The 53440-nt window shown below is 38.8% G+C and overlaps 1 protein-coding gene across 3 annotated transcripts; it reads right to left on the bottom strand.

Moving 5' to 3' along the window:
* Positions 1-7678: 7678 nt before the first annotated feature.
* gcgr (glucagon receptor) lies at positions 7679-50196 on the bottom strand. 3 transcript variants are annotated; one of them, XM_004916369.4, is made up of 14 exons: positions 50126-50196; positions 22553-22694; positions 21759-21855; positions 20414-20521; positions 20224-20318; positions 18777-18883; positions 18486-18639; positions 16258-16417; positions 15984-16044; positions 11619-11688; positions 11047-11135; positions 10808-10946; positions 10456-10497; positions 7679-10080 (listed from the first exon to the last, which is right to left on the bottom strand). In XM_004916369.4, exons 2-14 carry the CDS (start codon positions 22604-22606, stop codon positions 9805-9807), a joined length of 1452 nt encoding a protein of 483 aa, XP_004916426.1. In that variant the 5' UTR covers positions 22607-22694; positions 50126-50196; the 3' UTR covers positions 7679-9804. The 3 variants fall into 3 exon arrangements, with proteins under 3 accessions (XP_004916426.1, XP_004916427.1, XP_017953300.1); XM_004916370.4 differs by having other exon boundaries at positions 11047-11102; XM_018097811.2 differs by lacking the exons at positions 21759-21855; positions 22553-22694; positions 50126-50196 and having other exon boundaries at positions 20224-20313.
* Positions 50197-53440: the final 3244 nt, after the last annotated feature.

The raw sequence follows: 53440 nt of genomic DNA, 5'->3' as shown, positions 1-53440 counted from the left end.
ATTATATGATCCCCTTAGGTAAGGTATTACTCCTTAATTGTAAATATTGTTTTATTTCAATCACTTAATTGTAACAATTTGCTTAATTTATTATTCAATATATTAACTTTAATAAACACTTATTGATGTAGATTATTTGTCTGCTTCTCAGAAGATCTGTGACCCTACTAAGAGGGCTGAATAATATTATATCAAATCTTACAGCTATTGTCTGTTCTTGTGTAACTAATGAGCCCCACCCAGCTGAAAATTAGTTAATTCTACATGTGGCTATAGTGGAGCTTCTGGAAAACTTGCTGTAACCCACCCTGTCAGTAAGTGATATATCTACCACAGCATCATCTGTGGTTCAAGCAGGACTTTTGTAAAAGTTCAGTATGGTAACAACTGAAATGTTTTCCTTTAAGGCCTGACCTAATTTCAGATTAAATGACTTTTGTTCTATTTCTCAAGCTGCAAGTGTCTGACTGAGGTTAAGCACTAGCTACAGCTTTCTTGTTTATGTTGCAGTATTAACATGGGTTTAGTATGTAAAAGTTTCCATTCCTGGTTGAATGTAAGACAGAACGCTTTCCTGTCTTTGCCAGTAGGTGCGGACATTGCATTTCTCACAGAATAAACCATTGTATAAACGTCACCCTATCTTTTTGAACCGTAAGCAAAACAGATCGATGTATCAGCAAATTTGCTAACTGCAACCAAGGTATTACAGGAAGGCTGGGCCTCCAAGGAGAAAAAAAAGATCAAACATTTTCAATTTCTGTTTGCGAGCACACAGACTCCCACCAACCTCCATGTGTCAGAGAGCTCTTCAGTTCAGGTTTGTTTTTTAGCTCATAATCTTACACTTAACAATGAATCTCATCTGCCACTTAGCCAACCACATTACCAGTTTGTCCAAATAGCCCTGCAAAGATCACACATGCTGCATTCAATTGGCCTGCGCTGATTTGTGTCATCAGCAAACACCTATATATTGCTTACAATACCCATAGTCATTGATAAACAAATGAAACAAAAGAGGGCCCAATACTGAACACTGCAGCGCCCTACTAAGAATATGGCTTATACACAATCCTTTAACCAGTTTTCTTTCCATGTAACAGATTTACCAAGCCCAACAGATCTTTGTTTAGAAAGCAATTGTGGCACTGCAGCTTTGGCAAAATCTAAGTAAACCAAACTGTAAATTATATCCTTATAAATGGCACATTACTATGTCAGAACACGCCATTTATAACTTAGAGACATGCAACTTATCTGGTATGTCACTCCTAGCACCCACTTACACTGCTCTGGTGTAACCTGCCTGCAGCTTGTCTCTGTCTCCCATACTCTCCCTGCCCTTTTCTCCCCACTCACCACTGCTCTGGTATCCTCATGCCTTATCATATCATCCCTTTCCTGGACTCTACTCAAACCTGCAACTTTCTAACAGACCATCTCTCTCCTGGTGTCAACCACCATTTTCTTTTTTACTGCTTAACGCCACAACCCCTCTCATCCATCTGCATACACAGTCTAGCCCTGATCAAACATTGCCTGTGTACCCCCCTCCCCCCCACCCACTGAGGAGGATACCGAAGGTATAGAGCAGTGATCCCCAACCAGTGGCTCAGGGACAACATGTTGCTCACCAACCCCTTGGATGTTGCTCTCAGTGCCCCCAAACCAGGTAGTTATTTTTGAATTCCTGACTTGGGGGCAAGTTTTGGTTGAATAAAAACAAGATTTCCTACCAAATAAAGCCCCCTGTAAGCTGATAGTGTGCATAGAGGCCCCTAATAGCCCTTATTTGGCTCCTCCATGAAGTTTTATGGTGCTTGAGTTGCTCTCCAAGTCTTTTTACATTTGACTGTGGCTCCCGAGTAAGAAAGGTTGGGGACCCCTGGTATAGAGAAAGGGTGAAGCAGACAGTAGCTAATGTGCTATACAAGTCAGGATAAAATTGCATCCTCTGTCTCACATAATCTGTTCCTCTGTCAGCCCTGTTCTATTTTATGCTCTCTTTTTTGTAAGTGCGGTCTATTTCTGTCCACTTGTGGGGTGGGTGGGGGGGGGGGGGGGGTGAGCTTTTCAAAATGACTTGCCCTGAAACTATCTCTGGATAATTTTATAAGTTCTGGAAATGGAGGGAAAAGGGGAATGGAGAACCTAACGTGAAGGAAGACAGCCTAAACATAAAATAGTAGATTATAGTGAATATTATTCCCACTACTAAAGTGTATATAGATATTAGAAGTGATCTGTGATACAAGGCCTGTATAAAAGCACTCAGTCTGCAGCCCCATGCTTTTATATGGCCATGTAACTCTTTTATGACTTTTAATATCTTTATAAATTACAGTAGAGGGTACATTATCCGCTATGTAAACAACGCCTGACAGGCATATAAAGCCAATGGAATCCTTCAATTATCATGTCAGAGTTGTCACTACCTATATGATATCTAAAGTCCATAAAAACAAGGACAAACCCCCAGATATCCCATTATTTTTTCCAATTGTAACTCCTGTGAAACAGCTAGTCAGTACCTGGATTTCAGGTTAAGAGAGTTTGTATTTTACCATCTTTTGTCAGGGATACTGGATAAACCCTAAGATTAACGACCTTATACTTATATTAAATACTAGTATGAGATTTTAGCTCTTAGGTCCTTATTGGACATTGAGAGCACATTCAGGGATAAACAATTCTTGGGCAAGCTTTTAAGGTTCTGTTTGACACGACTATTTTGTCTTTAACAACAAATTTTAATTGGAAACCCAGGGTACCCATAAGAAGTAATGGTTTAGGGCCTGATAATTTAGTATTCACCTGAGTCAAGACAATTTAGCATTCACAAAATTGATGCAGCACATCACAGGGAATTATCATTCAACACAAGAACAAACACTGACTGCCTTCACAGCCATAAGCCTCAAGACATTAGCTTTATTAGCACATTCTGGCAAGACCCACATGTCACAAACAAACAAAGACACACTCCTTTTAGCAAACATTTCCTGTTGAAAAATAATTGCTGTCCTTTGGGCTTCAAGATAAGTGTTGCAACATATAACCTAAAGCAGAACGGGGGAGGGGGGTAGATATTAATTATTTGCCATTGAGATAAGTTACCATGGACATTTATTCTTGAGAAAATGCTTTCACATCGTCAATAATGTAAAATGGTTTAAACACATATGTGTTTCTTTTTTTTTTTCTCAAGTTTCCTTGTGAGGCTTCACACCTTTCTCATGTAAAATACACAACAGGGATAAATATGTAAATATTTTATGTATACCTTTTTGATTTGCGTGTGTTGGGATAACATCCAATAAGTTCATTTAAATAACTGATCCCAAAACCATATCCAAGGAAGAAAAGGATATTGATTTACCTTTACATTAAAATCAGAATTTACCATGCGTTCCAAACAACACCTAGTGGCTGTATTTGTGCCAAAAGTTGTTCCTATAATTATGAAAGGTTTTGGTGTGTGTCATTTTGTATTGAAACTTAGCACAGGTTGATAAAATGTGTTTTTTCATGAGGGGGATCCCTCTGGCTGTGCATGCCCAGGTTCTTTGGATAATGACGTGTATTGTGATTGATATATACAGGGATTGGGAATGCTGCAGGATAAGCACTGGAGTGTGCTTACCAGTAAAATTATATAAAATGTAGCACGTGCTGCAAAGTACACTCTTTGGATGCACATTTCCATGTTTCCCCCCACAAAGTGGCATTTCCCCCCAATATTACCCCCTCGTTGTGGTGTTGTTTCAGTGAATGGGGTGCAAGTTGCGGATAACATTTTCAGAGTGGGGATGCAGTCATGCCAATGCACACAGGGTTAATTATGGCATTAGGTGCAATTCACTTGACTTTTGTCGGTAGCACCTATTGTCTGCAAATGGAACCCTGGAAATGCCACTGCCCCCAGGCTGCTGGTAATTACAAGGTGCCCTTGGAAGGAGCAGGCAGCAAAAACCTTTTATGAAAGGCATTAATGAGCGCTCATTTTTTGCAGCCATTTTAGCATGCTGCAGGCATATGAACTTTAGACAAAAATGTAACATTTACTGACCACAGGTAACCAATTGAAAACAAATCAATAACTGCATTCCAGAGAATACTGTACTTTTAACTCAAAGTGATCTCATAACGGCAAGTTAAAAAAACTATTCAACTCTTGAAGATCATATAATAAAAATGATCCTTTTAACAAATGTGTTTATTTTGGATTTGCTTCACTATTTTACTTCACTTTATCAGTGGCTGTATCCTCCCTGTGTTTTTCTTTGTGACTATGGCTCATCCCAGTCAGATGCAGAAGACTGCAGAGTTGCACACAAGATTAACTGCATCAAGGGGATGATAAAGAAGCTGTAAGGTGGAAGGTTTTAAGGTGGCATGATATTTACCCCCAAATTGTGCTAGTAATTTCATTTACTTTTTATGTTTCATGGGGATGAAAGCACCACAGGTACACACAGTGCCGAGCTAAACCTTAGGTGACCCAGAAGCCACCTGGTTTCCCTCCCCACGAGACTATACAAGCAAGCGAGTGTGGACAACAAATGGGAGGTAAACAACATGTGGTTTTTAGGGGAGTAAATGCCTCCCACCATTGTGTGCTAGGCACGTGCCTCTTCCCTTTAGGTGTGGCCCTGGGTACACATTTGTTTGTGTAGTATTTTAATTTTGGTCATGAATGTATGTGCCCTGCACACTTTAACTCCCAAGAACATATGCTGTACATGCTGTCAGAAAAAGGCTCTATCTGCCAAGCACGTACCTTGTACGTTCTTGGGCAGGTAGAGGATTCTATCTGCAGAGGCAGCATGTGAGCGTACTTTTTTGTAGTTTTACCCCACATAAAATCAGTTGTATTTTTGTGCATAAAATAATTTATATTTCTGGTATATGCTGGTATTATGGAAAATATATTGTTTTCATATTTACAGAAGTGGAATTACACAAAAAATGTTTTTTTAAGGCTTTCTACTATTCATCTACCATGTTGACTTCCTAGTTTAAAGGAGTATTATAAAGGGTATCTAGTTCCTGGTAGAGCTGGCCATTTTGAGGCACACACACGTGCATAATGAGTAAGTGCCTCAGCCAATAAAGGTAAGATTTGGGGCTTAACTTCATGGGATAGTTTGTTGGATGCCTTTCCATCAACAGATCTAATTCTTCGAGTTGGATGGCATTGGTTTAGCACTGGCTAAGGCTGCAGACTTTTTAGGGCAAAGTTGCTCAGCCTTATTGTGTAATACTTTGTTGTTATGGAATGAGGCTTCAGTGGCTGGGAAAATATCTATTACCGGATAAATATTACCTATTTGGGAGCAATTGCAAAGTATAAACCCTTGGCTAGGACTTCCATCTCTGGCTGGGTAAGAGCCCAGTCAGACAGAATCTTTACTGACTTTTCTTTGTTTTCCTGTGTTCTAGGTTCTTGCTTTCTTCGCCAGGTTAATTTCTACTCTTTTTGGCTGTTCCCAGTATAGGTAAACAAGATGGAGAACTTGTTCTGTTGCCTCTCCTTGCCCTTATCTTTTGCTGTGACAGTTGTGCTTGTTTCTTGTATAAGTTTCCTTGTATAAGTCATTCTGAATTGAGAAAGCCAGTCGGATGACTGGTCTTCAAGAAAAAATTCAGCATGTCTAGTTGATTAGTTGATTAGACTTATTACTACAGATATACTATGACCTGGATGAATGAGAACCTTCACAGACACACAATTCAACATGATTGTTGTAAATGCTGCATTCTCTGTTTTCAAAGAAATTGATGTTTGTTTCTCATGGAAATACATTCACTGTTGGATGTAGATGCATGAAACATGCTCAATATTTTACACACAGTTCCACACAGTTTTATGACAAGATTCTGTGGGGCATATATACATCAAACCAAGTCATTCGTATTGTATTTTGTATTGCCTATATATAGCAGCAGGGGCGGGCCAAGCCGACCGGCGCCCTAGGCAACCCGGTCGGCCAACTCCTCCCACCTCCTCACCAGATCGGTCATTGCCTCCGCCGCTAATGACAAGCGGCGGAGGCAGTGACAAAGTAGCACTAGGGGTGGGCAGGAGAGGCTCCTGCCTGGCGCCCCTCAATCGTTGCGCCCTAGGCAGCCGCCTCTTCTGCCTACCCCTAGTTCCGGCCCTGTATAGCAGTGTTTTCATATGTGATTTTCAGCTAAAATTAACAGGAATACTTGTTTAAGGTTCTGTTGAGAACCTTCTGGTTACTGGCTGCTCTCTTTTAACACTGGGCTAGGAGACAGGCTGACATGCTCTCTCTCTTCCACTATCATTCTCATTTTTACCTTGTTTTTCAATTCTATCCTAGCAGTTTTATGGGTAAGATCAGGTCAGCCAAACAGGGCTGACTCTTCCCTATATAACCCCAGCTCTCTTTAATTCCTTTACCTGAGCACTTGCAACTGCTACCTGAAAACTGTGGCATGACCCTGGCTTCCATTTCCTTGCTCTGGCTCTGGTCCGCTCCTAGTTTTGTTCCAGTCCTGTTCCTATTCCTGTTCCATGCTCTAGTCCTGTTCTTTTCCTGTTCTTGTTCTGTCCCTGTTTGGATTCTGTTCCAGACTCTCTGCCTACTCCATCTTACTCCTCCCTGTCTCTAGTTCTACACCTGCTCCTTCCCTTTCCTGACTGTCCCAGACCTTTTGCTCTCTCCGTCCAGTCCCAGACTCTTTCCCCCACTACTCCCTGTTCCTGCTTGTCCAACTTGCTCCCGACCTTTGGCCTCTCCTCGAGAGGCAACTTCGGGAAAACGAAGCACCACATATGCCATCCCACCGGCGATTTACATTCTTGACGGTGGGATGGCATTGCGGGGAGATTAGTCGCTTGCGGGGTGACTAATCTTCCTGTGTGTCACTACCCTTAGCCTGATGTCCCAGGGGGAGATTAGTTGCCCCTAGTTTAATCTTGGCTACCACAGGCAACCAATCTCCCCAAAATGCCTTTTCACGGGCAATAAAGTGATTTGCCAGTGGAAAAGCATACGTGTTGCTTTGGTTTTCTGAAGTTTTCTAGTGAGGCAAATTTGGGTAGCGAAGATTTATTGTGGGCGACTAATCTACCTGTAACATGATGCTCCCCAACCCCTTGGATGTTGCTCCCAGAGGCCTAAAAGCAGGTGCTTATTTTTGAATTCCTGGCTTGGAGGCAAGTTTTGGTTGAATACAAAAACAGGTGTACTGCCAAACAGAGCCTCCTGTATGCTGCCAGTCCACACAGGAGCTACCAAATAGCCAATCACAGCCCTTATTTGGCACCATCATGAACATTTTTCATGCTTGCGTTACTCCCCAAATCTTTTTACATTTGAATGTGGCTCACGGGTAAAAAAGTTTGGGGATCCCTGCCTTAGAGTGATGATACATAGGGAGATTGATGATACTAGATTAGTCTTCTGCAGTAGAGCAGATTTACTCCAGGTGACTAATCTCCTGGAAATGCTTTCCCACTGGCAGATATGTAAAAACATACACTTGCCTTGGTCTTCTGAAGTAGCCCGAAGTTTTCTCTTGAGACAACTTTGGGCTACTTTGGAAAACCAGAGCAATGGATATGATTTCCCACTGGCAACATCCATTATTATTCCTCCCTGAAGGAGGAAACTTTGCATGACTTCGAAAAACAAAGCAACACATATTGATATTGATTTACTTTATTGCTGGTGGAAAGGCATTTCGTGGAGATTAGTTGCCCGTGGTAGCCCGTGGGCGCTTAATATCCCTGCGGGGCATTCATTCAGATAAGTAGAAAGGAGGTTCCATCTTAATACATACAAATATTTGTTACAGGCAGAGCCGTGTTGTGGAATTCTCTCCCTGAAGTGGTACTGGCAGATACATTAGACAGCTTTAAGAAGGGGTTGGATGGCTTTTTAGCAAGCTCGACTAGTCTGATCTGACATCTTGAAGTCAGGAAGGATTTTTTCCCTCTGAAGCTGAGGCTTAAGATGGGTTTTTGCCTTCTTTTGTATCAACTAGCAGTTCGATTGGGTTTATTTAGACAAAAATGTTTAACTCTATGGAAGTGATGCCTTTTTTCAACTTAAATTACTATGTATCTAGTCAATTAGAATACATTTCTTGGCTGTTAGTTTAAGCTATTAATACATATTTAGTGGTAATAATATATAACATTAGAAAATGTAGAAAATGTTAAAGTTTCCCATATTCTTTGTTTATTGCTGCTAGTGCTGTTTTTCTTTATCATTCGTGCTTAAAATGGAATGGAAACCACATTTCATGGAGGAAATGAGGTACAAACACTGGTGTTAAAACAAGCACAACTGCTATTTTGTGTTTATTGCAATTGTCGCAATCAGTTTATTATCTTACAAAATCTACTTTCATACAGGAACAGGGTAGGCTCGCAGGCATCTGTAGCAGTGGTACACATTGCCATGTAATTGCCATTAGAGGGGTCATTTATGTTTCCCCAGGGCAGAGTTGCAAGAGCGCACCCCTTAGTGCTTAGTTGGACAGCACTTCTGCCCAGGTGAATGCTGTTCTGTGCTATACATGCCTGATTATTTACCCAGCACAAGGAACACAGCTCAGTGTTAGGGGCAACAGGCCAGTTCTATCCTTAAGAACAGGGCCCTGTTGCTGCCTGTGTCCTCCACCAATTTTTTGCACTTTGCACACTGTCTTTAAAGTCATACATAAACCCTTTAGCGTGTTATAGAATGTCTTATTCTTAAAGCAGAAGGAAAGTCATTTTGGCATTTTGGTGCCAATAGATTTGCCACATTAGTGCCACCTAGAACACTATATTTATTCTGCAGAAACCATTAACATACCTGAGTAAACCGCTTTAGAAGCTTTCTCTGTTTGCTTAAGATTGCAGCTGCCATTTGAAGTAGCTTCCTTCCTGCAGTCTCTAGCCGTTATAGCTCCTAAGGGAGGGATTTCTTAGCATTCTAGTAGGAGGGGGAGCAGGAGAGGGGAGAGAACTGAGCCGACTCTGGCCCAGGAAATTAAGGAGTTTTCTGAGAGAGGAAGTCGTACACTGGAACATCATGTTCACAAAAAAGAAAAAAAAAATTCTGTGTTTCTTTTGATAGAAGACTCAGTGCAGCATTACTTTAAGTGCTTATGGCTGTATTTACGTAGACCTTTACGATAAAGCTTACTTAGTTTTTACCTTTCCTTCTCCTTTAAGAACTTTTTAGGTCTCTTTGGTCTCCATATTTTATTCCTTACACATTTTACAGCCTTTTCCATCCTGCAATTTAAAATGCGATCAGGTGGTTTGGGGGGGTCACTGACCCCGGGAGCCACTGTTAGGCTAAAATTCTATTTATCTTCCTTTGCTCAATTCTATTCATCTTCCACTCCGTGATTCAAACCACTCCACATCATTCAAAAATGTTATCCTGGATTAATATGCTACATTGAGTTTGTATTTCAGTATGTACTTTCTGTTCTAAGATCTACGAGGTCACATTTTCCTTTGTATAAATATGACTTCTGTACATTATTATTGGTTTTACATGTTATTTACAGTAAAGGAATAATACGTACAGCCATAATAACATTCAGATATACACAACCTGTTGAAAGCATGTCCTTTCAGAAAGCTAGGTTCTGTCATAGCGATGGTCACCTGTTTATCAGTGAGTTAATCAATTCTTTCATCTTTATGCATGGACAATGTCGTTGGATTTTGGTACTGGCTCTTCACCTTGTCCTTCTGAGTGCAAACAATTTTGTTCATTTACAGTTCACCAGTCACCTTTCATAATAATCTGTGTGTTTTGGAAAAGTTTAGAAAGTGTTTTCTCCACTGTCAGGATAGTTGAAGCTGAGTTGCCTCTCACTTAATGTAATGTTTTCTGTTGTACTGTTTTTGTCATCATAGTACATGCTGCCATTATGCCGGGGTTTGCCTGTGCCTTTGTGCCAGCAGCCAACTAGTTTATGGTTTTCATAGACAGTACTAGCTCCAACACGCGGTGTCTGGGTATATGTGTGTTTATATTCACCCTTGATGTCCTTCCCAAGTTTCCAACGTTTCCATTTCTTTAACAGCTCAGACTGGACCTGTGGTCACAAAGAAGGAATATATCTAAGTTCTTGAAAGCCAGACCACAAAAGGTCAGGATGGTCCTTCTGCTCATTCACAGTCCACCACACACGCTTGCTTCATATTCAGTTCAAATCACAAATATCCTAATTTTTCACTATGCTCATACATTCACTGTCTTTACTACTCAAAATATTTATTACAATCTGGCTAAAATTCTTGTTTACAGATGAAAAATATATACAATATTTGTATTAGACTGTATTATTACTGTAATAGTATTGCACATGTGCAGAGAGGAAGCCAGATTTGATGGAGGAAACCACATTTTGCGTGACAAAAGGTACTGATCCTGTGACACACAGCAACAGACTCCAGGAACAAGGACCTACCTCTTTGTTCACAAAACAGTACAGTACAGCAACAAGCATGCCCTGCAGAGGAAATATAAAAATCAACTTATTTTCTAAAACAAAGGAGTATGAAAAGTACCAAATCCAGCAAAAAGAGGAATTAACTAATACTAAACCAAATACAAATCCTAATTTGCACAATTAAAATTGATCAAATTCTTAAATACTTAAGCAATAGCCATCTGAATACAACAATTATTTAAGTCATAGGTTGGGCTAAACCCCAAAATCTGTACATCCTTACATAGCATAACGAAGGAATTTGAAGCTAGAATTATATCATAGGAAATAATTTTCCCAGGACAAGGTTCTATCTTATTGGTTTGCATACCTGAAAAGAACTAATGAAGAGGTCAAAGAAAAGCTTGACCAAGCGTAGGGTTCCATGGACAGTCTCTTCTGGGAGGAAAGCAAACGCCACCTCATGTATTCCCAACAGTGGAATAAGAGTCAGTGTGGATTTAGCCAACCTAAATAACAAAATATATATTCTTTGTTTAACCAGCACATCTATTACTCTTTAACAGGTATAGCAGACTTGTCTTTGACCTAATCTCTCAAGGCACTTACCTGAATTTATAATCTGTGTACCTCATCTGATGGGCCCGCATTTTGGACACCAGAATCTGGATAATCCGTACAAAGATTACAAAGTTGATCTAAATGTAAAAAAATATATGTATTCTGCAAAAGTTTACACCTAAACCTTTCCAGTATGGACAAGGTTAGCAATGTCCAACAGTTTCTGAAGCTATTAGTATTTCTGTGGAGAGGTATTTTAGGAGTGGTAGGTCAAAACAACTGGGGACAAAGGTTGGGCATGCCAGAACTGAAATAACATACATACACACACCTATCCAAAGCTGCAGGTTTCTAAGAACAATCAAAATAAATAACCCTGATAAATCTCCTCTGCTGCAGATGACTTTATCTCCTTTAAATGCTTTCCCACCAGCAAGAGGAATAGCAAACCTGTGAGCTACATGGGAGTGCTGGTACCTCAATTTTTTCTACATTAACAGTAATGCAAATAGCAGGTGGGAAAATATATGTGTCACTTTAGCGTCACAAAGCTAAAACAACCTCACACACAACATTGTGCATAAGAGGTGTCCTCTTTCCATAAAGGGTCAATTACTTACCACTATAGCAAGGAGTACAGAAGACCTAATGATCCACCAGAAGCCCATGTTGTTGTTTGTGGACCAGCACCTAAAGGCAGACAAATCCCCACAACATTAGTTGCCCAATCATTGTGCATACGGAATTCTGTCACTAGTGATTATAAATCTATGTGGAAATACAGAATAAACTTCTACAAAAAGCAACATCCCTTATATAAAACAATAAATCATAATAACTTTCAAAGTAAGTCAACTGGGGCAATGAAGTGAGAAATAATATCATTATTAGAGATGCACATGTGGAAAGAGATTGTTTGTTGATATCTGGCTTACCTTTACAGCTCCAGGAAATTGAATGATTTCAGTGACAGTAGGTAATGAGAATTATTATCTTAAACAGCTCCTATATACACAAAAGTCTTTCATGGAAGAGTATCACTTGACTTCATTTTAGTGCCTTTCTTAGCTAATGTTACTTAACTTTGCAACTAAATGTTCCCTCATATCTCCCAGTTAAGAGAACAGAAGCATAGCAACAAAATAGATAAGGCTGAAATATGACACACTTCCATCAAGTTGCCTAAGTGAAACCTGCCTAACTGCTAGTTGATCCCCAACTTTGTAGACAATAATTTGCCAACAAAAAAATGCTGCAGGGAGCAAAAATAACCTTAGATTTACAGTTAGGCTGGTGGGAAGCAGGCAATAGTAGGCAAGGCTTATGGAGAATGCCTCTGACTAAGTGACCAATACAACAGCTCCCACTTTTATGTTTGAATGCATATACACGAAGAAGGAAGGTTCTGTGCACCCACAATTTCCTGCTTAATCTAACATGTGCTCAAGAAATTAGTGCAACTGCTATCTGTGGAACTCGTGCCTTACGAAAAGCCTGGAGATTTGAGACTTCTGGAGAACACCCACATTTATATCCAATCCAATTCAAAGAATGAAAAACACTTAGCAGTGATTTATCAACACTTTTTTTCAGGAATTGAGTTTTTTGTGCTAAAAAACCTCAAATTCGAATTATGGTTCAAACACTTGAATGTCTGGTATGTATTAAGTGCAAAACCATCTAAAAGCTTGTGAGTTTCTATAGAAGTCAATTGGAGTCAAGTCAAAGTCAAACCATATTTTCAGTTTCAGGTATCGGAGTTTGTAAACTCTAAAATTCAAGCTATTCGAGTTTTTTTATTCAAACGAGTTTACCAAATTAATAAAAAAATCAAGCATTCGATATACAAGTTTATTCGATTTAGAAAAACAAACTGGAATTCACAAACTCGAAAACTGATAAATAAGCCCACAAATGTAAACAGGAGATAGTAAGACAAAGTTAGAGAGATGCTAGCCCTATGTGCTTGGAGATAGAACCGAGATTTAATGGGGTAAGCTGTTAAGAAGGGAAAAGTTTGCTCAAAAGAGAAAGGTGGGAATATAAGAGCAGTATGGAAAAAGCGGTTCAAACAATGAAATGGGGAAGTGAAGCAAAGGTTTTTAAAGGGAAGATTAAGTGAGTAGAAGGTAAAAAGAAAATGATGAAAGCATAAAAGGAAGGTGGTAGTTGTGGGTGAGTGGAGGAAATTTAAAGGGATAGAAGTAAAAGAACATGAAGTTTTAGTAAAGCACACCATTTAGTAGCCTGCTTACTGTTGTCTCCTTGAATGCTGATAATTAATGCAAAGATTGAATGGCATATTTCTTAACTGTCCTTTCTGATTTCATAATATGCACTTGACTTTCTGCCTGATTCTGTTGGACAAAGGGAATGAACTGCTTGATGTGGAAAGCAGAGACTACTTTTAGTAAGAAGCTTCTTAAAAGACAATTTTCTCTGGATAACTACCCATGTCTCTTATGTAGGGAGCAAAGGTAAAGGCAACTTTATTTGTATTTATACTTCAAGTCATATGTTCTTTATTTTTATTCAACACTTTATTCAAGTCTTAAAAGAACAGGGTTGAAAGCTGAGTTGTAGTACATTTGTAGAGGCTAATATGTGGTAAGTACAGGTATCGGACCCCTTATCCGGAAACCCATTATCCAGAGTTACGGAAAGGCCATCTCCCATAGACTCCATTTTAATTAAATAATTCACATTTTTAAAAATGATATCCTTTTTCTCTGTAATAATACCACTGTACCTTGTACTTGATCCCAACTAAGAAATAATTCATCCTTATTGGAGACAAAACAATCCTTTGAGTTTAATTACTGTTTAAATAATTTTTTTAGTAGACTTAAGGTAGGAGATCTGAATTACGGAATGACCCCTTATCTGGAATACCCAGGTCCCAAGCATTCTGGATAACAGATCCCATACCTGTATAGGTACAGTTGTACAATGGTTTCAAATTATTTCAAGTTTAGCAAGACATACATATAGATATTAATGTATAGTTTTTACTATATTTTTTCATATGGGATGGGATTTCAGTATTCAGTTGTCAGTAAAATACCCTGTTGTATTTGTATGGGTATCCCCTGTTTTTATAAGTAATTTCGCTATAGGGGAGTGCCAGCCATTTAGTGTTGGGGATTGTGTAGATAATGATTTGCTTGTTATATGTTTAAGGGCCAGGTAGCGTAATTCAGCTACTGCCGTTCTCATGTATGCTTTAGGGTAAAGGTCTTCGCTAATAGCCAGCAGGCACTCTTTAGGATCCAGTGGGACTGGCGATCCCATCACATCATGTATAAACTGGGTTACCTGCTTCCAGTAATCAATGAGTGGGGGCTGTTTTGAATGACATCTAGGGCAAATAGTATCTGTGTTTTGAGAGAAGTGTCGGAGAATCAGGAGGGTTAAATTGGCTCTATGAAGAATGTAAGTTTGGATTGTACATTTCCTTGCATGGGAAGCATATTTGGGACTCAAGGGCTTCTTCCCACTCTTCTTGGTCAATCTGCCAAATATTTTCTTGCAAGGGTACTTTACAGAAATCAGTGTGTGTTTGGTCTTCCACTTGGTCTTCTCTGTTACCATGTTCCACCATAAGTAATCTACCTTCAGTTTCCTATGCAAAGTATGTAAATTGCAGGAACTGCTAGCATGTTCTGTCCGCCTGTGTGCCAGATTCTGGCTATCTCCTCCATTGCTGTTTAGCAACAGGTGCCTTCCTATTGACTATGGTGGCATTGTCTAAGTACAATTGGTGGATCTAAGAAAGGGGGCAAGATAAGGGAGAGGACTGAGTAATGCCCTCCATTCACACATACTGATTTGAAGCTTCTTTTTAAATTTCCCCGTCAATAGATGGCCTGATAAAATGGCATCCATGCTAATGATTTGCCAAAGGGACAAGGCCCAGGAGCACCCATGCCCACCACTGTAACGATTCAGCCATCAAGCTAGTTGATTTCCTGCTTATTGTTATTGTGTGAGAGAGATCCTGGTGGTCATTATATTATTTGTTTACTGGAGGAAGTATGTTATGGCCTCCAATGCAGACATCAGCTGGACCCTTGTTGATCACTTTAAGATTTGTCCACTAGGCTAGTTGATCCTTGATTTCCTGCTTACCGGGATGCTCTGAGAGAGATCCTGGTGGTCCTTGTCCCTGTCCCAGGCTGTTATTAATGTTATCTGATGACAGTATGGTATCCAGTGTACACATCATGAGTCCCCAGAGGTTTCAGCAAGGATTCTGCTGTTAATTTGGCAGAACATGATTTGTCAGCAACTGTAGGCTGATGACTACCCCCCTCCCCTTCTTTCTCAGCACAGCTATGACTGGGGCTAAATGGCAAATGAGATACGCAATTAAAAATTAGAGATTAGATAAAGTGAACTAAAGAGAGATGTGTGGGTGAGAAAGGGAGAGCAATAAAGAAAAGAGAAAGTAAGGTTAAGATAATATAAGGGGACCATACAATACACTCCATAATGTCTTATACACAATAGGTCCTTCCAGCAGACACAAGAACATCCATTTAAATAGGAAGAAAGGAGGGCTCATCTTTAGGTATGAAACTGATTTTTACAGTTAAAGCTTTGAAGTTGAGGAATTCTCTCCTTAAAGGCGAAGACACATGGGGTGGTAAGTTGCCACAACTTATAAGTCTTTTAAAAAGTCGCAGTGACTAATTGGCGTGCCCCATGTGTCTTCGCCCTAAAGCTGATTTACTGGTATAGTTACTAAAATAAATTTAGTACAAGCACTGGTCTATTTTTTCACTTCCTCCAGATCAATTACTAGTTAGGCAGGCTTCGCTTAGACAAAAAGGATTTACTTGATGCATTTCTAACCTAAATTACTGTTACTTTTAATTTTAACCTAAATTACTGTAGATTACTTTCAAAAAGTAAAATTGGGGACATACATGGGGTAAGGGAAAGTAAAGGGGGGCATAAAAGAAGAAAACTGTGAATGCACTTACAGTGTGTTTTCATACGTATATCTCACAGCCACCCAAGGAATGATGAACAGAGCCGGGGCTCCTGAGAAGGAAAGCACAGTAATACATACCGCCCATTGTGCCTGTATAACCCATAACATTATTATATATATATATATATATATATATATATATGCACACACACATTTGACATCTGTATCTGCTCTGCTAGGAACCAGTGTATGTTTTCCCTCCCCCTCCCAACACAGACAGGAATATGTTTGTTTATTTTTGAGTAACAAAATGTTTAACTCACCCCATCCAATACACAGATAGAGTGCAAAATAACTTCGCTCTGAGAAGACAGCTAGAACCAGCAAGTTGTACAGATAAATCCCTTCCACCATCAGCCAGTAGTAATTAGCAATGATCCCATACTGCATGAGGACTGCGGCAACACGACACCCAACTAAAGCCTGGGGAAAGGGAGAAGAAAAATTATTAGGCAAAGAAAAAATAGGAATAAAGATATTGTTACTTGGGTATTTTTTAGAAGCAAGGAGCAAGGAAAAGAAAAAATCTGGGACAGACCACAAGGGGAGGCAGAGGAGAGGCAGCAGAGCCCTTTTAAAAAGAAATGGGATAAATAGAACTGGGCAGATAAGGAACTGGGTGGGTATTCGGCACAGCATAATGGTTCAGAAGGCCATACAGCAACAACAACATATGAACAGATATATTATTTTATTTGTACAACTTCCAAAACCGAAATGTATCCAATTCATTTGACACTACTGTGTGTTTTACAACTCCTATTATTAGTGGTGTAACCAGAAGTTAGTAGCCTACACACATCCCAGCTTCTAGTATTAAAGGAAAAGTAACACTAAAATGTTTTAAGTAAAAAAGCTATTCTACCCTGCACCAATAACTGCCCTATCCTGCAAACCACTTAGTATTTTGAATACTTTAATAGAAAATACCTGCTAAAACTTGGCTTCCTGTCAATTGAAATACGGCGATACAGCGAAGGAAGGAGCAGGCATCAACTATGCAATGATCGACTGATCAAGCCTAGCCTTCACATAGTGGATGCTGCTGTATTTTCTATTAAAGTATTCTAAATACTAAGTGGTTTGCAGGATAGGGCAGTTATTGGTGCAGGGTAGAATAGCTTTTTTATTGTTACTTTTCCTTTAATAACATTTCACAACGTACTGTAAAACTTACTTTGGCTGCCTTACTAAATTTTACAGATACATGACCCACAAAGTGACCGTGGTTCTCTGATTTTATCCTTAAAATCAAAATAAAATCTGATTATGCAAGCACAAGTAATATGATCACTGTGGCCTATAACAACCAAAAAAGCAACTGTTATGTAAGATAAAGACTATAAGACAAGACGATAATGCTTTCGTTATGGGCCACAATACTGACATCCCTGGCCTTGTTCCTAGTGATGTTGTGTTGGAATTGGCCTTGGCAGCTGGTCTATAAACTGACAGTTGATGACTTACTGTAACTATGTAAAATGTGCTAGGCATAAAAAATGCCAGCAAAACACTATAAGGCTGATTTACATATGTATTGCAGCGTGTAAAGTATAATTTTTGGATGCAAATTGTTATGGTTTTTTTCCCCACGAGAATTCCAAAGTTATTGCAGCCAAACACTAACTTGTGTGTAGGTACAACATACAAAAGGGACGCTGAAACCAATACCTTCTTAAGGCAAGTTAAAATTCCATGGTTCCCTTGCACCTGTGTACCATGTACTTTGCACCTTATTCAGCAAACTGTAATAATCCAGTGTTCTCATGCAATTCGCAAGTATAGAGTTTATGCATGCATAGAATAACACAGAATTTTTGGCTTTGCACATGTGTTCGTAATGAGCCCTCTAATATATATACTAATAGTGATTATTACTGTATATTTACAGTGTATATAGCGTATATAACATAAATTGTCAGATTTTAAAACCAGAAATTGCAGTTATGAAACCACAGATGCTTTATTAATATATTAACTTTTGACAGTGAAGTTTTGCTATGATTTAAAATTTTCTATTGATTGCATGGGGGGTTTACTTGAAAGCTCCTAAATCAGCCCCTAGTATCAGATAATATCTAAGGGTAATGTCCCACAGAGAGGTAAGTCATCCGTGATAGATCTCTGCTATCGCAGGTAACAGATCTCTCCGAAATACCTGTCCACTGGCAACAAAGGGAATCACTAGAAGAAAGCCCTATGCATTGCTTGGGTGATTCCAGCAGTGCCAGATACAGCTGTAATATTGCTGAAAGAAAGCCTAAGAAGTATACACAAATTTGATAAAAGTCATTCAGTATTTCACTATGGTCAAAAACAGAAATATGTAAGTGTGCTTAAATTATGAACCATATTGTATACAAGTTCCTTTTGTGTCTATTCCAAATGTCAACCCAGTACTCCCAGTACTCAATACTTTACCATAAAATATATCTTCCTTTCACTAACCCTCTTTATGGTCTAACATTTCATAATTCCAGTATTTTCTCACCTCACTGCTAAGCCACAGATGCGTGTCTTCAAATTTTTCATTTTCATTGTAACGAGTCTTGAGCATCGTGTCAAGCACCAGTACTGACACTGCTCTTAGTATGAAAGAGGCAAATAGGTTGATGTGAATGTAATTCCTCATGCAGTGCAGTTTACTGGGAAGAGAATACAGGATTATGGTAAAGCGGGGGCATAAAGCAGTATAAAAGACAATAGAACTTCCAGGCTGAAGAAGATATCAGGCTCTGAATAATAGAAGGCATGATACAGGGGTATCACTGCAATCACTCACCTAAACCCCACAAGAATAGCAAAAGCCAGAATAAGGGTCCCCAGAGACACAGAGTATCCCACTGTGTACATGATTTTAAAGTTGTCATATATCTTGAAATATTTATCCTGCACAAAATAGATACAAAATGTGACATGTGTATTCCAACAGAAAAATCATAATGCTCCATCTTTCTTTGTTATATTGAGATTAAAATCACAGAACATTTATTTTCTCTTCTTTACCCGCTTTTTTATTTATGATAAATGTCACAATTGTATATTGTAGTTGGAATGTGTTTTTTTGCCAAAGCTTGGAATTTGGTGCCTGGAAAACTGGACCCAGATTCTGTTTTTCAAAGTTGTTAAGGATTTTGCAAGTTATAATGATAGTTCAATAGCTGCAGTAATATTGGGTGGTGTACCTTCAAGGATGGGGAGGGGGTATGGGAAGTATAATAAGAATTAGACCAAAGTATGTTCCAAATTCTGGTTTTACTCTCCGAAATGCCTTAAAGGAGAAGGAAAGCCAATTTGGCATTTTACATCTAATAGATTTGCCACATTAGTGCCACCTAGAATGCTATATTTATTCTGCAGAAAGCTTTATGATACCTGAGTAAAGAGCTCTAGAAGCTCTCTGTTTGTTTAGGCTGGTAGCTCAGATTACACATTCCTAAGGGTGGGGGAAGTGAGTTCTTATGCATTCTTATGGGAGGGGGAGCAGGAGAAAGGAGGGAGAGAGGGACAGAACTGAGCAGACTCAAGCCCCAAACCTGAAGGAGCCCTAAAAGAGAGAGAATCTGATACCAAAGAACATGTTCCCCAAAAAAGAAGACAAGAAATCCTGTGTTTCTTTTGATAGAGGACTCCTATGAGTGCTTCTTGTCTTCTTTTTTGTATCATACTTCCTCTCTAAGAAAAATCATTCATGGGGCCAGAGTTTGCACAGCTCTCTCTCTTTTCCCCTCCTCCTCCTCCCTCCCATAAGAATTCATAAAACTCACTCCCCCCTCCCTTAGGAATATGTGATCTGAGTTACCAGCAGCTAAAGCTGTAGCAGGAAGCTACAAAGACCAAGCTAAACTGGCAGCTGCAATCTTAAACAAACTAAGGGAACTTCTAGGGCTCCTTACTCAGATATGGTAAAACTTTCTGCAGAATAAATATAGTGTTCTAGGTGGCACTAATGTGGTGAATCTATTGGCAGTAAAATGCCACAATTACTTTCCTTCTCCTTTAATACTTATCATCTCTACACCGAAGCACGCAAAAACCATTAAAGAAAGGTAGAGCAGTAGCAATACCATTAAGCTTCTCTGTATGCATTTTTGAATTGGGTGCCACTGTAAAAAACAAAACTAGTGCCTAACAGGTATTGATGTCACCTTTCCTACTGTAACAAATTATAAATATAACCTACAACTTTACAGTTGTCTTTTAAATCATAGCATACAAACAAATCCTACCTCAATCTGTTTATCGTCGTTTTCACATTCCTGAGCATCACGCTCTGCCCACTGACCATCTGGCTCACAGTGCTTGTAAACAAGGCCATGCTGCACTGAAAAGGGTTGGGATATTCATTATCTCTCTGGTTTCTCTTTATTACAGGAATACAATGCACAACCATTTTCAAATTCTTAATGATTTCCTTACCTTTGAGGTGCCATGGGAGGAACCATGGACATGGTACACTGACAGTTGTGTTTGGCAATGCATCTGGCCAGCAGCAGTACCGATCGAATGTACGGTTACACACAAGTCCTATGGGAAAATGTTATTCTGAAAATATTTGACTGGTAAGCGCTATATTGTTTTTTTTATATCTCAAGAAGTCCATGAGCTGGTTTGGGGAAGGTGTATGCACAGCACAGTAAGACTAGTTAGAACTGCTATACTGAAGTATTCTGGGCAATATTCCAATTGTCATTTGGACATTTTTCCCATTGTCATTCTATATTCCCAATGCTCTAAAATACCAGATACAGGTATAGTATATTTTCCTGAATTCAAACACCTTTAAAAGGGATCATGGAAGTTTAAAATAACATTATGGCGTTATGTGATAAAAGGCACAAAGTTTGCCCAGGAGCAGTATCCCATAGCAACCAATCAGCAGGTAGATTTTACTGGTCACCTGTTTAAAAGCAAACATCTTATTGGTTGATATGGGTTACTGCTACCAGGCAAACCTTTTTTGTTTTTTTTTGAGTTTTAACTTTTTTATTGAGAATGACATGTTACATAACAGTGTTATTAACGGTACATACAGTTGAATATAATTACATCAATAAACTGTATTAAGTGTAATTCTTGTATATCATTCTTTGAGGGGGGGGGGAAGATGGGGGAGGGAGGGGGGGTGCAAATCAGGGTGTTGCTTTCTCCGAGTCCCGACTTGCTGGGAAGTAGGAAATAAAAAGTCAAGAAATAGAAACAAAAATGGAGAAATTGTATTGTAACTAATCAAACCAAAACCAAACAAAACTGGTTGGGATGCCTCTGTTAACTTCTCTCCAGGATCTGGGTTCTACCTGAAAGGTTTCTTTTTTGTTTCAGTTCTGCCTTGGGACTTTCGGTAAAATTTTCCCATCAATTTCCCTCTCACCTTTCAGGCAAACCTTTTTAATTGGTCTTCACTTTTTTAATTGTAGAATTATGTGCTGTCCAATTCTGCCACGTTTTGCTTTCAAATGAGGGTCATTGACCCCAGCAACCAAAACAGTATTGGTAAGGATACAGTTTTGGTTATTTGTATTAAAAGTATTGTTTTAGTACTATTTTTTGTATTACTTATTTAAATCATTGCCTGAATTTCAAAACTAGAGAGCTTCTGAATAAAAGGGTTTAAAACCAACAAAAATTAGGCAAGCAGACCAACTGCAAATTGTTGCAAATTTTATGTACTGTATTCATATTCATTTTTACAGAGTATGTGCTGTTAGTGAAAGCAGATACTCATAGCTCGCTGCTGCATGCAAAGTGCAAAGGGAGTTATCACCTGCTGCGGGTGGCTCTTGGGACATGTTGTGGCGGCACTCTGTCTCATACTTCCTCCAGTTTTCATATGCTTCGTCCATAATTTGTGCCGAGGGAGCCTGGAAGAACACATATAGTACACAATCCTTACTTAAACAGCACAGTTTTGCTTGTAGTAGTCTGCAGTTTACGCTGTGACTTTGTACTATAGTTCATATGTTTTACAACTTCCCCAACCTTCAGGGGTTAGTAAATGTGTAAGAGTACAGCGCTGCAGAATATGCATCTGGCCAGCAGCAGTACCGATCGAATGTACGGTTACACACAAGTCCTATGGGAAAATGTTATTCTGAAAATATTTGACTGGTAAGCGCTATATTGTTTTTTTATATCTCAAGAAGTCCATGAGCTGGTTTGGGGAAGGTGTATGCACAGCACAGTAGGGCTAGTTAGAACTACTATACTGAGAAGTATTCTGGGCAATATTCCAATTGTCATTTGGACATTTTTCCCATTGTCATTCTATATTCCCAATGCTCTAAAATACCAGATACAGGTATAGTATATTTTCCTGAATTCAAACACCTTTAAAAGGGATCATGGAAGTTTAAAATAACATTATGGCGTTATGTTTAGCTTGTAGTAGTCTGCAGTTTACGCTGTGACTTTGTACTATAGTTCATATGTTTTACAACTTCCCCAACCTTCAGGGGTTAGTAAATGTGTAAGAGTACAGCGCTGCAGAATATGTTGGCGATTTATAAATAAATGTTAATAATAATGTGAGAGCGAGAGTTATATTGTTCTTATCAATACCTGACAGAGCATTAGCAGCACCAGAAGGGCACTTAGAATAAGCTTCCAGGTCATCCCGATGCACTTTAATCCTCATCTGGAGTTAAAAGTAGCTCCCACAATATGGAGCTCACAGGACAAGCATATGTATTTCAAGGTGATACTATAAAAAAAATATACTCATGAGTTAAGGGGACAGACAACAACATTCTAAGTAACTCAAATACTAAGACAATAACAGACAACCTTTCCCAGGTATTAAAGCCAGGGTTTAAAGCATATTTTGTATCTTTGCCATGCCAAGGATTCTAGGCTGCAATAAACCTTTAGAGTTCTGTGACACCTTAAGAGTTCCATGATTTGTATAAAAACTAAATAGTCATGGAATTCCTAGGTAATTTATAAGCAATCTATCTATCTAAAGTATTGCGTGACTTCTGTCTGATTAAAACGGTTGAGGTCATGGAAGGAGAGGAGAAGCTGTTTGCCTTCAGCACAATGCTGATCTGAGAAGACAAATTATAATAGTGGATTAGATTAAGAAAGAGAATCTATAAGTTATATCCCACTGATAGGTCCTGAATCAATATATGAACAAATAACATATTTCAGTGAAATAAACAAACCATTTATTGGCTCAAAATTAAACAAACAATTCAAAAATAAGCAGTAAACATACTATACCAAACAATGGATAGGTGCATCCCAGTGCCTCATGTCATTTCCTTTATATACCCCAACATATCATTCGTACAGTGTAGTAACCCTGTACACTGTACGAATGATATGTTGGGGGTATATAAAGGAAATGACATGGGCATGCCACACTGATGACATGGGCATGCCACTCTGATGAAGCAATCAATGGTGCAAAATGCGTTAGGAGAGTGGGTACCATGAGGCACTGGGATGCACCTATCCATTGTTTGGTATAGTATGTTTACTGCTTATTTTTGAATTGTTTGTTTAATTTTGAGCCAATAAATGGTTTGTTTATTTCACTGAAATATGTTATTTGTTCATCTGAGAAGACAAAGATGTCATGAGGTCACCCAGTGAGGAAAAAAAGACCGCTGAGACCCCGTATTTAGTTCCTGTTAGGAACGGTTACACTGAAGATGCACATAGAAAGGTAGGGGAAGGCCAATAATGAAGCAGAACCACTGATACCGAGCATTCAGAAGTTATTGGAAAGGAGTAAATGGTCAATGGTCAAAAGAGTATGTGTCTTAAACCATTTCCTGTGTGCTTTCGGAGGTCTGCTTTGGGTCATGGGGTTCAACACTTGATTTCATTATGCCATTCGCAGAGCAGCAAGTCAACCCCAAACAGCAGTAAACCTCTCCATGTTTAATTGCATGGATAGTACTCTCTCAAGGTACCTCTCTTGAAGGCTTTATTTTTTCCCTTGGACACTGCAATAGATTGTTATACCCTCTGCATATTCATTTTTTATATATACAGCACCATATTTTTATATAACAAATATACTTCTTTTTATATACAAATACTCCTAATTCAACAGATTTAAAGGAAACCATGATGGTCCCTGCTGCCAAGACAGCCCATTTCCCTACCCCCCAAGGGTAACAGCTTCCTGCAACTCCTTTTTCACCTTTTTCCATTGTGAACTAATGGCTTCCGGGACTTGATGCCCCTGTGCCGGGATTACAATGGAACTTCAAGTCCCACTGCATTACACCATGAGCTCAAGGGGCATTGGGAAAAGGTTCTTACAAGTATCATGGTTTCCTTTCAATTTGTGGAATCAGGTGTGTCTGTGTAAAAAAAAAGTAAAAAAACAACAAGAATTTATATTTATATTTGAAAGTTCAGATGACTTTTCTACATAAGCTCAACTGATTGAGCAAAAAGCATGGCATTTTTAACAGCTGAACAGCTGCTGGTTTACCACCCCTAGGCTAAAACTGTTGAACACATTACGCTTCTTGCTTATTTATTCAGAGGCTACAAAACACACATTTGAATTTAAACCCAAATAAATCTAAGAGAAGCGTAGCAAGGTCCTCAAAAAAGTTCCCCTTGACTAGTATCGTCATCATACCATGTTGGTCGTCCCTTGTAAAACCACAGAGCCCAACCTGTTGCTATCTCAAAGCTGGAAGGTCACAAACTCCCTTGGTGGATGAACATTAGTTAATACTATGGCTTCATATTCACTATTCAAACTTAATAAATTGAGCCAATTGGCATGGGACAAATAAACAATTCTGTACCATCTGATCCACCCTATTTAAGGATTTAGAGATGAATAAATAATGCTTAAGGCAAACTAAGCAACTGAGTAATTTCAAGAATATTTTTAGTCCAGAATATTACAAAGATAAACAAGATCTTATCTACCCACAACACACACATAACACGCAACTAAACTTGCTGAATGCAAACTTTTTTTTCCATTCTCATGATTTATGATATGAATCTTATTGTACAGAGTTTACATAAAGTCTAACAATATCATGTTTAGTGACCTTGAAAAAATGCTAAATATTGTTTCACAATTAATACATGTACAAGGAGGTTTCCTTTAGGTAAACCAAAATGACTAATAAGTATCAGAGGAGAAACGGCAGTGCGAGAGAACTCATCACAGGGAGCTCACAGGCTGCTTTTAGCATATACAGCATTCAAAGAAAAGCCAAGCGCTACCAGGCACCAGGCTACAGGAAGGTTACAAAGAGTCCAACAACACATGTGACACATATAACCGCAAAGGGGCTTCTACAACAAAATAAAATGTGTTTTGCTTGCAGTGGCCAGTGTCAGCAAAGAAAACTTCTATGCACTATATATTTTAGCGTTTCTAGAAAACTGCATTTTTCATATACAATAAAACACTATCAATTTATCATGCTGAAATCTCTTCAGTCTTTGGACCCAGGAGCATGTAAGAAATATAGCAATGTAAACTTGACTATTGTTTAGGTAGAACATACAGATTCTTAAAGGAGAAGGAAAGGTAAAAACTAAGTAAGCTTTATCAAGATGGTCTATGTAAATACAGCCATAAGCACTCACAGAAACGCTGCACACAGGATTTCTTGTCTCCTTTTTTGTAAACATGTTTTAAGGGTGTCTGTCTCTCAGAAAAACCCTTCATTCCCGGGGCCAGAGTCTGCGCAGTTCTCTCCCCCCTCCCATAAGAATTCATAAAACTCACTCCCCCCTCCCTTAGGAATGTGTAATCTGATCTATAAGGGCTATAGCTGCAACAGAAAGCTATGAAGACGAAGCTAAAATGGCAGCTGCTGTCTTAAACAAACGGAGGGAGCTTCTAGGGCTCTTTACTCAGGTATGGTAATGCTTTCTGCAGAATAAATATAGCGTTCTAGGTGGCACTAATGTGGCAAATCTATTGGCAGTAAAATGCCAAAATGATTTTCCTTCTCCTTTATGGCATATTAAATAATTTACCATGTTTTTGGCCTTGCAATCTAAAGTATGCTTATTTTTGATGTAGTGCTTTGAATTCCTATTTTTGGTACGGCAGTTCTCCATAGGTGATGTTTGCTAATTACACTACACAAGTGGAATAGAAAGGCATTAATTTAAGTGGTTTTATTGGCTTTTAGAAATCTTGTTGCATTTCGCATTGTTCTTTGTTACTTGATAATTCCAAAAATATATGATTTGGGGGGGGGGTCAATGTATATTCTTTTTTTACCCCAAAACAAAATGCAGTAAATGTGTTGTTTCAGTAGCTGATGTGACCTGTATTTGCATGCACTAACTTCATTTTGGGGTCTCTATGTGCCAGATACTTTGGTAATGTTATGCACAATGGCCACAAAACTGTTTGTAGACCCCTGGCATTCAGTCTGGCAAAATGTCTTCAAGAAAAACACAGTCCAGTTGATTTGACTTATCACTACTCCTTTTCGGCCCCCTAAATGCCAGATACTTTGGTGATCCTATGCACACAGTTAGGCATTCGTATTTAGGATGTTTTTTCTTGGTATCTAAAGATATGAAAATATATGGAAGATATGAAAGTTTGTTGATTTTTCAGAAATTTCATACATTTTTATAAAAAGTTTTCAAGAAAAAACCCAGAAACAATCGTATACTATCAAAAACACTTTCGTAAATCTTGAAAAAAAAATGACAAAACAAAAAGTAATCTGACCTTTTCTCAAAAAACTCTTAGGTTGCTTCATAAATATTTCATTTTTCGTGGTTTAGAGTAATTAGTAAAATACATGATGATTATTAACACTAAAATTTTTGATTCAGGGAAATAAAATACAAATATTAATAAATGGGCCCCTAAGTCTCCTAAAAAAAACTCTTAGAAAATTAAATAAACCCAATAGGATTAAATCTTAGCTGGGATCAGGTACAATGTACTATTGTGGGGAGAAGCCGGGACGTGTAGGGTTAGGGTTGGGAGCGGGTGGGTTTGGGTTGGGAGCGGGTGGGTTTGTGTTGGGAGCGGGTGGGTTTGGGTTGAGAGCGGGTGGGTTGGGAGCGGGTGGGTTAGGGTTGGGAGCGGGTGGGTTAGGGTCGGGTACAGGTTGAGTATTTCTCGACCCGCACATCACTACTGTATATCTATACCTACAATGCGATACAGAAGTTGAATTACAGACAAACTGAGGCACTTGAAGGATGTCAAAGCTATGAAAAAATAAAAAAAACACCTCAGTGTTCATTGTAATTTAAAGGGGTGATTCACTTTTATGTTAACTGTGTAATATGTCATAGAATGTTTTATTCCTAGCAACTTTGCAATTGGTCTTAAATATTGATTTTTTTTAAATATTTTTTTTTAATTATCAGCCTCCCACCGATTATTAAAAATTATTGCTCTGTAATATTACAATTTTATTATTACTGTTACCTTTTATTACTTTCTATTCAGTCCATCTCCAATTCATATTCCAGTCTCAATTAAACCACTGCTTGGTTGCTAAGGTACACAAGACCCTAGCAACTAGACAGCTGCTGAAATTCCAAACTGGAGAAAGAAATAACCAAAAAAAAAACAAAAAACAAAAAATATCAGTATATATGTCAATATCAGTGTCTACATATACTAAAGGTTAATGTAAAGGTGAGCAACTCCTTTAAATGTAGCCTATAAGAAATGACCCTACAGTGTATAAGCACAAACTGTAAAAACAATGCCTGTCATTAAGTCAAGGTAGTCAAAATTGACTGGCATTGAAAAGGATAAAGTAGATACTTCATGACAACAACCTTTGCTGCAGTTATGTAGATAAATACAAATAAACACAGATAAGCACATATATATATAATTATGTACAAATATGGAAATGAGAGAGTGAAAATACTGTAAACAGAGATACAGAGTTAAATCTGGCCATACACATTAAATTGACTGGTATGGAAAGGGCGCCAAAATAGCAGATCCATGCCCAATTTGGTTAGCTCTATTCAGGGCCAAATTGTGCTGGTCTAAACAAGTGGCTCCCAGGCCAACAACTGGATCATAATGGGCACCTATGATGCACCAATGCAGTCCTCATATGATGGGATTTTCACACATCTCCAATATATATTTACCAGATATGGCCAAGGAAGCAGAAGGAGGCCCATAGGAGGCCTGCCAGAGAGGCAGAAGGCCCATAGATGAGATGAAGGGGCTGAATTGGCAGCATAAATCTACCTGCGCCCAGCTTATGGCAGAATCAGTTGAAAAAATATGTACTCTAGTACTTGTGGTATTCTATAACAACTGATCAATTCAGGGATACTGTACAAGTGGCCATTCATATGCTTGGCATTGTTGTTCCAACAATTCCAACTGCAGAAAGGAAGCACATTTACGTCTAGCTTAAAGAATACATCTACTAATCATTTATGAAGCAAGAATAAGCCAGAGAATCTACATTGTGCTGTTTGCCCTCTTTAGCATACATACTACTTTGTATAACATTCATACAACAGCAGCATGTAAGCATACAAATACATATGTATAACTTATACATTATGTATATGTAATTTATGTATAACTAATTTAGAAAAGTACACACAGGGAAGACAACATTAAAATAAAGTATAAATATTCAGGGATTAACGGGGGCATTTATCAACATTCAGATTTTTGTGGTTTTATAGTTATTTGAAACTTCAACTAAACTAATTTCTACGAATCTCAGTCATTTATCAAAAAACCCAAATCATGAAAAAAATGAGTGTTAGTAAATGCCCCCAAATGTCATGTAAGCGAAGACACTGTAGGAAAGCAGTCCCTGCCCCACAGAGCTTACAATCTATGTGGGATTCCCCCCTCCCCTTTATTTAGATGTGCTGACCCCCTAATTTACAGAGATTATACATCATTCATATCAATTCCTGCATAGTTTACAATCAACACTGTGGTAAATTTTATCAGCAGCCAATTATCTGAAGGAAACCCATGCTAAGCAGGGGGGGGGGGGGCATACAAGCTCATTCCAGAGATAATGTTTGCCCTAAGTTTTCTCTAAAGACAAGGTTTCTTTTGCTGCAATTTCTACATTTATGTCTGCATAATGTAGCAGGGGCTGCTACAGACTAACAGCCTAAGGAGTGTATATGTAACAGACCTGTTGTATTATAATCAGCTTTGGATGGTGTGATGGGAGATCAAGTGGTCAGTGTATGTGCCCGAAATCACACAAAAAACCTTAGATAATGAACAAAACACCCATTCATTAAGCCAATTAAATATTTTCTGATTTTAATACTTAATCTGGTTACAGAAGCTTTTGCTGTGCTCATTAAACACAGACATGCATAATCTTTCTTCTAAGCAGTGCTCCTTAGGGATGGATTCCCAAACTCTGATTGCCTCATGAGTAAGCCTCAGCACAATTTTCTCTCAATGGGAACATAAAATGACTTTTAAAGAAATATTATTATACCAAAAATACAATATACCTACTGCCTGATCTCCAGTAAAGGCAACAAATCTAAAAAGTGTGCATGTGAGCAGAAGAAATGTCACTAATTGCTAACAAATTTTCTGTACAAAACAGACCTCTGACCTTACTGAACTGGGGCTTCTAAAACAATGATAAAATGCCAGGACACCTGTAGGGCTAACATTCCATCCCTCAATTAAAAACATCCTGTTCTTTTCTCATCCAATAATCTTTCAGACCTTGCTGAAACCCTCTGTTCCTAACCTTTACAAAAGGAGCGAGGAACCCACTAGCCACAAACCATGCATAGGAACAATTTCACAGTTGATATGTAACACAGGATGAGATATGGGTCAAGAATGCGGTCTTTCCAGAGGCTCTGCTTTATAGTATTTTGGGTTTCTGAGAACACAATCATTGAAAGTGCCGTTTAGTGCAATATTCTTTTTCTGTTATCTAAACAGATTCTTCTATGGAATTTAGGACTGTACCAACTTTTCAAAGAAAGAAAAAACATAATTGCTGAGTTGTAACCAACATAAAGTACAGAGCAGGTTATAGGAAATGTAACCCCCCCATAGGGTATTAGTGTAAAGAATGAAGAGTTTATAAGATCCTTAACCTGAATAAACCCTACACTGCATTGGAAGCATCTGTAAAGCAAACATTGGGAAAATGGTTACTGCTCTGAAGTGCATCAAATCTTATTAGTGTTGAAATGTAGGTGATTGTCTTTCATGTTATGAACCTGGGGTCAAATTATCTATCATTTATAAAACTAGTTATTATAAGTGAGTCCTCTGTTTTTATTATTGGAATATTGGAAAATATTGGAAATTGGGTCTGGCCCAAGTCTGACACTCTTGGGACACCTCAGCTTAGTCATCACTGGCTAACTCAGATATGTAACAGAGGATAAGGGGATTACAACCTGGTGTCCGCCCCCCCCCCCCCCCGGGTGAGATTTATATAGAATGCATATTTTCTCCTCTAGATACAATACACCTAAAAGCCAAACGTAAAGGCCAGTTAGGGTGAGATTTGGATAGAATGCCCTTTTCCTCTTCTGATTAGGATGACATTTGTGGACTAATGTACGAATCCGAATCACGAAATCTGATCATGTTTGATGATCGCAAATTTCCAAAAATTTCGTATCCCAACGATCGTAAATGGCGCAAAACCCTTTCTGACTTTGACACTTCAATGCATGATGTGGGAAGCTTTCCAAAGCACTATGCCACTCCAACCTGGCCAAAAGAAAGTCACGATACTGAAGCTTGAATGAATTCCGAAACTTTCGTACTCGTTGCAACAAATACGATTTTGTCACACAAATTGTTGTGCAAAGTACGGAAAAGTTGCGCAAATTAACGAAAATATTGTAGAAAATATGCACAATTCTAAAACTTAGAAAACATATGAATTTTTCGTATTCGGACTCAATCGTACATTGATGAATGTGCCCCTAATTGTATGCATCAATGTTGTCCTATATATGTTACCTTGTTAGATAAGGATGAACACTGAAGTGGTGCTTAACCTGAAAAACTGTTTAACACTGCTTTAAAGGACAAGGGTTTAAAGAAAACTGAGACTGAAACGTGTGTGTTTTTAAATTGAATCAACTCTAGCAATTTTATTAGTCTTTAGATGTGTTTTTTTATTATCTGCCTTTCAATTTTGCCTTATTACCAAGCGAAGTGTAAAATCCAATCTTGTTGTGAGTGCCAGTAGGCCCGGCAACCACTGAGCAGACTGATTTGGGCTCTAGATCACTAATGGGCAGCATTCCTGATTACTCAAAAGTGTCATACCATTGATCTATTCCCAGCAAGCAAACGTGCCTCACAGATCAAAGAGCAAGTCATGAATGCAGACTCTACATTGCCAGGACTATGGTCCTTTTATGCAGGTGCTTTATTTTCTACATTCTACAGCACATAAACTCCCATTTTGAAATTGGAATACTAATATATACTCAGGGATCCGTTTTGAAAAATGCTGAGAACATCGAGAAAAGATAGAAAGCCTACACTGAATCTATGTATAAAGATTTTCATTCACTAAGGTCATCGTATACAGTATCTAAATATGTTACAACTGGACGTAGAGTTTATTTTAAAGGATCCATTCTGCCATTTAACATCTTTACCCTGGCAGTTTCACAGTTGTTCACACCTCCAGTCATGTAATTCAAAAAATGTTAACACCTGCATTAATTAGTGTAATTGGGTCATATTTTACAACTAAATGAGTTTCAGCTAAAAAGCTTCCTGCAGAAAGTTCAGTGGAACCATTGGGATTGGATTATGGTTTTAAAATGCCATGGAATTCCCTACCACCTATTTGAATTGAATATGCTGATTGGATTAGTGGTGGATTAATGGTTTCAAGATTACTTCACTAGTACAGTTGCATTATACTACTAGAAACTATAATACACTTAATCATGCTGTAAATTACAGTCTGTATTGTAAAGCCATTGGGCTACAGTACAAGGTACATAGATTTGCCTGTGATACCTCTCATTGACATCGATGAACCTGTGACTTTGGAATGGTTTACCGCCTGAAAGAGTGGTGCCAGACAGCCAACAAAAGCAGCTGTACTGGCAGATACATGACAATGGTGGAACTTAATGGAAGAGTAAAAGAGGCCATTCATGTCAAAGTGGAGAAACCATCCCTAAACAGAGGCGGGGGACTTCGACACCATCTGTCTGCTACATACAATGCTGTTCTAACATCTGTACCCCGGCAGTTTCAGAACTCTTCACACATCCATTCATGCAACTCTAACAAGTAACACCTGTTTGAAGAGTTGCATGATACTTGGGTAATCCTTTCAAAGTAACTCCACAGCATTCACACCTCTGTGAGTTTCAGATGTCACCTTTCTGAAGAGTTACAAAGTGCCATTGTGATTGGATTAGTGGAAGAGTATATATGCTGAGGACTTCCCATACCAGTCAGTTGAACTGAAGAAGCTGCTCGGATGAGTAGTGAAACGTCTTCAATGATTACCAAACAAGTCCAGTTGCTTTAAATTTATTTATACTAGATATACCATGACCTGGATGAATGAAAATCTTCATAGACAAGTGAGAAATACCATATACCTGTACTGTGTACAACCCTTAGGCTGATGCCTCACATAATGTATGGCGTTTATTTTCGCCATACGCTCCTACCTTTGCCTGCACCCGAATGAATGAAATACCCTCAGGTGCAGGCACATGTAGGCTTTGCATTCTCTCGTGTTCTTGTGCGGATATCAGCTATATGTGCCTGCACCTGAGCGTATTTCATTCATTCCGGTGCAGGAAAAGTAGGGGCATATCGTGCATATGGCGCATATTTTCAGCAAGTGTTTTCCCACTTGCCAAAAATATACGCCATATGCCTAGTGTGGCGTCAGCCTTACATGTATTAAGAAAATAACGCAGAAGAAGAAAATCTGGCTGTACAATTTACAGAAGGGGTGTCGGTTTTGCCCAAATAGCAAAGCAAATAAAAAGGATTAGTGGAAGAGTATATATGCTGAGGACTTCCCATACCAGTCAGTTGAACTGAAGAAGCTGCTCGGATGAGTAGTGAAACGTCTTCAATGATTACCAAACAAGTCCAGTTGCTTTAAATTTATTTATACTAGATATACCATGACCTGGATGAATGAAAATATTCATAGACAAGTGAGAAATACCATATACCTGTACTGTGTACAACCCTTAGGCTGATGCCTCACATAACGTATGGCGTTTATTTTCGCCATACGCTCCTACCTTTGCCTGCACCCGAATGAATGAAATACCCTCAGGTGCAGGCACATGTAGGCTTTGCATTCTCTCGTGTTCTTGTGCGGATATCAGCTATATGTGCCTGCACCTGAGCGTATTTCATTCATTCCGGTGCAGGAAAAGTAGGGGCATATCGTGCATATGGCGCATATTTTCAGCAAGTGTTTTCCCACTTGCCAAAAATATACGCCATATGCCTAGTGTGGCGTCAGCCTTACATGTATTAAGAAAATAACGCAGAAGAAGAAAATCTGGCTGTACAATTTACAGAAGGGGTGTCGGTTTTGCCCAAATAGCAAAGCAAATAAAAAGGCATAAAACATGGCAGATGGACCAAACCATGTCAAATACGTCAAATGGACCAAACCATGTCAAGTACGAATAATATTGCAGATTTTGGTAGATGACCATAGCAGGAAATATCAGAGACAGAGGGAAAAAATGGGAAAATGGCTCATGGGCTTGGCTGCCTTGAAAAGTTTTATGTATTGTACAAAACAAAGTTTCGTATAATAATTGGTGCATGAATGGTTAGTAGAGTGGACGAACAATCTCTCCTATGACTGATGGTCCCGGGAAAGATCGTTATTGTAGTATCTAGTAGAATGAAATCCAAAACAATTGGAATTTTCTGAGTTTTTTCCTTGAAAACATTTTACCACTCATCCAAGTGGCTTCTTCAGTTTAAATGACTGGGAGGGAATTCCCCGGCATTTAAGCCCTTGATGGCAGTACAGTCACAGGCATCCGATCATAATGGTTACATTGAACTTATTAAGTTAGGTGTTCAAGTTTAAAGAACCCGGAGAGTACACATGTTCTCAGTGAAGCAGTGTAAGTTTATTGAGACATCACAGCACTACATGTTTCGGCTAACAGCCTTCCTCAGGTGCATACATGAGTGATAATAGCAAACAGAATAAATACCCTACACCCCACCAACAAGTTTCACCAGCTCCACCAGTGTGGCCAGGTGTATAGGTTATCATGGAAAGAAAGTGTACTGCCATCTAGTGGCCTACCCTTAGGTAGTTAGGTGTTGGCTGAAACTGACAGGTGCAAAACTTTAAAAGATGATAAAAAATGAAAACTAATTGCAAAGTTGTTAGGAATAGGATATTCTATAACATATTAAACCTTAACCCAAAGGTGAACAACCCCTTTAAAGTGGCAGTGTATTTCTTTCTTGATTTCAACATGAGCAAGATGCAATCTACCTAGTCTTTTTATATAAAAGAAAATCTACACTTTAATAGCTGCTTCTTTTTAATTAGCAGTAACTGGCTGAGAAAGAGCAGCTAATGATTACGGTGATCCTAACATCAGTGTTAGGAAAGTATTTTTTGTTCCAGAGTCTTGAAAACAAGAACTTTAGCTAAAGTATGGGGCTCTATTGTTTGGGACATCCTTCCATCTTTTAAAATCCCCCCCAAAATATTAGATAATTGCTGTTATTATGCTATCATTCTGATTATGATACCAATCCTATTTTTATTATTAAAAAAAATGGTAGGGTTATTAATAATAATAATAATAATAATGGTGTCACTGATAAAGTAATAATTTGCTGTTATTGTTAGTGTTTCTCATATTTTATTGGTTAATAGGCCCTATAACTGTGGTTTAAATTTTGTTTTAAAGGAGACATATAGGATAAGTGAAATCTTGTCGGCAATAATGAATAATATATGATGCTGGTTTCACTCTTGGTTAAACATTCTTTATCGTTAAAAATAGCCCCTTTATTGGAACTCCCTATATTCCTTCTAAGGTCCCTGTCTGTGTTTCAGATGAGGGGAGATGTGCCCTAACAGTTCCTGCCAGAAGCACAGCAGGAGGGGGATTGCTTATGTGACTGCAGGACTGTGATTGGCTAAGACAGGATACACTATCCCCTCAGGTTAGCCTAGCTGCTGATTGGTTCCTATTCTACAGCGCATTATGCTGAGTGCCGCTAGCTCCCCTGCACAGCCTGAAAAAGGCAGCAAGAAGTGGAATAGGTGGGTGGGACTTTCGCAGAAATTTTCAATAAATCAGCCCAAAACACAACTTTTTAAGTACATTCCCTCTTTATTTAAAAGTGCAGAATGACTGGGACATTCTTGTTTATTACACAATAATATGGATGTGTACCCTTTTATAGTTTGATTTATATCCAATGATGGGTTAATGCTTTTAATAGGGGTGGGTACACTATAAAATGTATTTATAGACGTTGCACAGGGTGTATACTATGTAATGTATTTATAGATAGTTGCATAGAGTGTAAATTATATAAAATATTTATAGAAGTTCCGTTGGGTGTATACTATGTAAGGTGTATAGTCTCCCTGGAGACTGTGTTATGCCATGATTTTAATGAGAAAAAATAAAGATAGTTTAGGAAGTGTATCAACAAAATACATCACACGGGGATCTATAAACTGCTCCCAATTTTTGAACTGTCAAAAGTTCATGGTGGACGCAAATCTTTGATTTTGGGTACTAAGGAGAATCAAGACAAAACATCTGTCTCCATGGCAGCCACTTCATCTAAATGGTGAATGTGATACCTGTGGCAGACGCTTGTGTTGTCCAAGGGCATTAGATTATCTTCTAAACGCACTGTAGTGATGGAAACAACCTTTGACCTCACTATTACATTCATTAGTCATATTACTTGATGGGAAGTAGCTGTTTAGCAAGTACAGGGTATATATTCTGCTGCTGAAAGTTTATTGCATATTTAGTTAATTCAGTACATGTATGAGCCTGCTGATGCATGTCATATGTATGTGCATATGTGTGTGTGTGTGTGTATATACATATGTGCAATATCAACTCCACACTCACACACTAACAGAAAACAAAGAAGTTTATTTCAAAAACAAGAGCAAGAACTGATGTTTCGGCTGGACTTTCAGCCTTTCTCAAAGTGGCAAAAAACCACTAGATAAGCAGTGTAGTGATGAGAAATAACTCTGATATCAAGTAGTAAGTAAACCTACCATTAACACTGTTTATCTGGGGGGGGTTGCCACTTTTGGTAACTTTGAGAAAGGTTGGGAGTCCAGCCAAAACACCAGTTCTTGCTTTTGCAATAAACTTTTTTGTTTTCTATTGAGACCTGTGAGTGCAGGTTTTTTTTTTGAGTCCTTTATTTTCAGTCATTCTCAAACCCTCATGTATATGACACGTTTAACTAGCTTTGCACTTGGATGCTAATAATGCTTTATATTTATTCTTGGGTGCATCTTAAATCCACAAGTGCAGCCCTTACATTTGTTCTAGAGCTGCCATATGATACATATTTGACATGAAAAAGATGCTTAAACATGTAAAATGGATTTAGTTATACCCATTTGCAAAGCCTTACAGGACATGTAAACCCTACATATTCCTACCATCCCCCTTACCCACTCTGCATCATTTGAATTGCATATATGACCTCTGTTCACCAGCATATTTTCTGACATCATCAGTGAAATCTGCAAACAGCACATGTGAGCTGTAAAGTTTATGCAATGAAGAATGCAGGCTTACACAGGCAGAACTTACTTTGAAAGTTCTGCTTGAAATGAGAACTGTAATGATTAAGCTGAGTTCAGGAGAGGAGGTTAGGAGAAAAAACTTGTTTCTACAGCAAAGTGCACAGAGAGCATAGTTTCTATGAAAACTAGAATTACCATCTCTTCATTGGCTGCTAGACTGGAGGGCGTGCTTAGTAACTTAAGTTGAATAAAACTGAGCATGCTCAGTTAGCCAAGAGCCAAAGTCAATTCCTAATGGTGTTGGATGAGTGGATTAGATGAGGAGAGGGAATCCTAAGTGATTAAAGGGGTTGTTCACCTTCACACAAATGTGTTTATCCCAGCAAATGAAAAAATCTCAATCGTTGTTGAGTTATTTACCTGAGCAGTTAGTGTTGGTATGAGCACAGGGGCAGGGGGTCGCCGACCCCTTTTCAGAGAGGACCTCATCAGAGCTCAGAAACAGCAGGCAATGCTGAGAACAGGCAGTAGGAGCTTCAAAATGTACTGCACAGGCCTACATGTTATCTACTAATTTGCGTAGCTTCCCTCACATTCATTTACAATATTTGCAGGAAGTAACTACTCTTCTGATATCTTTGGCAATAGAAGCTGGGGGCGCATAGATGTAAAAGTAAGCAGCTACGTTTGGGCAACGTAATCCTAAACAGATCTAGTCTCACAGTTCCATACGTGCTGGGCAGGGCAGGGGAGGAGGGAGGGAGGGGTAGCGCCTTCACACAATTTGCATAAATATACAACTGTGAAATGCTATACATGCTGCAAACAGCATGAACTAAGCAAATATCTTTGGTGATTTATGCTGGGAATGGGATGCTTGTAAATTATGTTGTATGAGTTCAGGCTTCAGTTTGTGATCTGACCTGATGGCAAGAATCTGCTTCTCATTCTGAGACAAGCAGAAGAAGTTTTTTTTACTCTTTTTTTTGGCAGTTCTTAAGCTGTTTGAGGGGACGTAGCAAAGCTGGAATGCTTTATTTACAAATGCGGAGAGCAGATCATAATTAGAACTTGTACAAACAGTACGTCAAGCTTGTTGTATACAGCTAATGGGAACAAATCTGCTGCTGACCAATAAGATTAAAGTAAGGGCAATCCTAGGTTTGTTAGTCACAAGGCTCCCATGTGACCTGCACTGCCTCCCTCTGTAAAATGACCAGGGATGCCTGCCTGCAACTTTAGCATACTCTTTAGGTATGTTTTAAGTTTCATGTTCTTCATATTAGATATGATATTGCACTGCAAATCAACTTATGCTGGAGGGACCATAATGTATAGCATTCTGAGCTGAGCTTAGCGAAGGTGGACAACCCCTTTAAGGGGATGCTGCAGCCTTACTATTAAGGGCTCTGACACACGGGGAGATTAGTCGCCACGCGACATATCTCCCCGAAATGCCATCCTACCAGCTAGAATGTAAATCGCTGGTGGGATGGCATATGCGGCGCCACAATTTGCCGAAGTCGCTGAAGTTTCATCTTAAGGCAACTTCCACGACTTTAAGAGATTTAAAGAGGCTGTTCACTGATTAGGTTTTTGTGTGGAGGGTTTACATGTCCTTCAAGGGAATAAAAACATAGTGATGAGGGAACCTGTCCTGTTTCGCTTCGCTGAAAGATTTGTGAAACTGCTGAAAAATTAGCAAAGAATTTTTTTTTACATGTGACCAATTTTTCTTACTCGTGACACTTTTATCTCACTCCAAATACAAAGTCAATGGGCATTTTTCTCACCCGTACCACATTTCAATTTTGTTTACATGTGCCACTTTTTTACACACACAACTTTTTTCTCACTCCAAAAACATTAAAGTCAATGGGCATTTTCTCTCAGCAAATTTTATTGTTGCAGCAAATTTTTGCCACAGTTTCTCTAAAAAATTTGATGATGGTGAAAAAAATTTGCTCTTCACTATTTAATTTTTAATACATATGTATAAACCATGCATTCATACACTTACAGTAATCTGCTTGTTTCCTTATTGTTTATTGTGTAATTTTAAACATAAAAGTATCCCATGAATCTTTATTAACTTGTAAAAGTTCGAACTCTCATCAAATTCCATTGTGACCTTCCAACCCAATGTTTGAGTAATAAATAGCAAGTGGTCATGTTTATCATTATAAATGAGAAAAAAAAGCATTCAGAGAGATTCTTATGGAACATGAAGTAAAAGCAGGACAGCTAAAGGTAAGGTAATGGTGCACACTGAGCAGTGGAAACCAATTTGTGCTCATAAAGATAAAGACAAATTGTGATAAAATGAATAAGCCTAAAATCTATGATGTTAGACAGAGAAATGAGACAAGCTATATAAAAACAGAAAAACGTCTTTATTTAAATTAATTATTGACATATTTCATATAAAGGTATGGGATCCGTTATTCAGAAACCTGTTATCCAGAGAGTTCTCTCATAGACTCCATTTCAAGCAAATAATTCATGTTTTCAAAAATGACTGCCTTTTTCTCAGTAATAATAAAACAGTAGCTGTAAGTTGATGCCAACTAAGATATAATTAATCCTTAGCAAAATAATCCTGTTGGGTTTAAGTAATGTTTAAAAATTGTTTTAGTAGACTTAAGGTATGGAGATCCAAATTATGGAGAACACCTGAGCATTCTGGTTAATAGATCACATTCCTATATATATTCCTCAATGTTTCTATGGACGTAGCCCTTTCAATCCTGGAAGAGTTTCATATTTCCTTTCAGTATTTTGTGCTCTTTTTACTTTAGGGGCAACTTGTAAGTATACAATCTGGAAAATTCAAAATGTCTTTTGATACATAGAACTATTAAACTGCAAAGCTTTGCATAAATTATTTGTGTTGCAAATTTTCCTGAACATGATTATTAGTTTCACAGTGTCTACGTCATATTTTTGGGTACAAAGATAAAAACATGATAAATAGGACTCCAGTACGCACACGGGAAGGGAGGGGGGGGTTTAAAAAATATATATAATCTGAACACTTTCATATCAAAACCAACACCTAAGGAATGGTAGCAGAATAAACACTCCATCATCTACAGCCACTCTTTATGATATAATCGTATTTATTCTGCCTCAAAACACTTAAAGCAGGCTTTGTCAACAGGGTGTACAACCCAAGCATTGCGGATCAACACATTCATATAGCCACCAGGATTCCCAGAAGTCAACTTCTACAACACAAATAAAAACCTGAAATAAATCGGGTTTGTCTAGTGGTCACATACAATCAACAACTGAAAACACTCAGAAAAATAGCCAAGTATCTACAGTGTACACTTCATAAGGAGGAGAGGCTCAACAGCATATTCCCAGACCCACAACTTCTAGCATTTAGACAGCCTCCGAACCTGTAGGGACTAATAACAAAAAGTGCCACCAAAACATACAATGCAAAACCTGGCCGCAAATATTGATTTCAGACACATTAAAGGAGTACAGCATCTGCAGCCAGTACAACTGTTCTTCTTCCAATGTGGTGTACTAAATACAACGAATTAGATGCCCAACAGGAGGACTGTATAAAGGAGAGACTGGTCAAAGCCTGGAAAAGAGAAATACCACTTCACCACCACCACTTCATTGTAACTAATAAAAAATTGGACACATCAGTGGTATGGCATAAAGAAACACAACACCTTCATTGTAATCAGCTAGAAAAAGGAACTAAAACATTCTGAAAGCTTGCTATAATTATCTAAGTTATCCAATAAAGGTATCACCATTATACCACCTTTATTTTTTATTTCAAAGGGGTTGTCCTGAACTGGTTACATGTTACTATAATTTTACGTGCACCTTACTGCCTCGGAAGTGTACCTCCAAAAGATACTGAGTTTATTTTTAAAGAGACAGGGGGAAGATTCAAGGATAGCATTCCAAATTTAAGGAGCAAAGATGTAAAGCAATGTTAGCAGGACCAGGCAGTGGCTCTGAGAGTAAGGCAGCCAAGAATGTATGGGAATAAGAGATATATCGAGGTGCAAAGGAATTAAGGGCTTTGAAAGTCATGAGAAGAAGCTTATAAGTTATTTTTTGCTTTATGTAAAGCCATAATAAGGATTTCAGGAGCAGAGGAGTCTGTTCTCTTAAATAAGAGGAGGATTCCTGCAGTGGAATTTAATAAAGGCAGTGCATTCTTATGAACACAAGTTATTGCATAGCCACAGGTGCACTCTGTCCACAAAGTCAAGTTGAGTGGTACAAACAGAATGAGTAACCATGAGAAAATAAGAAGAAAGCACAAGAAACAACAGAGCTACAGTATCCAAACATAATGGAGTGAATGACCATCACTCCTGCTTAATTCTAGATGCATTATGTGAATGGAATGTTGAAACTACTGTACAATTAAAAGACAGATAATATGTAGCCATATATGCAAGGTTGATCCAGGGACTGGTCCAATTGCCATCTTGGAGTCAGGAAAGAATTCCCCCCCCCCTCTGAGGCAAATTGCAGATGCATCAAATGGGTTTTTAACATCCTTTGGATTAACCAGCAGGTTTTACTTACACAAAAAATTTCACTTGATGCATTTTGTTTAAACTAATTCCAGGGTAGTGGTACATACAGAATAAATTACTAAAGATCTATGTTGGCCAGAAATAGGGCAAGGGAAGTGATATATAAAGAAAGTAAACATACATTCCCTTTTCCCAAACATAAGTCAAGGTGGGTGCTATACAAATAATACTGTATACTGCTAAGACATAGGTCTAGGTTAGTGGTACAGGTATCGGACCCCTTATCCGGAAACCCATTATCCGGAAAGGTAATCTTCCCTAGACTCCATTTTAATCAAATAATTCACATTTTTTTAAAAAATTTCCTTTTTCTCTGTAATAATAAAACAGTAACTTGTACTTGATCCCAACTAAGATATAATTAATCCTTATTGGGGGCAAAACAATCCTATTGGGTTTAATTACTGTTTAAATAATTTTTTAGTAGACTTAAGGTAAGAGATCCAAATTACGGAAAGACCCCTTATCCGGAAAACCCCAGGTCCCGAGCATGCTGGGTAACGGGTCCCATACCTGTACTGTAGAATTCTCATAGCAATACAACAAGGTCCACCACTCCCTCCCTAATTTTCCTATGGTGATTTGCTGTGATTTGCTGAGATTTGCGGTGTTGGCATCAATTTTGCCACAAGATTGTGAAAAGTGAGTTGCACACATGCAGAAACATGTAAGGGATTCTTTCCAGCTACAGATTGTGGCACAAAACATGTAACGCTTTGGGGGACAAACAATTCCTTATCACCTTTCATTTTGACAAAGAGTTGTTTGTCGCCTGAAATGCTCCTTTTTCACCATCTCATAACGTAGAATGCCCAACCACTAATGCAAAGAGGAAGGTGAGTTGTACTATATAATAAATATATACAATGTTCAGACAGGGCACATACAAAATTAGATGAAAAGGGCTTGAAACCAATTTGATGGACTCACACAGCATCCTATTTAAAGAATGATTACAGGTATGTAACAAGCAACTGAATTTTCAATTGCAAAACAACAAAAAAAGCATTGACAATGATATGCTAATTATGATGGCAACTAATGTCCACAGTGCCTGGAGGGCCAGCAGTTAAAAGTTTTGCTTTTATAAAGAGCATTAGGCAGTGTGTGTTTCCATGCAACTTAAAGAACTGAGAAGAGCATCTTACCTAAGAAAGAATGAGCATATTTTGTCAGTTAATCTTTTCAATGTTTTTATGACCTGCAGTGTCACAGTAGTATTAGTTAGGTTAAGCCCACTTGACAAGAGAAAATTTACCAGTGACAAAAGGCATTATTAATTGACAGCAATTGTGTCTCAATCCCCTACAAAGCATTATCAGAAAAGACAGAATTGGGCTAGTGACAATGTTTGAAGTGGAATCCAGCTTCCTGACCTCACTAACAGTCACAATCGTGCAAGAATGATGTGTATTGTCTGCAGAGCAGCAAGGATACATGCATAGTGTTCAAAACAGAATGATTATGCAATGAAGGCCCTAACTGGTGTTTGCAAATACTTTGTTTTTCAGCTCATCATCAAGGCTCACTGTCAGCATGCTAAAAGATCAAAGAAATGTAAAATAGAAAACAACAGTACTGTTTAAACTGGGGCAAACTGGAGATGGCTAAAGAGGGTTTTGTTTGCCCTTTCTCCGCATCAACTAGTAGTTAGGTAGATCATTTAAATAAAAAAAAAAGGGAGACCTGTCATTCATTTGTCTTTTTTCAACCCTTTTTCTGTGTAATTAAGCCAATTTATTTTAATTTAAAAGGTTAAAATTGCACATACAAACTTATCAGATAACTGGCAGAAAAATACCATGACAAGTGCAGTCATCAATTCTTGTGCCCCTCCATAAACAACCCTCCACTTTTGGTCCTAATAGATGCACTCACATGACAACCTTTTGGTTTATTTGCAACAGTATCAAATTTGTTAATATTAACATATTAATGTCATTAAATAACATAACATAACATAAATCTCCTGGTAACATAATAACAATAAGCAGCTGAAGGCTGCTTTGTGGAAGCTGTACCTGCCCCCACCCCAATCAGATCCCTGAGGATAGAAATCCCCTTTTTCTAACCACCACAGCCCCATTTACCACCGGCCTATGGCTGTAATCCCTAGCCTCAGGCCTAACCTTCCTCTCCTTTGGCTATGTAATCTCCGGCTGCGACTATGGTCCTTTCATCCCTATTGTCTTTGTCACCCCTTTTTCTCCTTAAATAGGGAGGGAGGGTGGGTGCTGTTAAAATAAAATGGCACCTTTCCTCTGTGCTCCTCCCCGCTTATACTATTCTACCTTCCCTTAGCCAATCCCAACACTGAACTACACTTCTCATAATCCCTAGCAACCAACATTCTCCCAGGCCCTTTTCCTAGCCTTGTCATGGCCCCGTACCTCAACTCCTGCCTCGTTCTATCCCGGGGCCCCTTTCTCCTACGTACAGCTGGTCCAAAATGGGATCTTCTTGTAATCTGCTGGATGTGCGGTCTCCAGAAACTGTATAGGACACCTCTATTATCTGATGCATAGCAATTAAATACCTGATTGGCTGCACAGACTTGCAAGAACCCAATTGCAATTTGAAATTTAAAAAACTTGAAAGAAAAAAAAAGAATCTTGCAAGAAAATGAGGTTAAGATTAGGATTTTTCTTACATATTTTCTCACTTCTTAAGGTGGCCATACATGAATACTGCATAAATGCGCAGGTCTGGTCTTCAATCTGATGCATGGGAATTATGATCCAATTATTTGGCCCCCAAATTGGCATATCACATAAAGATTTGCTGATTTTTTGATCAAACCAAACAAACGGCTCTTTTAATTTATGTCACACACCTAATCACAGGCTAAAAAGTCACAGCACTAAACACTTCCTTTTAATCATTTCACTTCTACCAGTATGTTGCACTAACTGCCACACAATGTTGTAACATTTTGTGCTCCTTCATTTTGAGGGCATTTCCTGGGGGCGGAGGGAGTTTTAGTTAACCAAGAAAAACTATATATATTGTTATTTTTAAGACAACCTATGCTTTGAGAATTTTGTGTAAATTCCACTAACACTTTTGTAAAAACATATAAGGACACATATACATTTGAAAGTACAGTGAGAAAAGTGCAATTACCATGTTTTTCCCCCACATCGCATTATTTTTCCCAGAATTCCAGCATCACTGTGACCTCAAGGAGGAAATGCTCTTGCTGCAACTGTGCTGTGCTTACCACAACTGTGGTAAGACAAAACAGAGGCGCCAAAAGGATAAAAATAGCTAAAAACACTTAAAAACCCAATGGGTAATTCAGAGGAGGTAGTAGTAAGCTTACCTCCTCCAGGCAGACACCAACAAAAGTGGTAATTTTCAGTAATAGTTTATTCACAACAATATTGCAACGCGTTTCGCAGGCATTTCCTGCTTCATCAGGCAATGTAGAATAAGCACAAAAAAAACTAAAAACACAGAGACAGGCAAGTTATTATAAAACATTTTTATAATAACTTGCCTGTCTCTGTGTTTTTAGTTTTCTTTTGTGCTTATTCTACATTGCCTGATGAAGCAGGAAATGCCTGCGAAACGCGTTGATCCAGAGTAAGGCAGCTTCCTAGCCAGTAATTCTCTGTTTTTTTTCCAAAACCAGACACCATCTTTATGTAGCTTTAAAATTATGGCAGATTCTGTTAATGCCTTTAAGAGGGGCCTAGATGAGTTCTTGAACAATCAAAATATCCAAGGCTATTGTGATACTAATATCTACAGTTAGTACTAGTGGTTGTATTTATAGTTTATGTATGTGAGTGTATAGATTGGTAGGTGTGGGTTAGGTGTGCTGGGTTTACTTGGATGGGTTGAACTTGATGGACACTGGTCTTTTTTCAACCCTATGTAACTATGTAAAATTGCTGAGCTCTGGCAATGATGAATGCTTTGTATGTTGTGTACTTTCAGTCAACATGGAAGATACATTGGCATAGGTGGATTTTCAATAAGGCTAAGCCTCCCCAAACCTATTTGGCACATTAGAAAAAAAAACCCTCACTTTGTACTTTACTTTCTCTGTGATGCTACTTTAACATCTGAGTAGGTCTGTGAATTCCTGCAATTTCCGGTTCTGTTGTAATCAGCTGCACTCTGATTGAATCTTTCTTCTTGTGGCTTCTCCAATCAGAATGCAGCTGTCTTGACAGTGAAATAGACCGATCAAGTCACAGATGTAGGCAGGACTGAGGAGAGGAAGACACTGCAGAAATGAAGTCTGATATGAAGGTTCTGCAGGCTGTAATATTTAGAACCTCACATATTTAGCCTCCCCAAACAAAAAAGTCACCCTCCGCCTATGTACATTGGTATATTAAAGGAACACAATAACACCAAAAAAATGAAAATGTGTTAAATAATTTTCAAGTTTCATGCTTGCTTCAGAAAGACTTCTATAGTTTATATAAATAAGCTGCTGTGTAGCCACTGTTCCTTTAAAAACAGGAGTCAAAGTCGAAGGATTTACATCCTAGGACAAAACATCCTAAATAGGAATACAATGTGTTTGCTAACAGTTTGATGTATGTAGTGCATAGATTTGCCAAAGTATGTAGCATGTAGAGACCTTAACATGAAAATAGTGCTTCTGAACTACCATGACATTTCACAAATGTATTTACTGCATTTATGTGTAGTCCAACACAAAAGTTCACCCCAGAAAACCATATATTTATGCAAAGTAAATGCTTGTGAAAATCACCTCATTGCTTCTACTTTACAGCATCTTATTTCACACATCATTAGGTACATCCTAAATATGAGCCAGGTGTCTACTAAACAGTGCGATGCCCATGCTTACCAAACCATGGGGCGTACACAGATCCTCTGTGCATAGTAATTTAACCGCCAGTACACGCTGCCTGTTTTATGTGTGATAAAAGATGCAAATGTACACTGACCCCAGAAAACCACCTATTTTCTGAAAGTACAAAATCTGTATATATATATATATAAATACAAAATGTATATATATATTTATACTAAACACTGCAAAGCATTTCGTTAGCTGTTTTTATTACATTTATAAAACTTAAATGTGAGGAACAGTTTGATGCCCAATATATATAGGATCACCAAAGGATATGCCACGTAGAAATAATGCATGCAAAATGTTATGGTTAATTTCTATTTCCATTAAAGTATGGCAAAGTACTTAAAGGAGAAGGAAGGCTAATAAAGAGTTAATCTCAAGCTGCAGGCACACCTTCACTTGTCTCAATAGTGCCCTTAAGTCTCCCCATATTTCTCCCGTTCATATGATGATCAGAAGCCAAACAGGAAAAACAAACGCTGAGCTGTGTAAAGAAAGTTTCCATAATGCCTCACTCCTGTACAGACACCCAGACCAAGTGAACATGCTCAGTTAGTTAGACTGTGAGTCAGCTTCCTGCTGATTGGCTCAGATCCACAATCCTAAGGGGGGGACTGAGTTCTTAGCATTCTTGAGGGAGGGGGAGCAGTAGAGAGGAGAGAGCTGAAAGCTGCGTGTCTCTGACAGAGGAAAACAGACACAACTAATCTTTTTTACAGAGAAGTCAGTGCAGTGTTTGTGTGAGTGCTTATGGCTGTATTTAAATAGACCTTTCTGATAAAGCTTACTTAGTTTTTACCTTTCCTTCTCCTTTAAACCTTAAGAGAGAAAAATACTAGGGTGCATTCACTTATACAGAAGCAAGGTGCAAAATGCAACTTCTAGAGTAATCGCCATGTTTATTCCCAACAATTCACAGTTTTTATGCAGAATTCTGGGGTCATTACTGACACAAGCAGGCGATTTTCTTGATGCATTTGTGCTGCTCTTACTACAGTTGCATATAATTCACCAAAATGACTGCCACTACGCGTGTGCTCCACCACAAATCGTGCACAACTGCACCAAGTCTGTCTGGCGTCATTTCCAGTGTTCGGTATTCTAGTGAAACAAGTGTGCTGCACCTACTGACGCAGGGTGCTATGGGAACCCTGCAGCTACCACCTGGGCTGAGTGCAAGTACCTTTAATAAATGTGGTTTTATGTGCAAATACCAGTGGCGTAAAGTGCATGCTTGTAGATATAAATGAGCCCTGTTATTTTGTTGAAATTAATACATACTTGGTAGTCTGCAACTGTACTACATTTCACAAAGCAATAAGTTTAGATACCCATGTCTGCACCAGATCAAAGCTGTTTGGATCTGTATTTAGTAGTTTTCACTAGTCCCTCTTTGTTTGGTATAACTACACCATGGAATAATGTATACAATAATTAAACAACATGCTTATCAAGAAATGACATAGGCATAATACACACAACCAGCTCAGTAACAGGTGCACAGCATAAGTAACAAGCATAGCCAATTAAGACTATTATAAATAGTATTTAGCAGGGCTTTCTGAAGGGCAGATCATGTCAAATAAATTTAAAGGGAAAACATACACCTTTCTTAGCTCATTCAGTTTTTACACAGTCATAACCTATTCCCCAGATCAAAAGGAAACCATGATAGTCTTGTCTGTGTTCACTGGGACCAGTAATCCTCACTTAGAAGTGTAATGTAATATGAAGTGATGGATGTCCATATGCTTTTTAAAGCAGGTGGTGCACATATTCTCTAGAAACCTAAGGGACTTCAAGTCCCGGAATCCATCACTTCACAATGGAACAAGGTGAAAAAGGGGTGAATCGCTCTGCAAGACTAAAGGGGCTGTTGAACAGACAGACTTTTGTGGTTTTCTGTGGAATCAGGTTTGTCTATGTAAAAGAAACACATTTTTTTATTTATTTCTGGATGTTCAGATAGTGTTTATTCAGCTTTTCTAAATAAGCCCAACTGAATGAGCTTATTCAGTGTAAAGCAATGTACATTTTAAGTGTCCCACGCAGAGATTACTTGCCCGTGATAGAGCTCTGCTACTGTGGGCGACTAATCACTCCTATCCCTTCGGTTTTCTGAATAATACTGATAATTGTCTCTACATGTGTTTTAGCAGAGACAATTCTCAGTATTGTCTATGGCAGAGTATTTTCTGGAATTTTGTTGCTGTGACAAGTAGCTGGTTACACGTAACTCCATGTCTAATAGCCTTAACAGATCTCTATATAAATAAAAATATTTTAAACGAAGGCAAGGACAGTGTCTATTTTCAATACTGCAATGTTATTACAGTAACGAGTAAAGTATGCCATTTTAAAATCATATATAAGATCTGCATGATCACTGAACTTTATGTTAGGACTTCAAATAACCTTATGATTTACAACAGGGGCATGCAATTCAATATAATATGCATGACTGGTAGTTTTGGACTTTGGACAAAGTGAGCAGAATATTTATTAGAGATTATACACCTGTGTTTAAAGTTACGTAACCTCTTGGCTGTGCCTCATGCTATCCTCTAGCAGTAGCAGGACTGCACCACCAACAGACTCTGATAATGGAGAGTTGTAGTTCAGCTGTAGAGCAGCATTCTTAATTTTCATTTGTTTATAATGCAAGTGATGACTCATGTGCAATATATTTATATATCTATCCCTATTTGTTTTCAACAATATAAATGCAAGAGTAGTGAGCCAGGCAGACCTCTATTTCTATTCTTCTGGAGCTATTCATAAGAAATTAAAGACTGCGGAATTCTCACAAAGTTTCAATACAATTAGGCTACTGAGGTGACCAAGTACTGCTATAGATGAACATAATAACCACTTTTCGAATAATTAAAAAAAAATGTCAGTCTCTCTGCTGAAAAGAATACAGTTCTTTCTGTCATATGGATCAATCTTATATGAAGATACTTTTTGGGAATTCAAAAATTAAAAGCCCCATGAAATGGGCAGAGTAATGAAAACAAGGAATTATAGGGTTTAGTATGAATTGGAGTGCATAATAAAGCACCCATATAGACTGTCAGCTCTACAGGGCAGGGACCTCCATCCTCTTGTGTCTTTGACTCATAACTTATTGCAACTGTACCTTGTATTTCTTTGTATCCATTGTTATACTTTGTATCTATCTATTATTATCTTAATAACCCCATTTGTATTAATGTACTCTACTGTACAGCGCTGCGTACATAAGTAGCTTGTTATAAATAAAGATATACATGCATACACCCTGCTTCTCCATAAATATATAAATATATTGTTGCAAAATATGACTGTTCCTAGTTTATTACAGCCATATGTAACATATTAAAACAAAGCAAGACCCCTGTCACTGAACTTTAGATTCCCAAATGAAATTCAGTGACACTTTTTAAATCTCTGTATCTGAGAACCCTCCAAACACGCAGAAGACCCACTGAACCAAACGGAGAGGTTACATTGAGACTCCCTCACACCGGTACAAAGAGAGTGCACTTACAGAGACTGCCTCCTAAATGTGACCCCCATTCAGTGGCAATGCCAAAGGCTGAGACACCTGCCCCTCCCCCGCCCCAAACCCCTCCAAAGCTGGCACACCGCCTACCCCATCCCCTTGGCACATTAGCTCCAGTCTCTATGAGTGGCACAACTTCCAGGACTGCATGGAGTTTAATACACTGCTAGTACCCGCTGCTAGTAATGTTTATATAACCTGCTGTGGTGCCACAGCCACTGGCACTGTAAGGGCACTGCCCAATATCAACTAGAGGGCTAATCAGTCTGTTAACCATTCCACCCCGGGTTCCCATATCCCACCAACCTGTCAATTGCAAAGACTCCCACGCTATGCTCATTAATTATCCCACACCCTTCTTTCCCCACACACAGTGCCAAGTGGATATATGGTTATTCAGCGCCCACAACTACTAGCGCACCCCAGTGTAGTGCTCTATCCCATTCCAAGCATTTCCCCGGTACTCACCCTTTCACTTGCATACTCTCCCCCGTTCGGACTTCGAGCATTAAGCTTTCCAAAGCGGAGACACTCAGCCCCGCCCACCAGCAGCAGTCACCAAATAGGCCCCGCCCCAGCAGGTTCAAATGGGAGAGAAATAGTTGTGACAGGGGGAGTTAGTGGCTATTTCGCTCTCAGAGCGTTGGAGCTTGTCCCAGCAAGTTTACCCTTATTTGGTGGGGTTGGTCGTCCCTGTTATCGCTAATATGCCGAATTGATATGATTTATTAGACACTGTATGGCACATTGGTCAGCTTTGGGCTCACCCTTTACCTGTAGCCTCTCAGGTAGCGGGACCTGGTGTCAAGATCACTGGGAACAAGCAGTTTTGCAGGCAGATACCTGGCCTGGTGGCAAAAGAAAAGAGATCCCTGTTTGATGGAATTAAAGATAAAAGACACCCAGGGTAGATTTAAAAGGATACTGTCATGATTTTAATGTACTTTTTATTTCTAAATTACAGTTTACAGAACAAATAATTCACTCTACCATTAAAATTTTTATTCTTGAACCAACAAATGCATACCTCCCAACATTTGAAAAATGAAGAGGGACAAAAAGATTTGGAAAGATTTCGGAAATTTTTGACCACGCCCACTTTTGTGGCCACGCCCCAATTACCACACCCCAGTACCCCCCATAGACAATAGCCCCCATACACAGTGCCCCATAGAAAGTGCCCCCAATAGACCATACCCCCATACACAATACCTCCATAGGCAGTACCCCCCATACACAGTACCCCCATATGCACTCTGGCTTCTTCTGCTCCTTATGCGGCGGCGTCAGGCCCTTTTATAAGGTTGCGCCCTGTGGATACTGACATACAACACGTACATCAGTACGCACGGGGCGCAGTGCTGGATAGTTCAATTAATGTCCCACTGTTATGGAAATGTTATGGAAATGCGGGACATTCATTGAACTATCCGGGACAGCGGGATGCGCTATAAAAACCGAGACTGTCTCACTGTTAAGTTGTAATATGGGTGTGTAGGTGCCATCTCAGTGCATTGTTTCTCCTACTCCAATGTAACTGGAGGAGTCGCAAGCCGGACTTGGATTTCCTACTATCATCAGCGTTGGATTTCTCTTTAGGGAGCACAGAGGCCGCCCCCATTCTCCGCCCCTCCCCCTCAGAATCATGCAAAAGCGCATCCTTGTTGCTCACATATGGAGCCCTGGGGACAGGACATGCTGAAGTTTTCGGAATATTTTCTCAGAGCCTGAAGACACCCTTTTGATGGAAATAAAGAAAAAGGATACCTGGTTACCCCATAGTTTAAAGGCTTGTGTGTAACACTGCACACTTCACATTAATTCTACCAGGTGTTCTAATGGCCAATTCTATAAATCTGCACGATTTACATAATTCCAAGCAAAGATGAAAATTAGTATTAGTAGGCATAGACTAAAGAATTATAGCAGTAGTAAGAAATGCTATTTATGAGACCCAAGGACAAGTCTGAGAATCTGTGCTATAGGGCATCGAATAGAATTTAGTATCCTGGGCATACGGTGATATGGAAATTTTCCCCATAATAACAGTAAATTAAATGGATTCAATACACAAGTTCATTGAGCAACTCTGGCCGATCTAGTAATGGGCCACAAAAATAAAGACACATCATGAAGCAAACAGACATTGGGTTATACTCCTAGGTGTCCGAACAACTGGTCTTTTTGCCAAATTTACAGATATAGTACTAGTAGCTATACACAGTATCGCCACCTTTGCTATCATTCCTCTTCACATCCTTATCTGCATTATACACTTGCAGATATGGTGCTGATTTTCCCAGTATGTCCAATTGAAAAAACAGCCTTTACCCATGAGACAAAGATATTGGTCTGGATTGTTCCTCCAGGATACTTGAGCTGAAAATTATACAAACTTGTTTTGTACAATTTTATTGGTTCATGTAAGGCCAGAACTCCCAACCTAAACTGGAATTAATTGTAATAGGACAGACATTAGAAAATTCCAGAATGGTTAGATGTCTGTTTTTAAGCTAATAAGAATACATATAAGGTTAGTACCACAAGGGATTGTTGCTGTGTCTGCACACAGAGACACTGTGTCGACACAGTGCAGATACACGGAGTGGATTTCAGTGCAAAAATGCATATTCACAAGTTTCTGCACCTAAATTCTTTCCATGTGTCAGTACCCAGTGTTGATTGCAGACACACCAGAGAAACTGCCCAGTGGTGCCATAGCCTAAAGCTGCCCATACATGTTTAGATTTTAGTCATTTTACATTCAAATTGGACAATGTTCTGACCATTAATAATTGCCAGACAACAATCGTACAAAAGTTATGTCCTGGAAATACATTGTAAGTCCCCCAAGGATATTATCAGACACACAATACAGGCACAGATATTATCATTATCCGACTGAAATTTTCTAACTTGTTAGATCGTCTATACAACCGATCACCATGGTACGAAAATTGGCAGGATGAGAATTTAGATAGGGTCATCAGTCATTATGAAACAGTATATAGCCAGTACTGTAACATCTAAAAATGATTCACTTACAAAGGCCAAATGTTAATTCATGGGATCACTGTAAGTTGTAGCCCAGTCTATTTCCTACAAAACAATTAAATCAATTTGTAGCTTGCTCAATTATTCAGCTACAATTACTCATGTGGCATAACCCTTGCAGGTGACTATGTGCAGTTATATAAAGGGAACACTTAAACAACACAATGTAACTCTAAGTCAATCACACTTCTGTGAAATCTAAGGCTAATGCCACACGAGGTGTAGGGCGGATATTTTCAGCAAGCATAAAAGCGCTTGCTGAAAATTCCGCCCTACGCCTCGTACATGTGCCTACACCCGAATGAATGAGATACGCTCGGGTGCATTATCTTGCGTTTTCATGCGTATATATTGGCTACATGTGCCTGCACCCGAGCGTATCTCATTCATTCGGGTGCAGGTACATGTAGGAGGTGTAGGGCGGAATTTTCAGCAATCGCTTTTACCCTTGCCGAAAATATCCGCCCAAGCCTTGTGTGGCATTAGCCTTACTGTCCACTTAGGTAGCAACACTGATTGACATTCAATTTCACATGCTGTTGTGCAAATGGAATAGACAACAGGTGGAAATTATAGGCAACTAGCAAGACATCCCCAATAAAGGAGTGGTTGTGCAGGTGGTGACCACAGACCACTTCTCAGTTCCTATGCTTTCTGGCTGATGTTTTGGTCACTTTTGAATGCTGGTGGTGCTTTCACTCTAGTGGTAGCATGAGACGGAGTCTACGA

Source organism: Xenopus tropicalis, chromosome 10, assembly GCF_000004195.4.
Source record: "Xenopus tropicalis strain Nigerian chromosome 10, UCB_Xtro_10.0, whole genome shotgun sequence".
NCBI lineage: Eukaryota > Metazoa > Chordata > Amphibia > Anura > Pipidae > Xenopus > Xenopus tropicalis.
The sequence above is the reverse complement of the archived record's forward strand: the minus strand, read 5'-3'. Positions and strand labels throughout refer to the sequence as shown.

Coding starts and splice junctions, on each gene's coding strand:
- gcgr (XM_004916369.4), bottom strand. CDS start 22,606: ATGACCTGGAAGCTTATTCTAAGTGCCCTTCTGGTGCTGCTAATGCTC. Junction 10,498..10,807: donor TCTTCATTAGTTCTTTTCAG/GTATGCAAACCA, acceptor TTTCCTCTGCAG/GGCATGCTTGTTGCTGTACT. Junction 10,081..10,455: donor ACTGTTTTGTGAACAAAGAG/GTAGGTCCTTGT, acceptor TTGTGACCACAG/GTCCAGTCTGAGCTGTTAAA.